The 50,883-nt window shown below is 45.6% G+C and overlaps 1 protein-coding gene and 2 long non-coding RNA genes across 3 annotated transcripts; all 3 read left to right on the forward strand.

Moving 5' to 3' along the window:
- The first annotated feature begins 18,387 nt into the window (after positions 1-18,387).
- Positions 18,388-30,792, forward strand: LOC135567396 (uncharacterized). The gene is made up of 4 exons (XR_010462341.1): positions 18,388-18,485; positions 29,494-29,523; positions 29,755-30,063; positions 30,492-30,792. It is a non-coding gene; the product is annotated as an uncharacterized LOC135567396 (long non-coding RNA).
- A 145-nt stretch (positions 30,793-30,937) lies between these two features.
- LOC135567397 (deleted in malignant brain tumors 1 protein-like) lies at positions 30,938-35,695 on the forward strand. Its single transcript, XM_065014794.1, has 2 exons — positions 30,938-31,201; positions 35,367-35,695. Exons 1-2 carry the CDS (start codon positions 30,943-30,945, stop codon positions 35,693-35,695), a joined length of 588 nt encoding a protein of 195 aa, XP_064870866.1. The 5' UTR covers positions 30,938-30,942.
- Positions 35,696-43,560: 7,865 nt separating this feature from the next.
- On the forward strand, positions 43,561-50,810 carry LOC135567395 (uncharacterized). The gene is made up of 2 exons (XR_010462340.1): positions 43,561-44,347; positions 49,930-50,810. It is a non-coding gene; the product is annotated as an uncharacterized LOC135567395 (long non-coding RNA).
- The last annotated feature ends 73 nt before the right edge of the window (positions 50,811-50,883 follow it).

Genomic DNA, 50,883 nt, shown 5'->3' on the forward strand with positions numbered 1-50,883 from the left:
TTAATATTTCAATAAGTCCCCTGCTAGTAAATCACCTGCTGGTAATAACTAGCGTGACATTGTAGTGCAGAGACCAACGGTGCTCGTTAGCTCGTCATTAACACGGCTAGCTAAGACAGCAACAACTTGGTTAACTGGCTGAAATAAGTCTTCAATTCATGAACGGATAAATAAATATATACAGAGCCACATTCGCTATTGACTTTAGGATATATGAACCAGTTTTCCAAAACCACTATTGTGTTATACAGTTTGAAACAGTTTTTATGTACAGAGGAAGAGGACTCGAACCTGCTCTCAGAATATCTGTCAGACTGAGGAGCGGGCAGACCAACTTCCCAAATAGGGGAGAAGCACTCAAAACACACTAGTTGTTCTTTCAAAGAAAATTATACAAAAATAGTAAGTCCGAAGACCTCTCGTATTACCAACCTTACTACAATGGCAGCAAATATTTTAATGAATTCAGTAACACATAATGAAAGGAAACGTTATTTATATCACCCCTTTTCCTGAGGTGAATGGTTTCACCCACTACTCTCCCGGAACTGAGGCTTTGACGTCAACAGTTTCACTTTGTTCCACCTTTGGTGAGCAAAACAGCTAATAACGTAGCTAAATACTGACATGATCCTCAATCGCGATATCTGTTCATATCTAAATACATGGCTCTGCTTTGGTCTATTCCATTGATATTGTCAACCTGAACATTACATTGAACATGTGAGTCATTTAGCAGACGCTCTTATCCAGAGAGACTTACAGTAGTGACTGGATACATTTTCATACGTTGCATTGGCAGGACAATTCCATTAGTAGTTGGGAGGAGAGCAGAAACAGCCTAACACCTCCACTGATACTGTGTAACCTGTCTGCAGTCAACCAGCCATCCAGACTGAAGTGAAGGCCTTGTTACAGAATGAAAACACCTTCTCTTTCGTCGGCATGACAACCTGTAAACATGTCAGTGGCGTCACAATGTTGCACAACAGCAGCAGAACATTGGATGGAGGGTCATTGTATCATTACACAGTGTCACTGTCTATTCTACTGTATTGGTACATGTGGTATTACAATACATTAGAAGATCTGTAGACGGAAGCATTGAAACAATTTACAACACATCGTCAACTAGCAACCTACTCTGTTTCAGTGCTGTTTAAATATCCCACTTATTTTATTCTGCTGTTAGAGGCCATCAGTAGAGACAGTCAGGAAAATAGTCTTTGTAGCAAGTTTTTTTCTGTCAAACCTGGGAAGTGTGTCTATATAGGTAAGTATATATACAATTAGGATTTTACTTTAAGGTCAAATGTACTGTAACTGTCTAGTTGTGAAGAGAATCTAAATATGTTGTTTACTGACCTCCTCTCCTCTCCATTCTAGCACCATACGTTCTGTTGTTTACTGATCTCCTCTCCATTCTAGCACCATACGCTCTGTTGTTTACTGATCTCCTCTCCATTCTAGCACCATACGTTCTGTTGTTTACTGATCTCCTCTCCATTCTAGCACCATACGTTCTGTTGTTTACTGATCTCCTCTCCATTCTAGCACCATACGTTCTTCAGAAGCTGGACAGCATATGAATAGAATCCATCTTCTCTCACCTTCTCCCTCAAGACCAACATCACACAAGATGCTTCAGAATAACAACAACAACAAGCTGGTGAAGTTGCTACCCAACAGGAACAACCATGACAACAACAACAAGCTGGTGAAGTTGCTACCCAACAGGGGCCTGTTGCACAAAACTAGGATATGGGATTAAGCCAGGATATCTTGGTGATCCTGGCTCAATTGATCCGTAATCCGGTTGCACTAAAGATGGATAGGGGCAGGAGGATATGTTATGGTATAAATTACCATGGAGATTTATTCTGTGGAGCTAGCCTGCTCCAGACCAGGCTAAATTCCAGGATCTATTTAATCTCATCCCTAATGTCAGTCAGCAGTCACCACAAATGGAAACCAATAGTTATTTCACTGCTCACTATACATATACGTTCTGTTGTTTACTGATCTCCTCCATTCTAGCACCATACGTTCTGTTGTTTACTGATCTCCTCTCCATTCTAGCACCATACGTTCTGTCGTTTACTGATCTCCTCTCCATTCTAGCACCATACGTTCTTCTTTGACCACTGATCTCCTCTCCATTCTTTCATCGTTCTGTTGTTTACTGATCCTCTCATTTCCTTATACGTTCTGTTGTTTACTGATCTCCTCTCCATTCTAGCACCTCGTTCTGTTGTTTACTGATCTCCTCTCCCTCTCCCATTCTAGCAAATTGTTCTTCTGTTTACTGAAACTCCATTCTAGCACCATACATTCTGTTGTTTACTGAATATTAAGTATCACATTGTCATGTATCAAAACTGTAAAACAATATGTAGCACCTTATTTCTGCAGAAAGAACTCCTCTCCATTCTAAATACGTTCTGTTGTTTATTCCTCCTCTTCAGTGTGGCACCATAGTTCTGTTGTTTACAAATACACCTTCCATCTAGCAATATAAAAACACAATGCTGTAACATTATGAATCCATCTTATTGAATTCTCAAAACAAAGCAGGTAAACCATCAGATGCTTCGAAACTGAAGTCAGCATTGCTGCCCAAGATGGAAAGCCATGACAGAATCAACAAGCAGTTATACAAAATGAACAACCATGACAACAACAACAAGTCTGTGATATTGCTACCCCTGAACAACCATGTCTGCACACAACAACAATGCAGGAACAAACCATGACAATAACTGAACAGGACAAATGAATGGATGCAGTAGCCTCCCTGCAGCCTTGTAATTACACACAGTATACCGCACAAACATCATAAGAGGATAAATGGCCAAAAACGAACCCAAAAAACCCAAATTCCTCTGCCACCGCAGGACATATTTAACCAAAATTGAAAGCACACATACTAACTAAAATAATTCAACACATATTGTCCTCAGCAGCCACCACTGCTCATCAGGGAAGATTGCCGGATTGTAGTCCATGGCTGGTGGCACTCTGGGGGCCCTCTCCTTCCTCAGGCAGGCCATATAATTAAGAGGACAGCACAAGCCACAGTATAAATCACATGCCCTAACAGGGCTGACGCCTGAATTTGTGAAGGCAGTGAAAGCACTCACCGCTCAGGAAACATCAAAGGTCATTTCAACTCTGGCCCTGGCATGGGCATGGTACTGTAATTATGAAACAGTTAAATTTTTGGGAAATGCTGTGAAAGGTGTCAGTGAAAGAAAAAGGCTAACTCCATCCCCCTGTATCCCAGCTAATACATTTTTGATATTTTTTACTGTCAAGACAAAATCCAAGTAATTTTTGCAGTGTGACTCTCATAAACACAGTGATATTCTTGACACAGCCATGATGGTTATAAATAGGGTGTTGTGTGTGTTTTGTGTGTAAGATTAGGCATGAATAGCGGACATGGCAGCAGGTCAAAATCAAATACAAGAAGATTCTGCAGTCATGGTACTGGTCCCAGGCCATTTTGCCACAACATATATTGTATCCCACAGTGCCTGCTCACCATCTGAAATCATAAGAGTGAGGAATATTACACCAGATCAATGCACATCACTGGCAATGCAGAGTGACCTTACCCCATCAATGGACATGGCCTTGGATCAAAAAGTTATGTTCAGGCCTGTCTTAATGCTGGGGGTGAAAGGCATTTCCTATTCCCAAATCGGCTTCATTCAAGAGTATGTCCTTCCATCTCTACATGTGGATACAACCACATTCATATTGAACATTGGGTCTGAAACTTTGGTTCACCAAAGCCTTGAGTATGGCAGCACTGTGTTAACAGTTGTCCTGTAATTTGTAGATCCTCTTACCTGCAATCCTATAGAACTCCTCTTGATGTCACAGAGTCTGAATCCGATTAAATGTGCCAGGAAGGAGATGCAGCAGCAACAGCACATGATAATGCTTGATGAGGAGGACACACACTCCTTATTGTGTATCGGCAAGATTGTGGCCTATTTACTCACAATGGTGAGAGTCTGCATCCAAAAAATCTAATTACAGGAAGATGCTATACAGTGGGAAAAGCCATGAAGGCCACACAAACCATTTGCTCCACATCTGCATTCCAGCTGCGGTGCTTGTATTGTGTTCCCAGTAGCTCACAAGCTATCAGATACCTGATGCCACCTCTGCAGAAAACCTGTATCTTTCAGATATAGATGGTCAGTACAAGAAAGGCCAGTGGGTCCACTGGAGTCCGAAATGAAGACAATTAGAAACTGGACCTTGAAATAAAAAAACTTCAGCACAAGTGCTTCTTCATCCACCACATCTCGCACAAATGTATTAATCATTATTTGCCATTGTCAGAGCAGAAAGGAACACACAATTTTGGGCCTTCGTAAAAGTCAAGTGGCCACACCTGAGCTCTTGGGGTGGGCAAAGGAGGGCGATCTTTATAAGATGACTTTTGTTTTCCCAGCAATCAGTACAACCAAGTCTCGTTATAAGGCATCGCCCTCTGGGAAGGTGGTAGCCTATATGAAGATGCCCAAATATTATTTGTGTTCCTTTCTGCTCTGACAATGGCATGCCCATTTTGCGAGATGATAGCACTTGTGCTGAGCCTTCAGGCGAGAAGAGGTCTTCAGGGACTGGCCTTCCCCTGATGACCATCTATATGAAAAGGTTTTCTGCAGATGCGCAGCAAGTTAAGCACCGCACTGGAGCCATGCACTGAGTGGCAGGCGCTTTTTTGAGTGCCTTCCTGTACTCAGTTTAGAACAGCTGAACAAGGCCACAATTTGCCGCACAATAAGGGTGTGTGTCTGGCTATCAAAGCATTAGCAGATGTCTTCATCTCCTTCCTGGCCATCTGGGACTCTGTGACATCAAATTAGATTTTTTTGATTTTGCAGGTGAGGATCTACAAATTACAGGACAACTGTAGAGCACATATAGTACTCATTACTTTCTTAACATGATTCCTCAATGCCTTCAGTGGACTGCCAGAGAGATGGATAAAAGCCCCTCAGGTCATGTCTCGATTTTGTGAATGAAATGCTTCACACTTGGCTAATGCTCAGGTAACCTTAACTTTTTGATATTGTCCATTGGCGGGTATCTGCATTGCCAGTGATGTGCATTGATTGGTGTAATATTCACTCATCTTATGATTTCAGATGGTCTGCTGCTGACTGTGTGATCAACTTTTAATGTTGTGGCAAAATGGCCTGGCTCAGTCATGACTCAGAATCTTACAGGGCCTCCAAAAATCCTATCAGTGCCCTATCACAAGGTAAGCCACAGCCCTATTTATAGCCATCATGGCTGTGTCAAAGAATATCACATGACATGAGTGGCCAATGATGAGATTTTGTGTTGACAGGTGAATTCTCTGGTGTGTTGCTGGGGGCAGGGGTATGGCTGCCAGCCTTTTCTCCTGACACCTTTCACAGACCCCAGGAAAGCACAGCAGGCCTACAACCATGCCCATGCCAGGACCAGGGCCAGAGTTGAAATGACCTTTGGCCTCCTGAAGGTACGCTTTCACTGCCTTCACAAATTAAGGAGTCAGCTCTGTTAGGGCTGTGATACTGTGGCTTGTGCTGTGGGTCCACTTTGGCCTGCCTAAAGGCCCCAGTACAGCAATGTGGGACAATCCGGCAATCTTCCTGGGTACAATATCGGCTGCTGTGCAATATTGTTAAATATTAGTATGGGACCATACCATTCTGCAGAATGTTTTTGGGTTCGTTTTTGACCTGCTGCCTCATGTGTTTTGCGGTTACATGTTTAATCTAAGGCTGCAGAGGCTACTGCATCCATTCATTTGTCTTTAGTTGATGTGAGTCACACTGCATTTATTTTAGTGTGCAGACATTGGTATGTTTTGTCTTGTTTTATGTATCAATTTGTAAAAAATGCTTATCATGTGCTTTCCATCTTGTGATGGAGTTACTTGACTTCAGTTTCAGCTGATGGTTTATCTGCAGTTTTGCATATTCAATTAAAATGTTAATTGTGTTTTTAATTACAGTACAACTGCATTTTTGGAGATGTGAACTTAAATAAAGTTAAATTTATTGTGTTGTTTCAGAAAAGCTACATATTGTTTGTAAGTTTTGATACTTATGACAATGTGATACTTAATATTCTGGCACATCAGCATGTCTTTGTTTATGAAACCATACTGAATCAATTTCACGAAAATGCCCCATCTTCATTTTAACAACTGTCCTCCTTTAAAACAACTGGTATACAATATTATGACTTTGTTTTCCCTCTGGGGCTAATATTCTAGCATTTTATATATAGCCTTATGGTAAATCCAGTTAAACTGTAATTATCTGTAGCAACATCATCTAAAAATCATTTTTATCCAAAATCATTGAGGAAATTAATCACAAGCGTTTAAATAATAACAGTGGGTCTAGTTAATGAAACAATGTGTCTGAAATCATCCTAGGCATTTGGTCTTTGACTGACAGGGACCAATTAAGATCCTGGACGCACATGTTTGCTTCATTTGAGCTCAGCTGAGTCATTTATCCCGGATGTCTTAATTCTATCTTTTGTGCAACAGGATTCACGGATGCATGAGCCGATCACCAGAATGTCCTGGTAATCCCGCTATCTAGTTTTTGTGCAACAGGCCCCTGGTGAAGTTGCTACCCAACAGGAACAACCATGTCAACAACAACAACAACAAGCTGGTGAAGTTGCTACCCAACAGGAACAACCATGTCAACAATAACAAGCTGGTGAAGCTATGCCAACATAACAACCATGACAACAACAACAATAACAAGCTGGTGAAGTTGTTACCCAGGAACAACCATGACAACAACAACAAGCTGGTGAAGTTGCTACCCAACAGGAACAAAACCATGACAATAACAACAACAAGCTGACAATGCCACCAGCCATACTGCTCGTTCTGTGCATGATTTCCTGCGAACAGGAATACCAGTGGTTTGCCATGGCCAGCGAGAGCCCAGGATCTTCAGTCCCATTGAGCACGTCTGGGACCTGTTGGATAGGAGGGTGAGGGCTAGGGCCATTCCCCAGCAATGTCTGGGAACTTGCAGGTGCCTTGGTGGAAGAGGTAACATCCCACAGCAATAACTGGTAAATCTGGTGCAGTCCATGAGGAAATGCACTGCAGTATAATGCAGCTGGTGGCCACACCTGATACTGCCTGTTACTTTTGATTTTGACCCCTCCCCTTTGTTCAGGGACACATATTACATTTCTGTTAGTCACATGTCTGTGGAACTTGTTCAGGTATGTCTTAGATTGTTGAATCTTGTTATGTTCAACAAATATTTCACGCATGCTAAGTTGCTGAAAATAAAGGCAGTTGACAGTGAGAGGCGTTTCTTTTTTGCTGGGTTTAGTTCTTACTGACAGACTGGGTTGGTAGAAGGAGACGGGAGGGAGAGAGAGATGAGAGAGAGATAGGACTTATTGACAGACTGAGTTGGTAGAAGGAGACAGGGGAGGGAGAGAGATGAGAGAGAGAGAGATAGGACTTATTGACAGACTGAGTTGGTAGAAGGAGACAGGGGGAGGAGAGAGATGAGAGAGAGATAGGACTTATTGACAGACTGAGTTGGTAGAAGGAGACAGGGGAGGAGAGAGATGAGAGAGGACTTATTGACAGACTGAGTTGGTAGAAGGAGACAGGGGAGAGAGAGATGAGAGAGATAGGACTTATTGACAGACTGAGTTGGTAGAAGGAGACAGGGGAGGAGAGAGATGAGAGAAAGATAGGACTTATTGACAGACTGAGTTGGTAGAAGGAGACAGGGGAGGAGGAGAGAGATGATGAAGATAGGACTTATTGACAGACTGAGTTGGTAGAATGAGACAGGGGAGGAGGGAGAGAGATGAGAGAGAGAGATATGACTTATTGACAGACTGGGTTGGTAGAAGGAGACAGGGAGAGGGAGATGAGATGAGAGAGAGATAGGACTTATTGACAGACTGGGTTGGTAGAATGAGACAGGAGAGAGAGAGATGAGAGAGATAGGACTTATTGACAGACTGAGTTGGTAGAATGAGACAGGGAGGAGAGGGAGAGATGAGAGAGAGATAGGACTTACTGACATACTGGGTTGGTAGAAGGAGACAGGGGAGAGAGGGAGAGAGAGAGAGAGATATGTCTTATTGACAGACTGGGTTGCTAGAAGGAGACAGAGGGGAGGGAGAGATGAGAGAGAGAGAGAGAGATAGGACTTATTGACCCAGACTGAGTTGGTAGAAGGAGACAGGGGAGGAGGGAGAGAGATGAGAGAGATAGGTCTTATTGACAGACTGGGTTGCTAGAAGGAGACAGGAGGAGGAGAGAGATGAGAGAGAGAGATAGGACTTATTGACAGACTGAGTTGGTAGAAGGAGACAGGGGAGGAGAGAGAGATGAAGAGGACTTATTGACAGACTGAGTTGGTAGAAGGAGACAGGGAGAGAGAGAGATGAGAGAGATAGGACTTTTGACAGACTGAGTTATTAGAATCACTGACAGGGGGAGGAGAGTGATGTCATCAGAAAAAGTAACCTGTTCCTTATTGACAGACTGAGTTGGTAGAAGGAGACAGGCCTGGAGTTGACTTGGGTAACAGATGAGAGAGATCCCCCTTCTTGCTCAGACTGAGACCTGGTAGACTCATTTTGGGTGCTGGTACTGTTTCTAGAGAGGTGAGAGAGAGAGATATGAATATTCTATGACAGACTGGAGTTCAAGAAGGAGACAGGGGAGGAGGAGAGATGAGAGGAGAGATAGGACTTATTGACAGACTGGGTTGGTAGAATGAGTCAGGGGAGAGAGGAGATGTGTTTAACTGATCTTATCTGCTTACAGTTTTGTCACTGGTTGATAGAAGGGGACAGGAGAGAGATGAGAGAGAGAGACTTATTGACATACTGAGTTTCTCAGGGACAGGGGAGAGAGAGAGAGAGAGAGGACTTATTGAGAGACTGAGAGAGAATGAGACAGGGAGGAGGAGAGAGATGAGAGAGAGAGATAGGACTTACTGACAGACTGGGTTTGGTAGAAGGAGACAGGGAGGAGGGAGAGGAGAGAGAGAGAGAGAGAGATATGATAGGACTGGGTTGCTAGAAGGAGACATTGAGAGAGATGAGAGAGAGAGAGAGATAGGACTTATTGACAGACTGAGTTGGTAGCAGGGGAGGAGGGAGAGAGGGAGAGATAGGACTTATTGACAGACTGAGTTGATAGAAGGAAGGAGGGAGAGAAAGGGACTGAATATATTTTCATCACTGACTTCTCAGAGAGATAACCAATAACCTGACTTATTGCCCAGACTGACCCTAAACTGTGTTAGGCTGTTGAGTTGAGACAGGGTAACAGAGCTTCTACCCACATCCCCCTTCTCCTGCTCTAACATGAGAGAGATCAGTACTCATTTTGGACTTATTACTGTTTCATTTAGGTGCTGGAACATTAAGTAATAATGAACAAGCAGTAGAAAGTTAGAGAGTGATATTATAGGACACACTATGTGTAACTAATCTTTGCTCTGTCAGCAGTTATGACTTCCAAATTGTCAGTCTTTCCTGTAGGTAGTGTGTTTAACTGATCTTATCTGCTTAAAGTTTTGTCACATCATGTAAGTAAGGAAGAGATGAGATAGAAGTCATATAGACAGCACTGAGTTGGTCAGGAGACAGGGAGGAGAGGAGAGAGAGAGATAGGACTTATTGACAGACTGGGTTGGTAGAATGAGACAGGGGAGGAGGAGAGAGAGAGAGAGAGAGAGATGAGAGAGAGAGATAGGACTTATTGACAGACTGGGTTGGGAGACAGGGAGGAGAGAGGGGAGAGAGAGATGAGAGAGAGATAGGACTTATTGACAGACTGGGTTGGTAGAAGGGAGACAGGGGAGGAGGGGAGATGAGGAGAGAGAGATAGGACTTATTGACAGACTGAGTTGGTAGAAGGAGACAGGAGGGAGAGAGATGAGAAGGAGATAGGAGATTGACAGACTTAGGTTGGTAGAATGAGAGGAGAGAGATGAGGAGAGATAGACTTATTGACAGACTGAGTTATAGAAGGAGACAGGGGGAGGAGAGAGAGATGAGAGAGAAGACTGACATGAGTTAAATCAGCTGAATGAGAGAGATAGGACTTTTCATGACTGACTTCTTACTGACAGACTGAGTGGGTTGGTGAGACATCATAAGGAGGAGAGAGAGAGATGAGAGAGATATGTCTTATTGACTCTTTGAAGGAGACAGGGAGGAGAGAGACATGAGAGATAGCATAGGACTGTTGAGACTGAGTTGGTAGAAGGAGACAGGGGAGGAGGAGAGAGAGACCAGATAGGACTTATTGACAGACTGAGTTGATAGAAGGAGACAGGGGAGTAGAAGACTGACATTTTGGGTGCTGAATATATTTTCACTGACTTCTCACCAGTGATGTCATCATAACCAGTAACCAATATTCTTTGCCCAGCCTAGAGGTGAACTCAAGCTGTTGAGTTGTTAGAGGTGATTCTTAGGACCCACTCCTGTGTAATCCTCATCAGTACTCATTTGGGTGTCTGGTACAGTTTCCTAGGTGGAGTTTTTCAATTCTATACTATTTAGGTGCAGTCAAGCAGTAGAAAGTTAGAGGTGATATTATAGGTGTGTAACTTCGCTGCTCTGTAACTGAGTTTTTCAAATGTCAGTCTGGTGGGTAAGTTTTTTTCCTGCTTAAAGTTTTGTCACATCATGGCAAGTAAGGAAGAGATGAGATAGAAGTCATATAGCCTAGCAATAGCAAGAGAGAGAGAGAGAGAGAGAGAGGAGAGAGAGAGAGAGAGAGAGAGAGAGAGATGAGAGAGAGAATGGGACTTATTGACAGACTGGGTTGGTAGAAGGAGACAGGGGAGGAGGGAGAGAGGGAGAGAGATGAGAGAGAGATAGGACTTATTGACAGACTGGGTTGGTAGAAGGAGACAGGGAGGAGGAGGGGAGAGAGAGAGATAGGACTTATTGACAGACTGGGTTGGTAGAAGGAGACAGGGAGGAGGGAGGGGAGAGAGAGATGAGAGAGAGATAGGACTTATTGACAGACTGGGTTGGTAGAAGGAGACAGGGAGGAGGGGAGAGGGAGAGAGAGATAGGACTTATTGACAGACTGGGTTGGTAGAAGGAGACAGGGGAGGAGGGAGAGAGGGGAGAGAGAGATGAGAGAGAGATAGGACTTATTGACAGACTGGGTTGGTAGAAGGAGGCGGGAGGAGGGAGAGAGGAGAGAGAGGAGAGAGAGATAGGACTTATTGACAGACTGGGTTGGTAGAAGGAGACAGGGAGGAGGGAGAGAGGGAGAGAGAGATGAGAGAGATAGGACTTATTGACAGACTGGGTTGGTAGAAGGAGACAGGGGAGGAGGGAGAGAGAGGGAGAGAGATGAGAGAGATAGGACTTATTGACAGACTGGGTTGGTAGAAGGAGACAGGGGAGGAGGGAGAGAGGGAGAGAGAGATAGGACTTATTGACAGACTGGGTTGGTAGAAGGAGAAAGGGAGGAGGGAGAGAGAGATAGGACTTATTGAGAGAGATAGGACTTATTGACAGACTGGGTTGGTAGAAGGAGACAGGGAGGAGTGAGAGAGGGAGAGAGATGAGAGAGAGATAGGACTTATTGAAAGACTGGGTTGGTAGAAGGAGACAGGGGGGGAGGAGGGAGAGAGAGATAGGACTTATTGACAGACTGGGTTGGTAGAAGGAGACAGGAGGAGGGAGAGAGGGGAGAGAGAGGAGAGAGATAGGACTTATTGACAGACTGGGTTGGTAGAAGGAGACAGGGGAGGAGTGAGAGAGGGAGAGATGAGAGAGAGATAGGACTTATTGAAAGACTGGGTTGGTAGAAGGAGACGGGAGGGAGAGAGAGAGAGATAGGACTTATTGACAGACTGGGTTGGTAGAAGGAGACAGGAGGGAGAGGGAGGAGGAGAGAGATGAGGAGAGAGATAGGACTTATTTACAGACTGGGTTGGTAGAAGGAGACAGGGGAGGAGGGAGAGAGGGGGAGAGAGATGGGAGAGAGAGATAGGACTTATTGACAGACTGGGTTGGTAGAAGGAGACAGGAGGAGGGAGAGAGGGGAGAGAGATAGGACTTATTGACAGACTGAGTTGGTAGAAGGAGACAGGGGGAGGAGGAGAGGGGAGAGAGAGATAGGACTTATTGATAGACTGGGTTGGTAGAAGGAGACAGGGGAGGAGGGAGAGAGACTGACATTTCAACCACCTGAATGTATTTGTATCACTGACTTCTCACCAGTGATGTCATCATAACCAGTAACATGTTCCTCTCTTGGCCCAGCCTGACCCTGACATATAGCATCAGGCCTGTTGAGTTGACTTGGGTAACAGACCTCTAGCTTCTACACCACATCCCCCCTTCTGCTGCTCTAACATGAGACCTCATCAGTACTCATTTGGGTGCTGGTACTGTTTCTATTTAGGTGCTGGAACATTAAGCCAATATTCTGTAAGAGGTGAACTCAAGCAGTAGAAAGTTAGAGGTTATATTATAGGACACTATGTGTAACTTTGCTGCTCTGCCAGCAGTTTCCTGTGGAGTTTTTCTAATGTCAGTGTTTCCTGTATGTAGGTGGGTTTAACTGATCTAATCTGCTTAAAGGTTTGTCACGTCATAGAAGTAAGGAAGTAATGATATAGAAGTCATATAGTCTAGCAGTATTTCTCACTCTTCAGTCCTCTCTTCATGACAGTAGACTTGTTTCGTCAGTGGAGCCCAAGTTAGAGGCAGATATGATACCTGCAGTGGTACTGATGACCCTGTTGTGGAGCAGAGGTAGGATGCTGTTATGTTTAAGACACTGGTGACAGTTACTGAGATATGTTTTGATATTGTAAAATATATTATAATTTGCAGGGTTAGTAAAATAACATGCAACTGGAAGCAGACAGTAAAAATGTGTCTCAAAGCAGGACAATGATGTGATCACCTGTAAATGTACTTTACTGTAGTCTAACTGTCCATCTGGGGACAGGCACTAATGTCAGTTAAGTTGTGATGGTGTCATGCATCTGACTGTTGTATATTCAGTGTGTCAATGATTGATTGTATCTGTCTCTATGTAATTGAATGAGAGTATATATTATGTATTATATATTATATTGGTGTTATGTTAGAGTAGGAGAAGGGAGGGGTGTAGATGCTAGAGGTCTATGAGCTGAGTCAAGATCAAAAGGGTCAACACTATATGTCAAGAGAGAGAGAACATGCGCGAGAGAGAGAGAGAGAGAGAGAGAGAGAGAGAGAGATGAGCGGCGTGAGAGGGAGGAGAGAGAGTAGTGGAGGGAGGGGACAGAGGAGGAGGGGAGAGAGAGGGAGGGTGGAGAAGTGAGGAGAGAAAAGGGGAGTGGAGAGATTTTGGAGGAGAGAGAATGATAGAGAAGGAGAGGGAGGGGAGAGAGGAGGAGGGGATATTTGTGGAGAGAGAAATTGTCAAGGAAAGGCTCCACTAGGGCCCTCTCAGTCAGCCGGTTCCACTAAGGCTCCACTAGGGCCCTCTCAGCCAGCTGGCTCACGAGGGCCCTCTCAGTCAGCCGGCTCCACTCAGGGCCCTCTCAGTCAGCTGGCTCCACTAAGGCTCCACTAGGGCCCTCTCAGTCAGCCGGCTCCACTAGGGGCCCTCTCAGCCAGCCGGGTCCACTAGGCCTCTCAGTCAGCTGGCTCCACCAGGGCCCTCTCAGCCAGCCGGCTCCACTAGGGCCCTCTCAGTCAACCGGCTCCACTAAGGCCTCTCAGCCAGCCAAATATAATATTGACAAGCTCCCGTATCTGTTAGGTAAATACCACAGTGTGCAATCATGTCAACCAGCCAGCCGGCTGCACTAGGGCCCTCTCTCAGCCAGCCGGCTCCACTAGGGCCCTCTCAGTCCGCTGGCTCTAGGGCCCTCTCAGTCAGCTGGCTCCACTAGGGCCCTCTCAGTCAGCTGGCTCCACTAAGGCCCTCTCAGTCAGCTGGCTCCACTAAGGCCCTCTCAGTCAGCTGGCTCCACTTAGGCCCTCTCAACCAGCTGGCTCCAATAGGGCCCTCTCAGCCAGCCGGCTCCACTAGGGCCCTCTCAGTCAGCCGGCTCACTAGGGCCCTCTCAGTCAGCTGGCTCCACTAAAGGCCCTCTCAGTCAGCTGGCTCCACTAAAGGCCCTCTCAGTCAGCTGGCTCCACTCAGGGCCCTCTCAACCAGCTGGCTCCACTAGAGCCCTCTCAGCCAGCCGGCTCCTTGGCCCTCTCAGCCAGCCGGCTCCACCAGGAGCCCTCTCAGTCAGCTGGCTCCACTAGGGCCCTCTCAGTCAGCTGCTTCCACTAAGGCCCTCTCAGTCAGCTGGCTCCACTAGGCCCTCTCAGCCAGCCGGCTGCACTAGGGCCCTCTCAGCCAGCCCGGCTCCACTAGGGCCCTCTCAGCCAGTCGGCTCCACTAGGGCCCCTCAGCCAGCTGGTGTGTGTAGGAGAGTGTGAGATGTGTGTACAAAACGTAGAAGTACAAATGACATGATTGAACACTGTGGTATTTTACCTAACAGATAACAATATTATATTTGTTTTCAAATTATTTTGGGGTCTTTGTAATCTGAGGGAAATATGTGTCTCTTAAATCGTTTGGCAGGAGGTTAGGAAGAAGAGCCTCAGTTTCCACCTCATTTTGTGGGCAGTGGGCACATAGCCTGTCTTCTCTCTGCCTACCTCTCTCAATAGCAAGGCTATGCTCACTGAGTCTGTACATTGTCCATCAGTTTTTCTATCAGTCACGGTGGTCAGATAGTTTGCCATCGTTTATGTATGTTTGGTTATAATTTGTTTGGGCCAGACTGTCTGAGTTCTGTCCTGAGGCTTTGTTGGGTTAGTAGTGGTTTGTGAACTAAGCTTCAGGACCAGCTGGATGAAGGGACTTTTCTCTATGTTCATCTCTTGGTATTTCAGTGATGGTCTCTTGTTTTTATGTGGTTATAGACATTGAAGACTTGTTTCTGGATGTTAATTAGTGATGGATATTAATTAGTGATGGATATTAATTAGTGATGGTATGAATTAGTGATGGATATTAATTACTGGATGTTAATTAGTGATGGATATTAATTAGTGATGGATATTAATTAGTGATGGGTATTAATTAGTGATGGGTATTAATTAGTGATGGATGTTAATTAGTGATGGATATTAATTCGTGATGGATATTAATTCGTGACGGATATTAATTAGATAGTACATAACTCAACTCTCTCCCTGACCCCCACCAGTCTAGTACATAACTCAACTCTCTCCCTGACCCCCACCAGTCTAGTAAATAACTCAACTCACTCTCCAGTCCCCACCAGTCTAGTACATAACTCAACTCACTCTCCAGTCCCCACCAGTCTGGTACATAACTCAACTTTCTCCCTGACCCCCACCAGTCTAGTACATAACTCAACTCTCTCCCTGACTCCCACCAGTCTAGTACACAACTCAACTCTCTCCCTGACCCCCACCAGTCTAGTACATAACTCAACTCTCTCCCTGACCCCCACAAGTCTAGTACATAACTCAACTCTCTCCCTGACCCCCACCAGTCTAGTACATAACTCAACTCTCTCCCTGACCGCCACCAGTCTGGTACATAACTCAACTCTCTCCCTGACCCCCACCAGTCTGGTACATAACTCAACTCTCTCTAACACAATTTCATTCCTACCTCTTGTTTGTTTTCATCCCAAGGGAAAGGTTTGGAAACACCTGCACATACATTAACACAGAAACAGCACAATTCATCTCATATGACCTAGTAGTCCTGTAGAGCTCTTTAACATCCACACAATATACTCTACATTACATCCTCCATATAATTCATCTCATATGACCTAGTAGAACTGTAGAGCTCTTTAACATCCACACAGTATATCTGGGTCTCCCTGTTCTGTCCCTATATGTCCACTGCCCTGCAGAGCCCCAACCCAACACATCCCACTCAGCTTTAGGATCTTAGTGAAACATTCATTATTGGTTTCAGGTGTATTAGGTCAAGGCCAGAGTGACAACCCACAGGACAGCAGACCCCCAGGACTGAACAACCCAGCAGCTATTGAAAACAGGAAGTGGGCATCTTTTCAATACAGACTCCTTTTGTTGTACTGTTTTCAATATAAGACATCCAGACCTTATTCAAGTTGTCCAGTAAACCCTTATAAGAGGTGAACTGAAGCAGTAGAAAGTTAGACTTGATATTATAGCAGACACTATATGTGTAACTTTGCTGCTCTGCCAGCAGTTTCCTGTGGAGTTTTTCTAATGTCAGTGTTTCCTGTATGTAGGTGGGTTTAACTGATCTTATCTGCTTAAAAGTTTGTCACGTCATAGATGTGACCTGAGTCAAACTCCACAGGCCTGATGCTATATGTCAGGAAAGAGAGAGAGAATGAGAGAGAGAAAGGAGGGGGTAGTGAGAGAGAGAGGAGGGGAGGGACAGAGGAGAGAGTAGAGGGAGAGAGAGAGGAGGGGAGGAGACAGAGGAGAGAGAGTAGTGGAGAGAGAGGAGGGGAGGAGACAGAGGAGAGAGTAGTGGAGAGAGAGAGGAGGGGAGGGGACAGAGGAGAGAGTAGTGGAGAGAGAGGGAGGGGAGGAGACAGAGGAGAGAGTAGTGGAGAGAGGGAGGGGAGGAGACAGAGGAGAGAGTAGTGGAGAGAGAGGAGGGGAGGGACAGAGGAGAGAGTAGTGGAGAGAGAGGGGAGGGGACAGAGGAGAGAGTAGTGGAGATCATCCTAATCCCTAAGTCTACCTACCTCTGTATAATGTCTACCTCTCACTCCATCAGTGTTGCTCTGTCTGCATCCTAATCCCTACCTGTAGTCTACCTACCTCTGTCTGCATCCTAATCCCTACCTGTAGTCTACCTACATCTGGTATAATGCATTTCTACCTCTCACTCCATCAGTGTTGCTCTGTCTGCATCCTAATCCCTACCTGTAGTCTACCTACCTCTGGTATAATGCATTTCTACCTCTCACTCCATCAGTGTTGCTCTGTCTGCATCCTAATCCCTACCTGTAGTCTACCTACCTCTGTCTGCATCCTAATCCCTACCTGTAGTCTACCTACCTCTGTCTGCATCCTAATCCCTACCTGTAGTCTACCTACCTCTGGTATAATGCATTTCCACCTCTCACTCCATCAGTGTTGCTCTGTCTGCATCCTAATCCCTACCTGTAGTCTACCTACCTCTGTCTGCATCCTAATCCCTACCTGTAGTCTACCTACCTCTGGTATAATGCATTTCTACCTCTCACTCCATCAGTGTTGCTCTGTCTGCATCCTAATCCCTACCTGTAGTCTACCTACCTCTGTCTGCATCCTAATCCCTACCTGTAGTCTACCTACCTCTGTCTGCATCCTAATCCCTACCTGTAGTCTACCTACATCTGGTATAATGCATTTCTACCTCTCACTCCATCAGTGCTACTTGTCCATCTTCCTGAATTAAAAGATGAACAGATCAATATTGTTGGCATAAGGTCATTAAAAGGTCAACTAAATGATTTAGTTATAGTGTGGATGTAGGGCTGTTTTTAGTATGTAATGAGCACCCAGATGCTGCGTATTCAACACAATAATATCAGACAGACCAGCTGGCCCGTGCTGCCTCCGTGTTGACTACTATGTTGCAATATGAATATTATCAGAGTTGTCGTTGATACTAAATGTTTCAGTTTCTCCGAGCCGCATCATTCATTTATACAATGTTTCAATATTATCAGAGACACCTTGTTGATGCAATGTTTCAGTGTTCACAGAATGTTTCCTTTCCCTGGAGAATAATGCAGACAGGCAAATACAACATGATCTGGGTGCAGACATCATTAGGAACATCTCTGAATGCAGAGCAACAATGTAGGTGGGAAGAACATGAGACAATGACACTGTCATAGTCCACTATACGAACCGCTCCACAAGGGTGACTTCATATACATTATAGCAGGGGTCAACAACGTTTTCATGAGTGACACTTTACAATTGATCCTACAATTTCTAAAGACCTGCGTGACTGTAATTATTTCCATATTATTCATATAGATTATAGCAGGGGGGCGGCAACGTTTTTCAATGTACAAATGATCCTTCTATTTCTAAAGATCTGCGTATAACACCCCACCCAGCAGACTGTCGACCAATCATGTTCACGTTGTCATGCTGCGTCACGCGGTTGCTAAACCAATCATCACGTAATCCCTTCTCAAAGTCAGTGTACTTTATGTCGAGAAACTCTGCCTGTTTTCATCAAAAGTACGTTCTGTCACGATTCCAAAGTTATACGTTCCTACAGACAGCAAGTTAATTATCTCACATCTCACGTCGCCCAGAATGCACCGCGTGGGCCAATGACGTAACATCGTCAACGTTTCCCATCTCCTCAAAAGTATATCTGCCGTTGTGATTTAAACTCCACTCTGGGAGACACATCGATCTGCAGGTTGAACATGGTGAGATTGGAGACTCCTAAATTGATAGTGCAGTTTGTTTAGGTGATTTAACAGTTAGTTAGCTACTTCACATGCTGATATTGTCTTTGGTATTATTGTGTGTAGATACATTTAGCTAGCCAGCCAGCCCACACAGAGAGCATTGCATTGTGGATGTTGTAGTCGATTTGAGCTACAACAGATTTCCTCAACGATGTTCCATCTTGTTACCAACCTTATTATTAGGGAAGCACCGATAGTACATTTATGGCCGATACCGATATCCAATATTTTCCTTTCCAAAAAGAAACCATACCGATAACCGATATAAAACATTTTGCGACCTTTTAAGCATTCTAGTACAGTTAAATAGTGAATGTCTGGGGGCATTTCTGTTAGTTTTTGCTGTTCTCCAAATACTACTTTCGAGTTTATAGTAAATTAGCTTCAACTGGTGGAGGGATTCGACACACCCCATTTAGCCATACCCTAGGTTTATCTGTATTTCTACACATCCCATTTAGCCATACCCTAGGTTTATCTGTATTTCTACACATCCCATTTAGCCATATCCTAGGTTTATCTGTATTTCTACACACCCCATTTAGCCATACCCTAGGTTTATCTGTATTTCTACACCCCCTATTTAGCCAAACACCTACTGCATTTAGCTGCATAACATTTACACAGCTAGACAACTATACTGGATGCAGGTACCTTTACACAGCTAGACAACTATTGCAGGTACCTTTTACACAGACAACTATACTGATGCAGGTCCCTTTTACACAGCTAGGGCAACTATACTGATGCAGGTACCTTTTTAGGCAACTATACTGATGCAGGTACATTTTACAGCAAGGCAACTATACTGATGCAGGTACCTTTTACACAGCTACAACTATACTGATGCAGGTACCTTTTTAGACAACTATCTGATGCAGGTACCTTTTACACAGCTAGGCAACTATACTGATGCAGGTACCTTTTACCATTTAGCCATACCCTAGGCAACTATACTGATGCAGGTACCTTTTACACAGCTAGGCACCTATACTGATGCAGGTACCTTTTACACAGCTAAAACAACTATACTGATGCAGGTACCTTTTACACAGCTAGGCAACTATACTGATGCAGGTACCTTTTACACAGCTAGGCAACTATACTGATGCAGGTACCTTTTACACAGCTAGGCAACTATACTGATGCAGGTACCTTTTACACAGCTAGGTAACTATACTGATGCAGGTCCCTTTTACACAGCTAGGCAACTATACTGATGCACGTACCTTTTACACAGCTAGGCAACTATACTGATGCAGGTACCTTTTACACAGCTAGACAACTAGCTGATGCAGGTACCTTTTACACAGCTAGGCAACTATACTGATGCAGGTACCTTTTTTACACAGGACAACTATACTGATGCATTACCTTTTACACAGCTAGGCAACTATACTGATGCAGGTACCTTTTACACAGCTAGGCAACTATACTGATGCAGGTACCTTTTGCACAGCTAGACAACTATACTGATGCAGGTACCTTTTGCACAGCTAGGCAACTATACTGATGCAGGTACCTTTACACAGCTAGGCAACTATACTGATGCAGGTACCTTTTACACAGCTAGGCAACTATACTGATGCAGGTACCTTTTGCACAGCTAGACAACTATACTGATGCAGGTACCTTTTGCACAGCTAGGCAACTATACTGATGCAGGTACCTTTTGCACAGCTAGGCAACTATACTGATGCAGGTACCTTTTGCACAGCTAGGCAACTATACTGATGCAGGTACCTTTTACACAGCTAGACAACTATACTGATGCAGGTACCTTTGCACAGCTAGGCAACTATACTGATGCAGGTTCCTTTTACACAGCTAGGCAACTATACTGATGCAGGTACCTTTTACACAGCTAGGCAACTATACTGATGCAGGTACCTTTTACACAGCTAGGCAACTATATTGATGCAGGTACCTTTTACACAGCTAGGCAACTATACTGATGCAGGTACCTTTTACACAGCTAGGCAACTATACTGATGCAGGTTCCTTTTACACAGCTAGGCAACTATACTGATGCAGGTACCTTTACACAGCTAGGTAACTATACTGATGCAGGTACCTTTTACACAGCTAGGCAACTATACTGATGCAGGTACCTTTTACACAGCTAGGCAACTATACTGATGCAGGTACCTTTTACACAGCTAGGCAACTATACTGATGCAGGTACCTTTTACACAGCTAGGCAACTATACTGATGCAGGTTCCTTTTACACAGCTAGGCAACTATACTGATGCAGGTACCTTTTACACAGCTAGGCAACTATACTGATGCAGGTACCTTTTACACAGCTAGGCAACTATACTGATGCAGGTACCTTTTACCCATACTATACTGATGCAGGTACCTTTTGCACAGCTAGGCAACTATACTGATGCAGGTACCTTTTACACAGCTAGGTAACTATACTGATGCAGGTACCTTTTGCACAGCTAGGCAACTATACTGATGCAGGTACCTTTTACACAGCTAGGCAACTATACTGATGCAGGTACCTTTTACACAGCTAGGTAACTATACTGATGCAGGTACCTTTTACACAGCAGCAACTATACTGATGCAGGTACCTTTTACACAGCTAGGCAACTATGATGCAGGTACCTTTTACACAGCTAGGCAACTATACTGATGCAGGTACCTTTACACAGCTAGGCAACTATACTGATGCAGGTACCTTTACACAGCTAGGCAACTATACTGATGCAGGTACCTTTTACACAGCTAGGCAACTATACTGATGCAGGTACCTTTTACACAGCTAGGTAACTATACTGATGCAGGTACCTTTTACACAGCTAGGTAACTATACTGATGCAGGTACCTTTTGCACAGCTAGGCAACTATACTGATGCAGGTACCTTTTACACAGCTAGGCAACTATACTGATGCAGGTACCTTTTACACAGCTAGGCAACTATACTGATGCAGGTACCTTTACACAGCTAGGCAACTATACTGATGCAGGTACCTTTTACACAGCTAGGCAACTATACTGATGCAGTACCTTTTACACAGCTAGGCAACTATTGATTACCTTTACACAGCTAGGTAACTATACTGATGCAGGTACCTTTTACACAGCTAGGCAACTATACCTATGCAGGTACCTTTTACACAGCTAGGCAACTATACTGATGCAGGTACCTTTTACACAGCTAGGCAACTATACTGATGCAGGTACCTTTTACACAGCTAGGCAACTATACTGATGCAGGTACCTTTTACACAGCTAGGTAACTATACTGATGCAGGTCCCTTTTACACAGCTAGGCAACTATACTGATGCAGGTACCTTTTGCAGGTGGTCGCATGCGGTTGGACACATGGAGGAGAGAATCATTTTCTCAGTTTCCTCAAACCCGTGTCAACTGCTGACAGCTACAGGGACATAAACACAAACATGCTGCCTGGAGACAAGTGTCCATGATAGTAGGATCACCAGGTCAGTTTAGTCGTGAGCTTGTGCTAAATGTGGCTAGTTAGCTAGCTTGCTAACCTAGCCAATGAGGTGTGTGTGAAAGAAATAGTCAAATAAGTTATGCTAGTTACTACCCCTGATAACTTTCCCAAATAATAATGTTTGAAAGAGTGTGAGTGTATGCTAGATAAATAGTAATGGAAATGGTAGATACTCATTATACATTTTTCACTGAGACATCATGGCGTGTCCATCAATTTAAATCCCAACTTGTAAGGAAAGAATAAATATGAAAAAAATCCACAATATATTGGACAGAACTATGAGGTCTAAAGGTCTGTCTTTCCAAGACATTCTGTTCATCTGCAAGCAGATCTGATGATTATAGATGGAGGGAGAACCTGTTATTTACAATGGAAGAATATAACTTCCTGTAGCCTATATAATGTAACAATGACAATCATCCCTTCATATATACTGTAGTTGAAGGTTATTTTAGTGTCGTATAAAGTGTTCATTAAAACAGATCAGGATGTTTGGTGGAAGGATTCAGTGTAGATGTTCTGCTGTGTATCGAGGGGTTTATATGAAAGTGGTAGATTTGTAATTCTTTACCAGAGAAAGTTCTGAATTACTTTTCTTTGGGTGACCTCAGTCTTTGACAATTCAGCTACTTTGTTAACAGTCCTACTGTAATGTTCTGGGTGTAGCTGGTGCAGAGGAGTCAGGACAGTAGAGATGAGTAACACATGTAACTTTACTCAAATATTCCAATAACGTGTCGTAAATACCGGGCCCACAGTAACAGACCGAACATACATAAAACAATCACGCACAAAACCATGGGGAAAACAGAGGGTTAAATAATGAACATGTCATTTGGAATGGGAACCAGGCGTGTAAAACAAAGACAAAACAAATGGAAAATGAAAAATGGATCAGCGATGGCTAGAAGGCCGGTGGCGATGGCTACAAGGCCGGTGGCGATGGCTAGAAGGCCGGTGGCGAAGGCCAAAAGGACAGTGGCGAAGGCTAGAAGGCCGGTGGCGATGGCTAGAAGGCCGGTGGCGAAGGATAGAAGGCCGGTGGCGATGGCTAGAAGGCCGGTGGCGAAGGCTAGAAGGCCGGTGACGTCGCTGCCCGAACAAGGAGCGGGACCGACTTCTGTGGAAGTTGTAACAGTACCCCCCCTTGACACGCAGGGCGATCCGGATGGAGATGGTGGTACTCCGCAGCAACGGAGGGTCCAAAACGTCTTCCACCGGCACCCAGCATCTCTCCTCCGGACCGCACCTCCCACTCCACAAGGTACTGAAGGATTTTCGCCCGACGCCCGAGTCCAGTATGGCTCGAAAAGCATAAACCGGGGCCCCTGGATGTCCAGAGGGGGTGGAGGAACCACCTGCACCTCAGACTCCTGGAGTGGACCAGCCACCACCGGCCTGAGGAGAGACACATGGAACGAGGGGTTAATACGGTAATCGGGGAAGCTGTAACCTGAAGCAAACCTCGTTCAGTCTCCTCAGGACTTTGAACCGCGGGCCCAGCTTCCGGCAGGGCAGGCGGAGGGGCAGGTTTCGGGTCGAGTGCCAGACCGGTGAAAACCCGATGGCGGAGGTGAAAACCAGAGGTAAGGCTGACCGAGACCCAGACGTTCCATGAACGCCCTCCAGACCCTTGACGTGAACTGGGGACCTCGATCAGACACTCTATCCTCTGGCACCCCATAGTGCCTATAAGACATGTGTAAACATGGCCTCCTCAGTCTGTAGGGCCGTAGGGAGATCGGGCAAAGGAAGGAGACCGCAGGACTTAGAGAACAGATCCACAATGACCAGGATCGTGAGGGAGGAAGATCCTTGAGGAAGTCCACAGAAAGGTGCAACCAAGGTCATTGTGGAAGGTAAGGGCTGTAACGTCCCTCTGGGCAGGTGGAGGGGAGTGGGCTCTGTACGTAACGCCGCTCGATGTCCGCGTCCAGCTCCCACACTACCGGTGCCACCAGGCAAGAGGCCGGAAGTTCGGGAGTGTGATCTATGGACCGCTCCTCTGTGTCATACATCCGGGACAGTGTGTCTGCCTTAGCGTTCTGGGAACCTGGTCTGTAGGACAGTGTGTCTGCCTTAGCGTTCTGGGAACCTGGTCTGTAGGACAGTGCGTCTGCCTTAGCGTTCTGGGAACCTGGTCTGTAGGACAGTGCGTCTGCCTTAGCGTTCTGGGAACCTGGTCTGTAGGACAGTGTGTCTGCCTTAGCGTTCTGGGAACCTGGTCTGTAGGACAGTGAAAACAAAAAGGGTAAAAACAACATGGCCCACCTTGAACCTGGCGAGGGTTCAGTCTGCCTTAGCGTGCCTGGTCTGAGGGTTCAGTCTCCACCTTGCCTGGTCTGAGGGTTCAGTCTCCACCTTGCCTGGCGAGGGTTCAGTCTCCACCTTGCCTGGCGAGGGTTCAGTCTCCACCTTGCCTGGCGAGGGTTCAGTCTCCACCTTGCCTGGCGGGGTTCAGTCTCCACCTTGCCTGGCGAGGGTTCAGTCTCCACCTTGCCTGGCGAGGGTTCAGTCTCCACCTTGCCTGGCGAGGGTTCAGTCTCCACCTTGCCTGGCGAGGGTTCAGTCCCCACCTTGCCTGGCGAGGGTTCAGTCTCCACCTTGCCTGGCGAGGGTTCAGTCTCCACCTTGCCTGGCGAGGGTTCAGTCTCCACCTTGCCTGGCGAGGGTTCAGTCTCCACCTTGCCTGGCGAGGGTTCAGTCCCCACCTTGCCTGGCGAGGGTTCAGTCCCCACCTTGCCTGGCGAGGGTTCAGTCTCCACCTTGCCTGGCGAGGGTTCAGTCTCCACCTTGCCTGGCGAGGGTTCAGTCCCCACCTTGCCTGGCGAGGTTCAGTCTTCACCTTGCCTGGCGAGGGTTCAGTCTCCCGGTCCCCCACATCTTAGTTTCGCTCCGCCGGGCTGAGCTTCTTCGAAAAGAAAGCACAGGGGTGGACCTTTAGTGGCGTACCCGAGCGCTGAGAGAGCACGGCTCCTCACCCAGATCCCAGCAGGGGAGCCGAGGTAAACAGAGCCCTCAGGTGACCAAAAGCCCTGTCCGCCTCAGCCGTCCACTGCAGTCGCACCGGCCCCCCCTTCAGCAGTGAGGTAATGGGAGTCGCTACCTGACCAAAGCCCCCGATAAACCTCCGGTAGTAGTTGGCTACCTGACCAAAGCCCCAGATAAACCTCCGGTAGTAGTTGGCTACCTGACCAAAGAAAATCCCGGAAAATCTCGTCTACAAAGGCCTGGAAGACATCAACCCGTACGGCATGACAAGGTACTCATAGTGCCCTGAGGTGGTACTAAATGACGTCTTCCACTCGTCCCCTCCCGGATACGCACCAGGTTGTAAGCGCTCCTGAGATCCAATTTTGTGAAGAAGCCCTGTGCATTGACTCTATCGCACTGGATATGAGAGGCAGCAGGTAGCTGTACCTCACAGTGATTTGGTTGATACCTTGATAGTCAATGCAGGGCGCAGACCGCCATCCTTCTTCACCGCCAGAACAAGGACAGGGACCGACTTCGAGGCGGAAGTCGTGACACCTACAACTGTCACCTTATGTAACAACTGATTTACTTAACTAAAGGCACATCTCAATATGTGGTCCAGGTGTCTTAGTGTTCCTATAGAAACCTGTGTCCAAACTCAGCATTAAATAGCATCTAATCAGAATAGTGTACAGAGCTAAGTTATTACAGCTATTTAAATGTAATGCGCTTTTTAGTGTTTATTCTGTGTCATTAAAAAAATCACTGTTGCCTATTAGATCAATATCAGTGTGAACACATCTGATTGGACTAGATCCATGTTGAGGTGAGACACGTCTGATTGGACTAGATCCATGTTGAGGTGAGACACGTCTGATTGGACTAGATCCATGTTGGGGTGAGACACGTCTGATTGGACTAGATCCATGTTGAGGTGAGGCACATCTGATTGGACTAGATCCATGTTGAGGCGAGACACGTCTGATTGGACTAGATCCATGTTTGGGTGAGACACGTCTGATTGGACTAGATCCATGTTGAGGTGAGGCACATCTGATTGGACTAGATCCATGTTGAGGCGAGACACGTCTGATTGGACTAGATCCATGTTGAGGTGAGGCACATCTGATTGGACTAGATCCATGTTGAGGTGAGACACGTCTGATTGGACTAGATCCATGTTGAGGTGAGACACGTCTGATTGGACTAGATCCATGTTGAGGTGAGACGCGTCTGATTGGACTAGATCCATGTTGAGGTGAGGCACGTCTGATTGGACTAGATCCATGTTGAGGTGAGACACGTTTGATTGGACTAGATCCATGTTGAGATGAGGCACGTCTGATTGGACTAGATCCATGTTGAGGTGAGGCACGTCTGATTGGACTAGATCCATGTTGAGGTGAGGCCATTCCATGTCTTTATTGGTTTGTGTGAGAAGGCAGTTTGGGAGAAGGTGGTGGACCGTTTGAGGAGTCTACAGTTCCCCTGGTGGAGGTTCTTGGAACACTGATATTTAAGTCTGAGGTTGATGAAAACAAATTTGGTGCTGAAATGTTGTGTGTTATCTTGAATACCATGCAGATGTTGGAGTACAGAATGAAATGGAGAGGAGAGGAGAGGGGGAGTAGAGGAGAGGAGAGGGGGAGGAGAGGAGAAGTGGGGGGAGTAGAGGAGAGGAGAAGGGGAGGAGAAGAGGAGAAGAGAGGAGAAGAGAGGAGAGAGGGGGTGACGAGGAAAGGGGGAGAAGAGGAGAGGGGGAGATAAGGGGGGATAGGGGCAGAATAGGAGAAGAGAGGGGGAGAAGAGAGATTGGGAGAAGAGGAGAACAGAGAGGGAGAAGAGGAGAACAGAGAGGGAGAAGAGGAGAACAGAGAGGGAGAAGAGGAGAACAGAGAGGGAGAAGAGGAGAGGAGAGGGGGAGAAGAGTAGAGGGGGAGAAGAGGAGAAGAGGGGAGGTGAGAAGAGTAGAGGGGGAGAAGAGTAGAGGGGGAGAAGAGGAGAAGAGAGGGGAGGTGAGAAGAGTAGAGGGGGAGAAAGAGAGGGGGGAGGGGGGAGAAGAGTAGAGGGGGAGAAGAGGAGAGGGGGGAGAAGAGGGCAGGGGAAGAAGAGTAGAGGGGAGAAGAGTAGAGGGGGAGAAGAGGAGAAAGAGAGGGGAGGTGAGAAGACTAGAAGAGAGGGAGGGGAGAAGACGAGAGAGAGAAGAGGGTAAGGGGGAGAGGAGGTGGAGAAGAGAAGGGGAGGAGAAGAGAGGGGGAGAAGGTGGAGAGGAAGAGGAGAAGAGAGGTGGGAGAAGAGGAGAGGAGAGGGGGAGGAGAAGAGATGGGGAGAGCAGAGGGGTGAGAAGAGGTGAGGGGGAAGAGGTGGAGAAGAGAAGAGGACAGGGGGAGAAGAGGAGAGGGGAGGGGGAAGAGGTGGAGAAGAGAAGAGGAGAGGGGAGAAGAGGAAAGGGAGGGGGAAGAGAGGTGGAGAAGAGAAGAAGAGAGGTGGAGAAGAGGAGAGGGGGGGAGGGGAGAAGAGAGGTGGAGAAGAGAGTGGGAGCAGGGAGGAGAAATGGAGAGGGGGAGAAGAGCAGAGGGGTGAGAAGGGGAGAAGGGAGGGGTAGAATTGGGGAGAAGAGGAGAAGAGAGGAGAGAAGCGGGGGAGTTGAGGAGAAGAGAGGTGGTAAAACAGAGGAGGGGGGAGAAGGGGGAGAAGAGGAGAGGGGAGAAGATGAAGAGAAAGGGGGAGAAGAGGATAGGGAGAAGGGGGAGAAGAGGAGAGGGGGAGAAGATGAAGAGAGAGGGGAGAAGAGTAGAGGGGGAGAAGAGGGGGTGGGTGAAGAGTAGAGGGGGAGAAGAGTGGGTGGGTGAAGAGTACAGGGGGAGAAGAGGGGGTGGGTGAAGTGGAGAGGGGGAGAGAGTGGGTGGGTGAAGAGGAGAGTGGGGAGAAGAGGGGTGGGTGAAGAGAAGGGAGAGAGAGGAGTAGAGAGGGGGAGAGGGTAGGAGAGGAGAAGAGATGGAGAGAAGAGAAGAGAGGGGTTGAAGAGGAGAGGAGAGGGGGAGAAGAGGAGAAGAGGAGGGGAGAAGAGTAGAGGTGGGAGGAGAGGGTAGGAGACGAGAAGAGAGGGGTTGAAGAGGAGAGGAGAGGGGGAGAAGAGGAGAAGAGGAGGGGAGAAGAATAGAGGTGGGAGGAGAGGGAGGAGAGGGTAGGAGAGGAGAGGGAGAGTAGTAAAGGAGGGAGGAGAGGGGAGGAGAGGGGCGAGGAGAGGGGAGAAGAGAAGGGAGAAGAATAGAGGTGGGAGGAGAGGGTAGGGAGAGGGGCGAGGAGAGGAGAGAAGAGGAGGGGGAGAAGGGGAGAAGAGTGGGGGGGAGAAGGGGGAGAAGAGGAGAAGAGAGGGGAGAGTAGTAGAGGTGGGAGGAGAGTGGAGGAGAGGGGCGAGGAGAGGAGAGGAGAAGAGGAGGGGGAGAAGAGAGGTAGGAGAATGAGGAGAAGAGGAGGGGAGAAGGGAGTAGAGGTGGGAGGAGAGGGTAGGAGAGGAGAAGAGAGGGGGAGAAGGGGAGAAGAGGAGGGGAGAAGAGTAGAGGTGGGAGGAGAGGGTAGGAGAGGAGAAGAGAGGGGGAGAAGAGGAGAAGAGGGGTTGAAGAGGAGAGGAGAGGGGGAGAAGAGTAGAGGTGGGAGGAGAGGGTAGGAGAGGGGCAAGGAGTGGAGAGGGGAGGAGAGGAGAGTAGAAGAGAGGGGGAGAAGAGGAGGAGAGAGGGGTTGAAGAGGAGGAGAGAGAGGGGGCGGAGAGGAGAGGGGAGAAGAGGGGGAGAGGGGTTGAAGAGGAGGAGAGAGGGGGCGAAGAGGAGAGGGGAGAAGAGGAGGAGAGAGGGGGAGAAGAGTAGAGTTGGGAGAGAGGAGAGGAGAAGAGAGGGGGAGAAGAGTAGAGGTGGGAGGAGAGGGGAGGAGAGGGGCGAGGAGTGGAGAGGGGAGGAGAGGAGAAGAAAGGGGGAGAAGAGGAGAGGGGGAGAAGAGGAGAGGGGGAAGGGGGAAGAAGAGGGGTGGGTGAAGAGGAGAGGGGTTGAAGAGGAGAGGAGGGGGGAGAAGAGGAGAAGAGAAGGGGGGAGAAGAGGAGAAAAGAGGGGTTGAAGAGGAGAAGAGAGGGGGTGAATAGGAGAGGAGAGGGGAGAAGAGTAGAGGTGGGAGGAGAGGGTAGGAGAGGAGAAGAGAGGGGGAGTTCATTAACTCAATTCTATTGACAATGTTTGTCTATGGAGATTGCATGGCTGAGTGTTTGATTTTATACATCTGTCAGGAAGGGGTGTAGCTGAAATAGAGTCCACTAATTTGAAGGGGTGTCCACATACTTTTGTATATATAGTGTATGTACACGTTGTTGCACCATACCAACGATAATCCTGTCTTCCCCATCACATCATGAAAGGTCATGTTGATGTTCATTTAACCTCTGTCTCTCTCTTCCTCTGGTTCCTCCCTTTCTCCTCTGTCTCTGTCTCTCTCTTTCTCCTCTGTCTCTCTCTTTCTCCTCAGATCTCCAGGCTCAAAGCGTCAGTCCACCAGGTAGGTAGAGTATAAATCTACAGTGATTATAGCAGTTCAATATTAGTCAACTTTATTATCCCACATGGAGAAATTCATGTGTCCATACAAACCATTCTAAACCCCAATAACAAGTAGTGTTTTATGGAACTACTAATACTTGTCAACCACAAAGCATCACTGCTGTTAGAATAACAGAATCACTGTCATCATCTGTCCTCACCACTGTGTTTTCCTCTCTGCTGTTTACAGCTGAACTCTCAGTCAGACTGGTGGATGGGACCACTTCCTGTTCTGGGACAGTGGAAGTCTTCTACAGAGGAGAGTGGTTGGGTCTATGTACTAGTTGGTGGAGCATGAGAGAGGTTAAGATTGTGTGTAGAGAGCTGAACTGTGGGAATCCTGTAGCTGAATCTATTGGACCTCTGATTGAAGATGGAAGAAGAGGATTCAGACAATTTAATAGTTGCTATGGAGATGAGTCTTCTATTAGACAGTGTGACATCACAGGAGGACCTGGTGTCTGTGATGGTGAATATTATCATCATGTGATCTGTTCAGGTAAGAGACTGGTCATATTGAGAGATTTATTTATACATTATACAATATTACCATGTATCATGTTTTATGTGTTTGTATTTCATTTAAATAGAGGGAGAGATGTCAGATGTATTTAAACATTATATTTGTGTTTGTCATATTGGTTTATGGGAGATGTTCATGGGCAGATCATTGTAGATCAGATGGTACTGAAGTGAAGCTGCCTGATGGATGTCCAGCTGTTTATTTTCTATAAAGTGAAGTGAACTTATTCATGTCTCCTGCCTGCATTATTCCCAACCCGATCCTGAGTGACTAAGAACCCATTTCTACCTCTTACAGTATCAAACATAGCAAACTACTATCTTTTATCCAACATATTTGTGTTTAGTCCTTGACAGTGTCATCAACAAAACTGATTGAATGTTCAACCAACTCTTTTTCTCCAGAGTCTGTGCGGCTTGTGGATGGAGCTGGTCTCTGCTCTGGGAGAGTGGAGGTGAAGTCCAATCAGTCCTGGGCCTCAGTGTGTGAAGCTGACTTTAACCGGCAGGATGCAGAGGTAGTCTGTAGGGATGTTGGCTGTGGGGCTCCTGCAGCTCTACAGGGGGGGCTCTATGGAGAAGGTGAGGGTCAGACCTGGGATAAAGAGTTCCAGTGTAAAGGCAATGAGTCCCTTCTCCTGGACTGTGACACCTCAGACAGAGAGAACAACACCTGCCTACCTGGTAATGCTGTTGGACTCACCTGCTCAGGTAAGAAACAGTTTGTCACTCGATAAACATTGTTTCTCACCTGGAGTGAAGAATATGAGAGACAATATAGGTGTGTTTTAGTGAGAAAATAGTAAGATTACTGTCTCTCTCTTTTCTTTTCTCAGAGCCTGATGATGTGAGGCTGATGGGAGGAGGCAGTCACTGTGCTGGTAGAGTGGAGGGGTACGACCAGGGAGAGTGGAGGACTGTGGGAACTTCAGACTGGAACCAGAGGGATGTAGCTGCAGTAGTGTGCAGACAGCTGGGTTGTGGTTCCTCTGTTTCTGTACCACCTGGAAACACCACTAGAGGGTTCAGAGTTTCCTGTTCTGGGTCTGAGTCTTCACTGAGGGAGTGTTCCAGAAGTTATGATCTCCTTCCTGGACTCACAGTGATCTGCTCAGGTAATAACAAGATACACTATATGGCCAACAGTATGTTGACTTCAGTCGATTCGGCTATTTCAGCCACACCTGTTCCTGACAGGTGTATCAAATTGAGCACATGGCCATGCAATCTCCATAGACAAACATCGGCAGAAAACTGTTCTTACTGAAGATGTCAGTGAATTTCAACGTGGAACATCTCGGAGCAACAACGGCTCAGCCGTGAAGTGGTAGACAACACAAGCAGAACGGACCACCGAGTGTTGAACCACGTAGAGCGTAAAAATAATCCTCTGTTGTAAAACTCACTGCTGAGTTCCACATACTTTTGTCCATGTATTATATCTCTTTCCTGGACTCACAGTGATCTGCTCAGGAAATATCAACATATTAATATTATATTCAACTGATTTCCTTCATTCACACAACTTCCTCTGCACCTCTCATGATGACTGTTTAGCTTGTCAGTCTGCTTTACTAAATAGATCACTCAGTCAAGTAGAAATCAAATACAACTTAAATATCCCAGAATTCTTTGTATTTGAGTGTTACCTCAGTGAACGTCTCTACTCACTACCACTGTCACAAAGAGAGAATGAGGGAGGAGGAGAGGAAGAGGGAGATATGGGAGAGATCAAATATATTTTCATCACTGAGTTCTCACCAGTGATGTCATCATAACCAGTAACCTTTTCTACTCTTGGCCCATCCTGACCCTGACATACAGCATCAGACCTTGTAGTTCAGATGGTACTGAAGTGAAGCTGCCTGATGGATGTCCAGCTGTTTATTTTCTATAAAGTGAAGTGAACTTATTCCTGTCTCCTGTCTGCATTATTCCCAACCCGATCCTGAGTGACTAAGAACCCATTTCTACCTCTTACAGTATCAAACATAGCAAACTACAATCTTTTATCCAACATATTTGTGTTTACATTTACATTTAAGTCATTTAGCAGACGCTCTTATCCAGAGCGACTTACAAATTGGTGCATTCACCTTATGACATCCAGTGGAACAGTAGTGCATCTAAATCTTTTAAGGGGGTGAGAGGGATTACTTTATCCTATCCTAGGTATTCCTTAAAGAGGTGGGGTTTCAGGTGTCTCCGGAAGGTGGTGATTGACTCCGCTGTCCTGGCGTCGTGAGGGAGTTTGTTCCACCATTGGGGGGCCAGAGCAGCGAACAGTTTTGACTGGGCTGAGCGGGAACTGTACTTCCTCAGTGGTAGGGAGGCGAGCAGGCCAGAGGTGGATGAACGCAGTGCCCTTGTTTGGGTGTAGGGCCTGATCAGAGCCTGGAGGTACTGAGGTGCCGTTCCCCTCACAGCTCCGTAGGCAAGCACCATGGTCTTGTAGCGGATGCGAGCTTCAACTGGAAGCCAGTGGAGAGAGCGGAGGAGCGGGGTGACGTGAGAGAACTTGGGAAGGTTGAACACCAGACGGGCTGCGGCGTTCTGGATGAGTTGTAGGGGTTTAATGGCACAGGCAGGGAGCCCAGCCAACAGCGAGTTGCAGTAATCCAGACGGGAGATGACAAGTGCCTGGATTAGGACCTGCGCCGCTTCCTGTGTGAGGCAGGGTCGTACTCTGCGGATGTTGTAGAGCATGAACCTACAGGAACGGGCCACGGCCTTGATGTTAGTTGAGAACGACAGGGTGTTGTCCAGGATCACGCCAAGGTTCTTAGCGTTCTGGGAGGAGGACACAATGGAGTTGTCAACCGTGATGGCGAGATCATGGAACGGGCAGTCCTTCCCCGGGAGGAAGAGCAGCTCCGTCTTGCCGAGGTTCAGCTTGAGGTGGTGATCCGTCATCCACACTGATATGTCTGCCAGACATGCAGAGATGCGATTCGCCACCTGGTCATCAGAAGGGGGAAAGGAGAAGATTAATTGTGTGTCGTCTGCATAGCAATGATAGGAGAGACCATGTGAGGTTATGACAGAGCCAAGTGACTTGGTGTATAGCGAGAATAGGAGAGGGCCTAGAACAGAGCCCTGGGGACACCAGTGGTGAGAGCACGTGGTGTGGAGACGGATTCTCGCCACGCCACCTGGTAGGAGCAACCTGTCAGGTAGGACGCAATCCAAGCGTGGGCCGCGCCGGAGATGCCCAACTCGGAGAGGGTGGAGAGGAGGATCTGATGGTTCACAGTATCGAAGGCAGCCGATAGGTCTAGAAGGATGAGAGCAGAGGAGAGAGAGTTAGCTTTAGCAGTGCGGAGCGCCTCCGTGATACAGAGAAGAGCAGTCTCAGTTGAATGACTAGTCTTGAAACCTGACTGATTTGGATCAAGAAGGTCATTCTGAGAGAGATAGCGGGAGAGCTGGCCAAGGACGGCACGTTCAAGAGTTTTGGAGAGAAAAGAAAGAAGGGATACTGGTCTGTAGTTGTTGACATCGGAGGGATCGAGTATAGGTTTTTTCAGAAGGGGTGCAACTCTCGCTCTCTTGAAGACGGAAGGGACGTAGCCAGCGGTCAGGGATGAGTTGATGAGCGAGGTGAGGTAAGGGAGAAGGTCTCCGGAAATGGTCTGGAGAAGAGAGGAGGGGATAGGGTCAAGCGGGCAGGTTGTTGGGCGGCCGGCTGTCACAAGACGCGAGATTTCATCTGGAGAGAGAGGGGAGAAATAGGTCAGAGCACAGGGTAGGGCAGTGTGAGCAGAACCAGCGGTGTCGTTTGACTTAGCAAACGAGGATCGGATGTCGTCGACCTTCTTTTCAAAATGGTTGACGAAGTCATCTGCAGAGAGGGAGGAGGGGGGGAGGGGGAGGAGGATTCAGGAGGGAGGAGAAGGTTGCAAAGAGCTTCCTAGGGTTAGAGGCAGATGCTTGGAATTTAGAGTGGTAGAAATTGGCTTTAGCAGCAGAGAGAGAAGAGGAAAATGTAGAGAGGAGGGAGTGAAAGGATGTCAGGTCCGCAGGGAGGCGAGTTTTCCTCCATTTCCGCCTGTTTAGTCCTTGACAGTGTCATCAACAAACTGATTGAATGTTCAACCAACTATTTTTCTCCAGAGTCTGTGCGGCTTGTGGATGGATCTGGTCTCTGCTCTGGGAGAGTGGAGGTGAAGTCCAATCAGTCCTGGGCCTCAGTGTGTGAAGCTGACTTTGACCGGCAGGATGCAGAGGTAGTCTGTAGGGATGTTGGCTGTGGGGCTCCTGCAGCTCTACAGGGGGGGCTCTATGGAGGAGGTGAGGGTCAGACCTGGGATAAAGAGTTCCAGTGTAAAGGCAATGAGTCCCTTCTCCTGGACTGTGACACCTCAGACAGAGAGAACAACACCTGCCTACCTGGTAATGCTGTTGGACTCACCTGCTCAGGTAAGAAACAGTTTGTCACTCAATCAACATTGTTTCTCACCTGGAGTGAAGAATATGAGAGACAATATAGGTGTGTTTTAGTGAGAAAATAGTAAGATTACTGTCTCTCTCTTTTCTTTTCTCAGAGCCTGATGATGTGAGGCTGGTGGGAGGAGGCAGTCGCTGTGCTGGTGGAGTGGAGTGGTACGACCAGGGAGAGTGGAGGATTGTGGGAACTGAAGACTGGGACCAGGAGGATGTAGCTGCAGTAGTGTGTAGACAGATGGGTTGTGGCTCCATTGTTTCAGTACTACCTGGAAAAACCACTAGAGGGAATGGAGTTTCCTGTTATGGGTCTGAGTTTTCACTGAGGGAGTGTTGGAGATCAGATGATCTCCTTCCTGGACTCACAGTGATCTGCTCAGGTAATAACAATAGATTATAATTACATTTAACTGATTTCCTTCATTCATACAACTTCCTCTGCACCTCTCATGATGACTGTTTAACTTGTCAGTCTGCTTTACTAAATAGATCACTCAGTCAAGTAGGAATCAAATACAACTTAAATATCCCAGAATGCTTTTGTATGTGAGTGTTACCTCAGTGAACGTCTCTACTCACTACCACTGTCACATGTCATGTTATTGCCACATCTAAATGAGGAAAGTAGTTGAGGAGCTACGTTTTCTTTTTCTCTCCTCTTGTTCCAGATGTCCTGCTTCAGCCTGATATCAACATATGTTGTCTCAGTGACTGTAGGCCCACTACTCATGTTGCCCTGTGAGGGAGGGTGGCTGGCACTGTTACATGCTGATGTTATTGTCATATCTATAGGAAACTAGTTGAAGAGGTTTTTCTTGTTCTCTTTTATTGTTACAGATCTCCTGGTCCAGCCTGATATCTTCCTGACTGACCCAATGGGAGGGGTCTCCAGGGGCCACCAGGGGCCCGAGATGTTCAGGGGCTACAACTTCACCATCACCTGCTCCACTCAGCCACAGTACCCAGGAGGCTCCTTCCTCCTCACGTTCACCGGCTCCAACATACAGCAGATCCAGCCAGCTGTCAATCACTCTGCTGCCTTCCTCTTCCCTGCTGCAGATGACTCCCACCAAGGGAACTACATCTGTGTTTATGACAATTATGTTTTCTCTCATAGCTTCTCCTCTGAGAGTGAGCTCCTCTCCCTCACCATCACAGGTAACTGAAAAGGAACCAGACTTATAACTTTGTCATTGACAGATTTCCCACAGATCTATGTAATGATGATCAGTCCCCTCATCAAAGGTGTTTCTGTTTGCAGCCTCTCCTCTGCCAGCCTTCATCATCAGACACGTTGTAGTGCTGCTGATCCTACTGACATCCATCACCACCTCCTACCTGTACTACAAGGTAAAGACATTTACTCAGACATTACAAGTCATTTAAACTAGAGGGAGGGAGAGAGAATGGAGATACTACAGAGTAAATGTCTGACTGTTGGTGCTGTGTCTCTCTAGCCCACCAGGAGGCAGAAGAGAGTGAACAGGGTGAGCAGCATGGATCTTTATGTCAATGCCATGGAGATGGTCTCTCTGAGCCCCAGAGCTGAAGCTGGACCGGGAGAGGAGAGAGCAGCCCAGGGGACGGAGTAGGAGTAGAATGAATCTGACCCTACATGCTGATCTTAGGTCAGTTTTGTGTTTTAAATCGATGCTCAGCAGTGGACTGGTGTTTAAAATGTGGTGACAAACCTGAAGTAATTCTAATTTTAATAACAAGTTCAGAATTAGTTTCTCTTTCTAGAATCTTGGAAGAAATCTAAAAGGAGTGACTGCAAACACCATTATTCATTTAGTTTGGTTTTTACCACCAGAGAAACATGGGGTTCTGGGTAACATGGGATTTTGGGTAACATGGGGTTCTGGGTAACATGGGGTTTGGGTAACATGGGGTTCTGGGTAACATGGGGTTCTGGGTAACATGGGGTTTGGGTAACATGGGGTTTGGGTAACATGGGGTTCTGGGTAACATGGGGTTCTGGGTAACATGGGGTTTGGGGTAACAGAGTGTTTTGGTAACATGGGGTTTTGGGTAACATGGGGTTTTGGTAACATGGGGTTTGGTAACATAGGGTTTGGGTAACATGGGGTTGTGTAACATGGGTTTGGGTAACATTGGGTTTTGGAAACATAGGGTTTGGGTAACATGGGGTTTTTGTCACATGGGGTTTGGGGTAACATGGGAATTATAGTAACATGGTGTTTTGGTAACATGGGGTTTGGGGTAACATGGGGTTTTGGTAACATGGGGTTCCGGGTAACATGGGGTTTAGTAACAAGGGGTTCTGGGTAACATGGGGTTTTGGGTAACATGGGGGTTTGGGTAACATGGGGTTTGGTTAACATGGGGGTTTGGTTAACATGGGGTTTTGGGTAACATGGGGGTTTGGGTAACATGGGGGTTTGGGTAACATGGGGTTTGGTAACATAGGGTTTGGGTAACATGGGGTTGTGTAACATGGGGTTTTGGGTAACATGGGGATAACATGGGGTTTTGGTAACATGGGGTTTTGGGTAACATGGGGTTTGGGTAACATGGGGTTTTGGGTAACATGGGGTTTTGGGTAACATGGGGTTTTGGTAACATGGGGTTTTGGGTAACATGGGGTTCGGAACCATAGGGTTTGGGTAACATGGGGTTGAGTAACATGGGGTTTGGGTAACATTGGGTTTTGGAAACATAGGGTTTGGGTAACGTGGGGTTTTTGTCACATGGGGTTTGGGTAACATGGGTTTTGGGGTTACATGGGATTTTAGTAACATGGGGTTTTGGGTAACATGGGGTTTTGGGTAACATGGGGTTTTGGGTAACATGGGGATAACATGGGGTTTTGGGTAACAAGGGGTTTTGGTAACATGGGGTTTTGGGTAACATGGGGTTTGGGTAACATGGGGTTTGGGGTAACATGGGGTTTTGGGAAACATGGGGTTTGGGGGAACATGTTGTTTGGGTAACATGGGGTTTTGTTAACATGGGAATTCGGTAACATGGGATTTTGGTAACAATCGGTTTTTAATTATTTCAAGAGAGTAGCTCAATTACGTCTGTTTCATGTTCCAGTATTGCTTCTTATCTTTATTTTTTTGTCTTATTTAGCATCTCTTAGATTCTTTATCTTATTTAGTGTCTCTTAGATTCTTTATCTTATTTAGTGTCTCTTAGATTCTTTATCTTATTTAGTGTCTCTTAGATTCTTTATCTCATTTAGTGTCTCTTAGATTCTTTATCTTATTTATTTTATTTTTTTATTTTATTTCACCTTTATTTAACCAGGTAGGCTAGTTGAGAACAAGTTCTCATTTGCAACTGCGACCTGGCCAAGATAAAGCATAGCAGTGTGAACAGACAACACAGAGTTACACATGGAGTAAACAATTAACAAGTCAATAACACAGTAGAAAAAAAAGGGGGGAGTCTATATACAATGTGTGCAAAAGGCATGAGGTAGGCGAATAATTACAATTTTGCAGATTAACACTGGAGTGATAAATGATCAGATGGTCATGTACAGGTAGAGATATTGGTGTGCAAAAGAGCAGAAAAGTAAATAAATAAAACAGTATGGGGATGAGGTAGGTGAAAATGGGTGGGCTATTTACCAATAGACTATGTACAGCTGCAGCGATCGGTTAGCTGCTCAGATAGCTGATGTTTGAAGTTGGTGAGGGAGATAAAAGTCTCCAACTTCAGCGATTTTTGCAATTCTTTCCAGTCACAGGCAGCAGAGTACTGGAACGAAAGGCGGCCGAATGAGGTGTTGGCTTTAGGGATGATCAATGAGATACACCTGCTGGAGCGCGTGCTACGGATGGGTGTTGCCATCGTGACCAGTGAACTGAGATAAGGCGGAGCTTTACCTAGCATGGACTTGTAGATGACCTGGAGCCAGTGGGTCTGGCGACGAATATGTAGCGAGGGCCAGCCGACTAGAGCATACAAGTCGCAGTGGTGGGTGGTATAAGGTGCTTTAGTGACAAAACGGATGGCACTGTGATAGACTGCATCCAGTTTGCTGAGTAGAGTGTTGGAAGCCATTTTGTAGATGACATCGCCGAAGTCGAGGATCGGTAGGATAGTCAGTTTTACTAGGGTAAGCTTGGCGGCGTGAGTGAAGGAGGCTTTGTTGCGGAATAGAAAGCCGACTCTTGATTTGATTTTCGATTGGAGATGTTTGATATGAGTCTGGAAGGAGAGTTTGCAGTCTAGCCAGACACCTAGGTACTTATAGATGTCCACATATTCAAGGTCGGAACCATCCAGGGTGGTGATGCTAGTCGGGCATGCGGGTGCAGGCAGCGATCGGTTGAAAAGCATGCATTTGGTTTTACTAGCGTTTAAGAGCAGTTGGAGGCCACGGAAGGAGTGTTGTATGGCATTGAAGCTCGTTTGGAGGTTAGATAGCACAGTGTCCAATGACGGGCCGAAAGTGTATAGAATGGTGTCGTCTGCGTAGAGGTGGATCAGGGAATCGCCCGCAGCAAGAGCAACATCATTGATATATACAGAGAAAAGAGTCGGCCCGAGAATTGAACCCTGTGGCACCCCCATAGAGACTGCCAGAGGACCGGACAGCATGCCCTCCGATTTGACACACTGAACTCTGTCTGCAAAGTAATTGGTGAACCAGGCAAGGCAGTCATCCGAAAAACCGAGGCTACTGAGTCTGCCGATAAGAATATGGTGATTGACAGAGTCGAAGGCCTTGGCAAGGTCGATGAAGACGGCTGCACAGTACTGTCTTTTATCGATGGCGGTTATGATATCGTTTAGTACCTTGAGTGTGGCTGAGGTGCACCCGTGACTGGCTCGGAAACCAGATTGCACAGCGGAGAAGGTACGGTGGGATTCGAGATGGTCAGTGACCTGTTTGTTGACTTGGCTTTCGAAGACCTTAGATAGGCAGGGCAGGATGGATATAGGTCTGTAACAGTTTGGGTCCAGGGTGTCTCCCCCTTTGAAGAGGGGAATGACTGCGGCAGCTTTCCAATCCTTGGGGATCTCGGACGATATGAAAGAGAGGTTGAACAGGCTGGTAATAGGGGTTGCGACAATGGCGGCGGATAGTTTCAGAAATAGACGGTCCAGATTGTCAAGCCCAGCTGATTTGTACGGGTCCAGGTTTTGGAGCTCTTTCAGAACATCTGCTTTCTGGATTTGGGTAAAGGAGAACCTGGAGAGGCTTGGGCGAGGAGCTGCGGGGGGGGGGGGGGGGGGGGGGCGGAGCTGTTGGCCGAGGTTGGAGAAGTGTTTCCATTATTAGTCCAGGTATTATTATAATCATCTGTTCATTCTTTGTATTTTGAAACATTTTTTAATAAAGGGGTTTGTTGTTGTTTACCTCACATGATGTTATTGATTATAAACGTTATGATATTGATTATGATGTAGATTAGTGTTATGTTGTTAGTAGTATAGAGATAATGATGTTATTGATTATAAATGTTATGATATTGATTATGATGTAGATTATTGTTATGATGTTGCTCTCTAAACTGCCATGTAATCAACTGAATGCTTTTAATAAAATTACAGGCTGTCAGTCTGGTGTGATTTAATTATTAGACAGACTACAACATACAGTATGAATGAACTGAGATCAGTCTGTGTGATTCCCCTCTTGGACAGACTACAACATTCAGTATGAATGAACTGAGATCAGTCTGTGTGATTCCCCTCTTGGACAGACTACAACATTCAGTATGAATGAACTGAGATCAGTCTGTGTGATTCCCCTCTTAGACAGACTACAACATACAGTATGAATTAACTGAGATCAGTCTATGTGATTCCCCTCTTGGACAGACTACAACATACAGTATGAATTAACTGAGATCAGTCTGTGTGATTTAATTATTAGACAGACTACAACATACAGTATGAATTAACTGAGATCAGTCTGTGTGATTCCCCTCTTGGACAGACTACAACATACAGTATGAATTAACTGAGATCAGTCTGTGTGATTCCCCTCTTGGACAGACTACAACATACAGTATGAATTAACTGGTCATACATTTGGCAGGAGGTTAGGAAGTGCATCTCAGTTTCCACCTCATTTTGTGGGCTGTGTGCACATAGCCTGTCTTCTCTGGAGAGCCAGGTACTGACCTGTATATAGTCCTGCTATTGTTATTTTACTGCTGCTCTTTAATTACTTTTTACTCTTTAATTACTTGTTACAGGCCAACCCAAGTGGTACTGTTCAGTAGGATAATAGTAGACCTACCCAAGCTGTACTGTTCAGTAGGATAATAGTAGACCAACCCAAGCTGTACTGTTCATATTGGTCTTTCACAGTCAGACCAACCCAAGCTGTACTGTTCAGTAGGATAATAGTAGACCTACCCAAGCTGTACTGTTCAGTAGGATAATAGTAGACCAACCCAAGCTGTACTGTTCAGTAGGATAATAGTAGACTAACCCAAGCTGTACTGTTCATATTGGTCTTTCACAGTCAGACCAACCCAAGCTGTACTGTTCAGTAGGATAATAGTAGACCAACCCAAGCTGTACTGTTCAGTAGGATAATAGTAGGCCGACCCAAGCTGTACTGTTCAGTAGGATAATAGTAGACCAACCCAAGCTGTACTGTTCAGTAGGATAATAGTAGACCAAACCAAGCTGTACTGTTCAGTAATATAATAGTAGACCAACCCAAGCTGTGCTGTTCAGTAGGATAATAGTAGACCTACCCAAGCTGTACTGTTCATATTGGTCTTTCACAGTCAGACCAACCCAAGCTGTACTGTTCAGTAGGATAATAGTAGACCAACCCAAGCTGTGCTGTTCAGTAGGATAATAGTAGACCAACCCAAGCTGTACTGTTCAGTAGGATAATAGTAGACCAAACCAAGTTGTACTGTTCAGTAGGATAATAGTAGACCAACCCAAGCTGTACTGTTCAGTAGGATAATAGTAGACCAACCAAGCTGTACTGTTCAGTAGGATAATAGTAGACCAACCAAGCTGTACTGTTCAGTAGTATAATAGTAGACCAACCCAAGCTGTACTGTTCAGTAGGATAATAGTAGACCAACCAAGCTGTACTGTTCAGTAGGATAATAGTAGACCAACCAAGCTGTACTGTTCAGTAGTATAATAGTAGACCAACCCAAGCTGTACTGTTCAGTAGGATAATAGTAGACTAACCCAAGCTGTACTGTTCAGTAGGATAATAGTAGACCAACCAAGCTGTACTGTTCAGTAGTATAATAGTAGACTAACCAAGCTGTACTGTTCAGTAGGATAATAGTAGACCAACCCAAGCTGTACTGTTCAGTAGGATAATAGTAGACCAACCAAGCTGTACTGTTCAGTAGGATAATAGTAGACCAACCCAAGCTGTACTGTTCAGTAGGATAATAGTAGACCACTTTTGAGGTTTGGGGAAAATCTAAGAAATGTAGATTTGAGAGTAGTTTCCCTTTAATTCAAGTGTGAACCTGTAGAACAGGCCCCAAGCACTATTGTTGGATTAGCAGTGTTTATATAGTACAGACACCTAGCACTATTGTTGTATTAGCAGTGTTTATATAGTACAGACACCTAGCACTATTGTTGGATTAGCAGTGTTTATATAGTACAGACACCTAGCACTATTGTTGTATTAGCAGTGTTTATATAGTACAGACACCTAGCACTATTGTTGGATTAGCAGTGTTTATATAGTACAGACACCTAGCACTATTGTTGGATTAGCAGTGTTTATATAGTACAGACACCTAGCACTATTGTTGTATTAGCAGTGTTTATATAGTACAGACACCTAGCACTATTGTTGTATTAGCAGTGTTTATATAGTACAGACACCTACACTATTGTTGTATTAGCAGTGTTTATATAGTACAGACACCTAGCACTATTGTTGTATTAGCAGTGTTTATATAGTACAGACACCTAGCACTATTGTTGTATTAGCAGTGTTTATATAGTACAGACACCTAGCACTATTGTTGGATTAGCAGTGTTTATATAGTACAGACACCTAGCACTATTGTTGGATTAGCAGTGTTTATATAGTACAGACACCTAGCACTATTGTTGGATTAGCAGTGTTTATATAGTACAGACACCTAGCACTATTGTTGTATTAGCAGTGTTTATATAGTACAGACACCTAGCACTATTGTTGTATTAGCAGTGTTTATATAGTACAGACACCTAGCACTATTGTTGGATTAGCAGTGTTTATATAGTACAGACACCTAGCACTATTGTTGGATTAGCAGTGTGTATATAGTACAGACACCTACACTATTGTTGTATTAGCAGTGTTTATATAGTACAGACACCTACACTATTGTTGGATTAGTAGTGTTTATATAGTACAGACACCTGTTTCTAGCACTATTGTTGGATTAGTAGTGTTTATATAGTACAGGCACCTGTTTCTAGCACTATTGTAACACAAGATATCTGTTAGATAGGAACAACAGTAACGTTGATACATACCCTCAATGTGAAGTGATATTAATCCATAAATACAGAGCACACGTACAACCTTTTATATAAACCTTTTAAGGTAGTAAGAAAATAAACATTCATTTAATATTTCAATAAGTCACCTGCTAGTAAATCACCTGCTGGTAATAACTAGCGTGACATTGTAGTGCAGAGACCAACGGTGCTCGTTAGCTCGTCATTAACACGGCTAGCTAAGACAGCAACAACTTGGTTAACTGGCTGAAATAGGTCTTCAATTCATGAACGGCTAAATAAATATATACAGAGACACATTCGCTATTGACTTTAGAATATATGAACCAGTTTTCCAAAACCACTATTGTGTTATACAGTTTGAAACAGTTTTTATGTACAGAGGAAGAGGACTCGAACCTGCTCTCAGAATATCTGTCAGACTGAGGAGCGGGCAGACCAACTTCCCAAATAGGGGAGAAGCACTCAAAACACACTAGTTGTTCTTTCAAAGAAAATTATACAAATTTGGTAGGTCCGAAGACCTCTCGTATTACCAACCTTACTACAATGGCAGCAAATATTTTAATGAATTCAGTAACACATAATGAAAGGAAACGTTATTTATATCACCCCTTTTCCTGAGGTGAATGGTTTCACCCACTACTCTCCCGGAACTGAGGCTTTGACATCAACAGTTTCACTTTGTTACACTTTTGGTGAGCAAAACGGCTAATAACGTAGCTAAATACTGACATTATCCTCAATCGAGATATCTGTTCATATCTAAATACATGGCTCTGCTTTGGTCTATTCCATTGATATTGTCAAACTGAACATTACATTGAACATGTGAGTCATTTAGCAGACGCTCTTATCCAGAGAGACTTACAGTAGTGACTGGATACATTTTCATACGTTGCATTGGCAGGACAATTCCATTAGTAGTTGGGAGGAGAGCAGAAACAGCCTAACACCTCCACTGATACTGTGTAACCTGTCTGCAGTCAACCAGCCATCCAGACTGAAGTGAAGGCCTTGTTACAGAATGAAAACACCTTCTCTTTCGTCGGCATGGCAACCTGTAAACATGTCAGTGGCGTCACAATGTTGCACAACAGCAGCAGAACATTGGATGGAGGGTCATTGTATCATTACACAGTGTCACTGTCTATTCTACTGTATTGGTACATGTGGTATTACAATACATTAGAAGATCTGTAGACGGAAGCATTGAAACAATTTACCAGACATTGTCAACTAGCAACCTGCTCTGTTTCAGTGCTGTTTAAATATCCCACTTATTTTATTCTGTTGTTAGAGGCCATCAGTAGAGACAGTCAGGAAAATAGTCTTTGGAGCAAGTTTTTTTTCTGTCAAACATGGGAAGTGTGTCTATATAGGTAAGTACATGTACAACAGAGTTTTACCTTGTCAGCTCGGGGATTTGAATATAGGCCTACACTCTTAAATAAAAGGTGCTATCTAGAACCTAGAAGGATTCTTCCACTGTCCCCATAGGAGAACCCTTTGAAGAACCCTTTTAGTTCCAGGTAGAAGCCTTTGGGGTTCCATTTAACAGAGGGTTCTACATGGAACCAACATGAGTCAAATGTGCTGTCTAGTGAAGAGAATCGAAATATGTTGTTTATTGACCTCCTCTCCATTCTAGCACCATACGTTCTGTTGTTTACTGATCTCCTCTCCATTCTAGCACCATACGTTCTGTTGTTTACTGATCCCCTCTCCATTCTAGCACCATACGTTCTGTTGTTTACTGTCCTCCTCCCCTCTCCATTCTAGCACCATACATTCTGTTGTTTACTGATCTCCTCTCCATTCTAGCACCATACGTTCTGTTGTTTACTGATCTCCTCTCCATTCTAGCACCATACGTTCTGTTGTTTACTGATCTCCTCTCCATTCTAGCACCATACGTTCTGTTGTTTACTGATCTCCTCTCCATTCTAGCACCATACGTTCTGTTGTTTACTGACCTCCTCTCCATTCTAGCACCATACGTTCTGTTGTTTACTGATCTCCTCTCCATTCTAGCACCATACGTTCTGTTGTTTACTGATCTCCTCTCCATTCTAGCACCATACGTTCTGTTGTTTACTGATCTCCTCTCCATTCTAGCACCATACGTTCTGTTGTTTACTGATCTCCTCTCCATTCTAGCACCATACGTTCTGTTGTTTACTGATCTCCTCTCCATTCTAGCACCATACGTTCTGTTGTTTACTGATCTCCTCTCCATTCTAGCACCATACGTTCTGTCGTTTACTGATCTCCTCTCCATTCTAGCACCATACGTTCTGTTGTTTACTGATCTCCTCTCCATTCTAGCACCATACGTTCTGTTGTTTACTGATCTCCTCTCCATTCTAGCACCATACGTTCTGTCGTTTACTGATCTCCTCTCCATTCTAGCACCATACGTTCTGTCGTTTACTGATCTCCTCTCCATTCTAGCACCATACGTTCTGTCGTTTACTGATCTCCTCTCCATTCTAGCACCATACGTTCTGTTGTTTACTGATCTCCTCTCCATTCTAGCACCATACGTTCTGTTGTTTACTGATCTCCTCTCCATTCTAGCACCATACGTTCTGTTGTTTACTGATCTCCTCTCCATTCTAGCACCATACGTTCTGTTGTTTACTGATCTCCTCTCCATTCTAGCACCATACGTTCTGTTGTTTACTGATCTCCTCTCCATTCTAGCACCATACGTTCTGTTGTTTACTGATCTCCTCTCCATTCTAGCACCATACGTTCTGTTGTTTACTGACCTCCTCTCCATTCTAGCACCATACGTTCTGTTGTTTACTGACCTCCTCTCCATTCTAGCACCATACGTTCTGTTGTTTACTGACCTCCTCTCCATTCTAGCACCATACGTTCTGTCGTTTACTGACCTCCTCTCCATTCTAGCACCATACGTTCTGTCGTTTACTGATCTCCTCTCCATTCTAGCACCATACGTTCTGTTGTTTACTGATCTCCTCTCCATTCTAGCACCATACGTTCTGTTGTTTACTGATCTCCTCTCCATTCTAGCACCATACGTTCTGTTGTTTACTGATCTCCTCTCCATTCTAGCACCATACGTTCTGTTGTTTACTGACCTCCTCTCCATTCTAGCACCATACGTTCTGTTGTTTACTGACCTCCTCTCCATTCTAGCACCATACGTTCTGTTGTTTACTGACCTCCTCTCCATTCTAGCACCATACGTTCTGTTGTTTACTGACCTCCTCTCCATTCTAGCACCATACGTTCTGTTGTTTACTGACCTCCTCTCCATTCTAGCACCATACGTTCTGTCGTTTACTGATCTCCTCTCCATTCTAGCACCATACGTTCTGTCGTTTACTGATCTCCTCTCCATTCTAGCACCATACGTTCTGTTGTTTACTGATCTCCTCTCCATTCTAGCACCATACGTTCTGTTGTTTACTGATCTCCTCTCCATTCTAGCACCATACGTTCTGTTGTTTACTGATCTCCTCTCCATTCTAGCACCATACGTTCTGTTGTTTACTGATCTCCTCTCCATTCTAGCACCATACGTTCTGTTGTTTACTGATCTCCTCTCCATTCTAGCACCATACGTTCTGTCGTTTACTGATCTCCTCTCCATTCTAGCACCATACGTTCTGTCGTTTACTGATCTCCTCTCCATTCTAGCACCATACGTTCTGTCGTTTACTGATCTCCTCTCCATTCTAGCACCATACGTTCTGTCGTTTACTGATCTCCTCTCCATTCTAGCACCATACGTTCTGTCGTTTACTGATCTCCTCTCCATTCTAGCACCATACGTTCTGTCGTTTACTGATCTCCTCTCCATTCTAGCACCATACGTTCTGTCGTTTACTGATCTCCTCTCCATTCTAGCACCATACGTTCTGTCGTTTACTGATCTCCTCTCCATTCTAGCACCATACGTTCTGTCGTTTACTGATCTCCTCTCCATTCTAGCACCATACGTTCTGTCGTTTACTGATCTCCTCTCCATTCTAGCACCATACGTTCTGTCGTTTACTGATCTCCTCTCCATTCTAGCACCATACGTTCTGTTGTTTACTGATCTCCTCTCCATTCTAGCACCATACGTTCTGTTGTTTACTGACCTCCTCTCCATTCTAGCACCATACGTTCTGTTGTTTACTGACGTCCTCTCCATTCTAGCACCATACGTTCTGTTGTTTACTGACCTCCTCTCCATTCTAGCACCATACGTTCTGTTGTTTACTGACCTCCTCTCCATTCTAGCACCATACGTTCTGTTGTTTACTGACGTCCTCTCCATTCTAGCACCATACGTTCTGTCGTTTACTGATCTCCTCTCCATTCTAGCACCATACGTTCTGTCGTTTACTGATCTCCTCTCCATTCTAGCACCATACGTTCTGTTGTTTACTGATCTCCTCTCCATTCTAGCACCATACGTTCTGTTGTTTACTGATCTCCTCTCCATTCTAGCACCATACGTTCTGTTGTTTACTGATCTCCTCTCCATTTTAGCACCATACGTTCTGTTGTTTACTGATCTCCTCTCCATTCTAGCACCATACGTTCTGTTGTTTACTGATCTCCTCTCCATTCTAGCACCATACGTTCTGTTGTTTACTGATCTCCTCTCCATTCTAGCACCATACGTTCTGTTGTTTACTGATCTCCTCTCCATTCTAGCACCATACGTTCTGTTGTTTACTGACCTCCTCTCCATTCTAGCACCATACGTTCTGTTGTTTACTGACCTCCTCTCCATTCTAGCACCATACGTTCTGTTGTTTACTGACCTCCTCTCCATTCTAGCACCATACGTTCTGTTGTTTACTGACCTCCTCTCCATTCTAGCACCATACGTTCTGTTGTTTACTGACGTCCTCTCCATTCTAGCACCATACGTTCTGTCGTTTACTGATCTCCTCTCCATTCTAGCACCATACGTTCTGTTGTTTACTGATCTCCTCTCCATTCTAGCACCATACGTTCTGTTGTTTACTGATCTCCTCTCCATTCTAGCACCATACGTTCTGTTGTTTACTGATCTCCTCTCCATTCTAGCACCATACGTTCTGTTGTTTACTGACCTCCTCTCCATTCTAGCACCATACGTTCTGTTGTTTACTGACCTCCTCTCCATTCTAGCACCATACGTTCTGTTGTTTACTGACCTCCTCTCCATTCTAGCACCATACGTTCTGTTGTTTACTGACCTCCTCTCCATTCTAGCACCATACGTTCTGTTGTTTACTGACCTCCTCTCCATTCTAGCACCATACGTTCTGTCGTTTACTGATCTCCTCTCCATTCTAGCACCATACGTTCTGTCGTTTACTGATCTCCTCTCCATTCTAGCACCATACGTTCTGTCGTTTACTGATCTCCTCTCCATTCTAGCACCATACGTTCTGTTGTTTACTGATCTCCTCTCCATTCTAGCACCATACGTTCTGTTGTTTACTGATCTCCTCTCCATTCTAGCACCATACGTTCTGTTGTTTACTGATCTCCTCTCCATTCTAGCACCATACGTTCTGTTGTTTACTGATCTCCTCTCCATTCTAGCACCATACGTTCTGTTGTTTACTGATCTCCTCTCCATTCTAGCACCATACGTTCTGTTGTTTACTGATCTCCTCTCCATTCTAGCACCATACGTTCTGTCGTTTACTGATCTCCTCTCCATTCTAGCACCATACGTTCTGTCGTTTACTGATCTCCTCTCCATTCTAGCACCATACGTTCTGTCGTTTACTGATCTCCTCTCCATTCTAGCACCATACGTTCTGTCGTTTACTGATCTCCTCTCCATTCTAGCACCATACGTTCTGTCGTTTACTGATCTCCTCTCCATTCTAGCACCATACGTTCTGTCGTTTACTGATCTCCTCTCCATTCTAGCACCATACGTTCTGTCGTTTACTGATCTCCTCTCCATTCTAGCACCATACGTTCTGTCGTTTACTGATCTCCTCTCCATTCTAGCACCATACGTTCTGTCGTTTACTGATCTCTGATCTCTCCATTCTAGCACCATACGTTCTGTCGTTTACTGATCTCCTCTCCATTCTAGCACCATACGTTCTGTCGTTTACTGATCTCCTCTCCATTCTAGCACCATACGTTCTGTTGTTTACTGATCTCCTCTCCATTCTAGCACCATACGTTCTGTTGTTTACTGACCTCCTCTCCATTCTAGCACCATACGTTCTGTTGTTTACTGATCTCCTCTCCATTCTAGCACCATACGTTCTGTTGTTTACTGACCTCCTCTCCATTCTAGCACCATACGTTCTGTTGTTTACTGACCTCCTCTCCATTCTAGCACCATACGTTTCTGTTCCATTTTGATGCTCTGTCGTCCTCTCCATTCTAGCACCATACGTTCTGTCGTTTACTGATCTCCTCTCCATTCTAGCACCATACGTTCTGCCTCTGTTTACTGATCTCCTCTCCATTCTAGCACCATACGTTCTGTTGTTTACTGATCTCCTCTCCATTCTAGCACCATACGTTCTGTTGTTTACTGATCTCCTCTCCATTTTAGCACCATACGTTCTGTTGTTTACTGATCTCCTCTCCATTCTAGCACCATACGTTCTGTTGTTTACTGATCTCCTCTCCATTCTAGCACCATACGTTCTGTTGTTTACTGATCTCCTCTCCATTCTAGCACCATACGTTCTGTTGTTTACTGATCTCCTCTCCATTCTAGCACCATACGTTCTGTTGTTTACTGACCTCCTCTCCATTCTAGCACCATACGTTCTGTTGTTTACTGACCTCCTCTCCATTCTAGCACCATACGTTCTGTTGTTTACTGACCTCCTCTCCATTCTAGCACCATACGTTCTGTTGTTTACTGACCTCCTCTCCATTCTAGCACCATATGTTCTGTTGTTTACTGACGTCCTCTCCATTCTAGCACCATACGTTCTGTCGTTTACTGATCTCCTCTCCATTCTAGCACCATACGTTCTTCAGAAGCTGGACAGCATATGAATAGAATCCATCTTCTCTCACCTCAAGACCAACATCACACAAGATGCTTCAGAACAACAACAACAACAAGCTGGTGAAGTTGCTACCCAACAGGAACAACCAATATGTTTAAGTTATATATTCTACCAAGTGTTAATGTCATTGTAGAGGGTGGGTCCCAAAGACCCTCCCCATTAGTGATTAAGGGGACTTGAAGATTCATCTGTTTTGTTGCAGGCCTTATAATCGATACTGTTTCTATGTGTCTAAAACTCTGCCACTTTACGTTGTACAAGCATCTATATTAGTCTTTGTGGTTAGGCCCTGGCTGATGTGAGAGTGGGCTTGCAGGCTGGGTCTGAGTCTATATTAGTCTTTGTGGTTAGGCCCTGGCTGATGTGAGAGTGGGCTTGCAGGCTGGGTCTGAGTCTATATTAGTCTTTGTGGTTAGGCCCTGGCTGTTGTGAGAGTGGGCTTGCAGGCTGGGTCTGAGTCTATATTAGTCTTTGTGGTTAGGCCCTGGCTGTTGTGAGAGTGTGCTTGCAGGCTGGGTCTGAGTCAGACTGAAACTAGATAAAGAGAAGTAACCACTGTCTGGTTTTGACATGTTGATATTGTGTGACAGTGGACAATGCTAATGAATTCAGAGAAGCTACTGTACCAGGTTACTTTATAAGGTAACCTCAGCTTATTGATACACACATACATTGACGTAGGTGATCATACCACCAGGTAGTGACCACATGTATATAATCAGCTGTGCCCTGAGGTGGGTTGCAGAACTTACTCTGAAACATACATGCTGTGTTCCCGTTGTCAACTTCTGTCTGCAACCACATTAATAAATGAATGATTGATTTAATTAAAGATATTGTCTGGTTGCTGATTTCACCAATAAGTAAATGATTGACAAAGAACAAGGAACCTGCCCCGACATCAC

The sequence above is a fragment of the Oncorhynchus nerka genome, unplaced genomic scaffold (genome assembly GCF_034236695.1).
Source record: "Oncorhynchus nerka isolate Pitt River unplaced genomic scaffold, Oner_Uvic_2.0 unplaced_scaffold_2100, whole genome shotgun sequence".
Classification (NCBI taxonomy): domain Eukaryota; kingdom Metazoa; phylum Chordata; class Actinopteri; order Salmoniformes; family Salmonidae; genus Oncorhynchus; species Oncorhynchus nerka.

Bases quoted from the DNA above. Each gene is read 5' to 3' on its own strand.
- LOC135567397 (XM_065014794.1), top strand. From the start codon at position 30,943: ATGGGAGGAGGCAGTCACTGTGCTGGTAGAGTGGAGGGGTACGACCAG. The intron at 31,202-35,366 runs GTAATAACAAGA...TTATTGTTACAG, and splicing joins ACTCACAGTGATCTGCTCAG to ATCTCCTGGTCCAGCCTGAT.